This window comes from Lycium barbarum, chromosome 2, assembly GCF_019175385.1.
Source record: "Lycium barbarum isolate Lr01 chromosome 2, ASM1917538v2, whole genome shotgun sequence".
Lineage (NCBI taxonomy): Eukaryota > Viridiplantae > Streptophyta > Magnoliopsida > Solanales > Solanaceae > Lycium > Lycium barbarum.
The window spans coordinates 136,394,262-136,449,224 of record NC_083338.1 but is presented as its reverse complement, the minus strand read 5'-3'; the positions used below and the strand labels follow the sequence as shown (position 1 = coordinate 136,449,224).

The 54,963-nt window shown below is 36.1% G+C and overlaps 5 protein-coding genes across 11 annotated transcripts; 1 reads left to right on the top strand and 4 right to left on the bottom strand.

The window, feature by feature from the left end:
• Positions 1–3,813: 3,813 nt before the first annotated feature.
• LOC132627473 (large ribosomal subunit protein eL30-like) lies at positions 3,814–5,663 on the bottom strand. Its single transcript, XM_060342836.1, has 4 exons — positions 5,471–5,663; positions 5,283–5,384; positions 4,186–4,254; positions 3,814–4,080 (listed from the first exon to the last, which is right to left on the bottom strand). The coding sequence occupies exons 1-4, from the start codon at positions 5,598–5,600 to the stop codon at positions 4,040–4,042; spliced, it is 342 nt and encodes a 113-aa protein (XP_060198819.1). The 5' UTR covers positions 5,601–5,663; the 3' UTR covers positions 3,814–4,039.
• A 933-nt stretch (positions 5,664–6,596) lies between these two features.
• Positions 6,597–13,921, bottom strand: LOC132627471 (uncharacterized). 3 transcript variants are annotated; one of them, XM_060342834.1, is made up of 7 exons: positions 13,842–13,921; positions 13,474–13,550; positions 8,905–10,314; positions 8,517–8,810; positions 7,724–7,915; positions 7,480–7,631; positions 6,597–7,400 (listed from the first exon to the last, which is right to left on the bottom strand). In XM_060342834.1, the coding sequence occupies exons 3-7, from the start codon at positions 10,277–10,279 to the stop codon at positions 6,942–6,944; spliced, it is 2,472 nt and encodes an 823-aa protein (XP_060198817.1). In that variant the 5' UTR covers positions 10,280–10,314; positions 13,474–13,550; positions 13,842–13,921; the 3' UTR covers positions 6,597–6,941. The 3 variants fall into 3 exon arrangements, with proteins under 3 accessions (XP_060198817.1, XP_060198818.1, XP_060198816.1); XM_060342835.1 differs by lacking the exon at positions 13,842–13,921 and adding an exon at positions 11,066–11,230 and having other exon boundaries at positions 13,474–13,805; XM_060342833.1 differs by lacking the exon at positions 13,842–13,921 and having other exon boundaries at positions 13,474–13,805.
• Positions 13,922–16,359: 2,438 nt separating this feature from the next.
• Positions 16,360–25,015, bottom strand: LOC132627470 (uncharacterized). Of its 4 annotated transcripts, XM_060342832.1 has the most exons (7): positions 24,858–25,015; positions 20,210–20,424; positions 19,208–20,110; positions 18,810–19,112; positions 17,858–18,049; positions 17,586–17,737; positions 16,360–17,195 (listed from the first exon to the last, which is right to left on the bottom strand). In XM_060342832.1, exons 2-7 carry the CDS (start codon positions 20,400–20,402, stop codon positions 16,698–16,700), a joined length of 2,241 nt encoding a protein of 746 aa, XP_060198815.1. In that variant the 5' UTR covers positions 20,403–20,424; positions 24,858–25,015; the 3' UTR covers positions 16,360–16,697. The 4 variants fall into 4 exon arrangements, with proteins under 4 accessions (XP_060198815.1, XP_060198812.1, XP_060198813.1 ...); XM_060342829.1 differs by having other exon boundaries at positions 19,208–20,424; XM_060342830.1 differs by having other exon boundaries at positions 19,208–20,414.
• An 8,263-nt stretch (positions 25,016–33,278) lies between these two features.
• LOC132622673 (probable WRKY transcription factor 27) lies at positions 33,279–35,086 on the bottom strand. The gene is made up of 3 exons (XM_060337327.1): positions 34,328–35,086; positions 34,140–34,253; positions 33,279–34,020 (listed from the first exon to the last, which is right to left on the bottom strand). Exons 1-3 carry the CDS (start codon positions 34,789–34,791, stop codon positions 33,564–33,566), a joined length of 1,035 nt encoding a protein of 344 aa, XP_060193310.1. The 5' UTR covers positions 34,792–35,086; the 3' UTR covers positions 33,279–33,563.
• A 5,896-nt stretch (positions 35,087–40,982) lies between these two features.
• Positions 40,983–52,029, top strand: LOC132627469 (aspartic proteinase-like protein 1). Of its 2 annotated transcripts, none has more exons than XM_060342827.1 (10): positions 40,983–41,384; positions 43,702–43,840; positions 44,848–45,089; positions 45,411–45,638; positions 45,738–45,876; positions 46,016–46,080; positions 46,159–46,258; positions 50,779–50,839; positions 50,939–51,010; positions 51,680–52,029. In XM_060342827.1, exons 1-10 carry the CDS (start codon positions 41,092–41,094, stop codon positions 51,916–51,918), a joined length of 1,578 nt encoding a protein of 525 aa, XP_060198810.1. In that variant the 5' UTR covers positions 40,983–41,091; the 3' UTR covers positions 51,919–52,029. The 2 variants fall into 2 exon arrangements, with proteins under 2 accessions (XP_060198810.1, XP_060198811.1); XM_060342828.1 differs by having other exon boundaries at positions 41,245–41,384; positions 44,814–45,089.
• Positions 52,030–54,963: the final 2,934 nt, after the last annotated feature.

The window sequence follows — 54,963 nt, the reverse complement described above, 5'->3', positions numbered from 1 at the left end:
ATCCTAACACACATTTCAGCTGATCAACTCGACAGCTTTTCTTTTCCTTTTTTTTTGGTTTCTTCAGGAACGTTCTTTACACTAAATTAATCATAAGCAAATAATCATTAGGGGCTAATTGCTTTTTAAAAGAGTATTAGTTCCATGATTTGATAGAGTGATGTTTGATGAAAGCCAATAGACGAGTTACGCGAACAACACATTCACACGATTAATTATTAACTAAGAAAAGCTTATACAATCAATCCGTTTTATAACAGTTCGCTTGTTTGATTTTCCTTTTATTGTTGTAGCAAAATAATGTTATAGAAAACATATAATATAACATAACATGAAAAATTGGTTCCAAAGAAAATTTGGCCGTAATAATGAAATGTTGTTATAAAGAAGGGTGGTTATAGCTAGAGAGGTCTGACTGTCAAGAGGGTAGCTAGCATGTTCATTACGGGTTCAAATGGAACATATAACTTTAGTTTATTCAAATCTTGTACTCCTCTTTATTTTGAAAATTCATTCAATATGTATATATTATTAATTTAAAATTCAATAACTGTAAAAAATCAGAATTCAAACCTATAAACTTTAAATTCTAACGTTGGCACGGTTGACTGTATTACTCCAATTCTAGATGAGGTAATATCTTGGAAAAGTTTTCTGGTCATACTCTTGAACGGATTATCTGGCACTAAACTTGGAAAAGAGAATTATCTAATCTAATTTATTTTATTTTATTTTTTGAATCGTAGCAAATTTGTACTAATAATTTGACAAAAGTGCAAATTCCAAGCCCGTCGAAATCTATGACGAGATCCCAACGTCATCAACAAAGATCATCTCCAAGAGAAGCCAAATAAAGCTCTCAGGGGTCATTTGGTAGGTAGTCAAAATTATTTCGGGATTATAATCCCGGAATTAATTTATCTTATCTATTAGGATTATTTTATACCATCTAAAAGATGGTATAAAAGAATCCCAGTATAAGTGGGATAAGAAGGGATATCCCATCTCTTGAGATGTGATGCATTTTATACCTTATTTGATACAAGATATAAATTTATCCCAGGATAAATTTATATCTTCTACCAAACATGGTACAAAAAATTAGCGCTGGGATATCCCAGCTTATATCATGCACCAAACGACCCCTAATATTATTCTTAATTCTAATCCCAACACATTTCAGCTGAACTCCAGAACATTCTTTTCTTTTTTTTTGGGGGGGGGGGGGGGGTCTCTTAAGAAAGGCTTTTTATAACTAAATTAATCATAAGCAAACAATCATTAGGGGCTCAATAAAGAAAAAATATTAATTCCATGAGCTGCTGGAGTGATATTTTAACAAAAGTACAAATTACATAAGGTGATGATAGCTAATTGATTAATAGACGAGTTACGTAAACAACAAATTCACGGGAGTAATTAAGAAAAGCTGTAATATTACTCCAATTCTGGGGGAGGTAATATTTATCTTTCGAAAGTTGTCTAATCAGAGGCTTGAACTGATTGTCTGGCACTAAACTTTGGAAGAAATTCAATCATGGACACAGTACTATTGACCTTTCTCTTCTTCTTTTTCTTTTATCTTTTTTAAAATAAATTCTAATAGCGCCCTTAATCTTTTGGTGTTGGCATATAACTGGAGTACTCACTTCAACATTTGCATAAAAAATAATACTCCAATGAGCAATATTTTTTCTGGTCGTTCCAGAATATTCAGATACTTAGAATCATTTTCATATTAACTATAGTTTATGTAGTCTTTTACTATTGACATTTTTGTTATAAATTAATACTATAGTTTATGTAGTCTTTTACTATTGAATAACTAAGTCACAATCAAACTTTTGAGACTAATGAAACAATAGAAAGAAAAAAAAAATATTGAGTAAAATGGGATTGAAAGAAAGGGTATACAAGAAAGCTAAAGGAAATAATAAGGTATGGAATTCCAAATCTTGTAAGATTGTCTTGAATAAGAATTAGAGATAAGGATCAAAAACACAGCCCAACTATCATTTTTTTTTTTAGTTTCATACCTAAACTATCAGAAGGTTGAGAAAACTATCTAAACTGTCACTATTTAGTTTGCAAAACACACCTGAACTAAATGTATGAACTCACTCTCCAAAAGGCAAGTGAAGCTGAAATTTTCTCAAAAAAATTGTCCACATGGCATAAATAATGCTATGGTGACACCTCATGGAAATTAAAAAATAATATTTTTTTATTAAAAAAATAACTGCATTATTTCTTTTTAAAAAATCAACACTTTTGTTAAAAAATAAAATCTGGATTTAAAAAAAATGAAAAAATTATAATTTTGTAAAAAAATGTCAAAAAGTTTAGAAAATCAGAAAAAAAAAATGATTTAGAAAATGGAAAAGTTGATATATAAAAAAAATGTGAAAACTAAATAATTTTTTTTCTTATTTTTTTTAAATAACTTTTCCATTTTTTAAACTTTTTTTTATTTTCTATAATTTTTGATATTTTTTTACAAAAATTATTATTTTTCAGTTCGTTTTTTAAAACAAATAGTTTTTTTTTAAATTTCCATATAGGTGCCATTGTGACATTATTTATCCACATGGACAACGCTTGGCAACATTTTTATATAAAATGGAGAATGTAGATCACATGTCATTCAAGAATATTTTGAAGTGTGTTTTGCAAGCTAGATAGTGATAGTTTAGGTACTCAACCTTCGGATAGTGTAGATATGAAACTAAAAAAAAAAGTGATAGTTGGGGTGTGTTTTTTACTCTTATCTCTAAGAATTACTTAAAGGGAATGTCATACATTCACTCTTCTTTGCAAGCAAGGATAATTTCTCCTTCGCATGCATCATATCTTAAATTTCTTTTTGGAACTTTTAGATAAACCCTTTATTTCATTTTGCTTGTTCTATAAGAGAAATGACGGATGTATTATTTTCCAAATCCAGAAAAAATATAGAAAGCTAAGCTATTGCTAGTTCTTTAGTCCCACCATCCACCCCCACCCCTTCTTCCTACTTCCAGAAAGCCCAGCGATAATATGTGGCCCATCCTGCCTGCCTAAGTGTTGAACTTCTGAAATTGCACACTACACTTGGATTGGGCTAAAGTAAGTCCCACTTAAATTCAACACTGGGCTTCCCTTGGGTTGTTTGTTTGTTCTCCCTAACCCCACACATAAACATATTATACATTTGAACCAAGTTTTATCGACTTGAATACTACCAACCGATGATACTACTCGATGCAGGAATAGCACAGCAGATGTTTTCAAGATCTCTGCTGCTAGACGTATTGCACCCCTGAAAAGGTCCGGGGGCTACGGTCATGAAATATTTTGAGGACCCTAAAATGCTTTAAGTCAAAAGATTTTGAAGGTTTCGACCATGGACAAAGATGTTAGTACCTCTTGGTTCTACGTATGGTTGGCTTGGAATTGGAATCTTTCACTCAATCCAATTTTTCTACAGGGGAAGAGTTCACAGAAACTATATTGATATATAATGGCTGACTGACAATTTTCGTTTTCATATGTTTGTTATAAGGCGAAGGAGAAGATAAAGAACGATGACCCCAGCAATCAGCGATGGACATGAATGGCACATTCCAAAAAGCACAAAAGAGATGATCATCGTACTAACAGAAACAAGTGAAATATGGCATGTAAACAGATATAATTTGCAGAAACTAGTGACAGTTTCACGATTAAACAAAAAGCTAGACAGACAGATATATGAACACAAGCATGAAATAAGTTGGTCTAGATGTAGTTAACAAGAAGAAAACCTAGTGGGACTCATTCAGAAATGCAAAATAGTAAAGGGAAATTGATCTATGAATAAATCATAATGTACTTGGCCTCAAAACTTCTGGAGAAATGATAAACCAACAAAACTAGATAATACCAAAATCCTCCATGATCTTGGTATAACTCCGAAATACAAGAATAAAAAGATAGTACAGATTCTCTCAACATAAGTAAAATTGATTGGCGCAGCCCGGGTAAAATAGTTTCTAGAGGATTACTACTAGATCACCAACTCTTAGTGATCTCCAGGCAGAGACTTGATAATGTCTGAATCACCTGAAACATCGTCATTTCCACAAGTCAGTCAAACTGAATGCTTCCATTTACTACTCACAATAAGATTTTACAGAAATGCAATGAATAATCTCAAATATACTTTACCTGGGTCAATGATGCTGAGGCATGACACACGGTGAAACTTCCCACATGCTGTTCCAAGATCAACATTGTCTAAACAGGGCAAAAGAACACATATATATGTTATGAAAAATACTTGTTTTAGTCGAAGAACAAAGTCATAGAAGGTTCCTCCAAAAATTTCTAACAGAGCAAAATAGGAGCTTCAATATACTGACAGAGTAATATCTTCGCACATCCATCCAAAAGAAGGGGATAAAAAAAAATACAGCAATGGGACTTAGCATCAGACAAACAGCCATAAATTAAGGAAATGACACTGAAATTCAATACATCCTCAAATACTTGTTTTAGTCGAAGAACGAAGTCATAGAAGGTTCGTCCAAAAATTTCTAACAGACCAAAATAGAAGCTTCAATATACTGACAGTTATATCTTCGCACATCCATCCAAAAGAAGGGGAAAAAAATACAGCAATGGGACTTAGCATCAGGCAAACAGCCATAAATTAAGGAAATGACACTGAAATGCAATAGGGGGGTACAGCAATGGGACTCAGCATCAGGCAAACAGCCATAAATTAAGGAAATGACACTGAAATGCAATACATCCTCAAACAAAAATATGTTGGGAATGACTTTTAGTCTAATTACTCGTATTATGTTTAATAATTAACAAACTACTGACTAATAAAGTCCAGAACCCCTAGCCCACCAACATTACGTTGCAGATAAATTAACAAGCATAACAAAGTAACTTCTTCTTTTTTAAGAGGTGGAGTATTATTACCTAAGTTTCATTTTGGCAAAATAAAATACAAGGACAGGCAACCCTTTCTATTTCAATTGAAAGAATAATTTGAATGAAAAGCCTATAGTCTTGAAAATGTCACAAAGAGATGAAATACATAATTTTAAACAAGATCCCCTACACAATCAGAGGGCTAAGCACCTCCACTTGACCACTATGTTGGACATAAACCAATGAGTAGATGGGATTAAGTCTAGTACCCCCATTTAAACATATTAACGAATTTATAAGATATCAAGTAGAAACACAAAAAGGGATACATTTGAATAGTAAGCATGTACAAAATGAATGCTAAAAAGAAAGCAACATACTGCCATTGAAATGGTGAACACCAACTTTAGCAAGCATAGCATAGTACTCAATCTCAGATTTCCTCAAAGGTGGGCAGTTGTTTGATATCAATATCAACTTCCCTGCAAATCCCCCATCCTACTTTATTAGACCCAAATAAAAAAAAAAAAAGTAGCATTAATAGAGAAAGAAGTAAGCAGCAAGGTACCTTTGGAGGTCCTGAGAGTCTTGAGAACAGTCTTGTAACCAAGAGTGTATTTGCCACTCTTCATTACAAGTGCCAACCTGTTGTTGATGCTCTCATGGGTCTTCTTTGATTTCTTCCCAACACTAGCCATTCTTTGTTGATCTCTCTCAAACTAAGGGGAACAAGGGAAGGAGGAGGTATACCTTTCTTACTAGTTATAAGAGATTAGGGTTTTTCCTATGCGCCGCTTTTTGTCTTTCTTTGTCTGGTCACGTGTATAGCACGTGATCTCTGAGGATCCTGAAAACGTTCAAGTAGAACAAAGATTACTTACGCCTTATTTGTTTTTATTATTATTAAAATTAAAATGTTCTCAATATTAAGATCTAATGTATGGAGTATTAAATAATTCGGATGATTTATTTTTTCAATATCAGAACAAATAAAATTTAATTTTAGTTAAGAATTACTACTAATAAATATAAAATGTTAACTAATCTAATATTATATCAATGAAATATTTTTTAAAAAAAAAAATTATATGGTGGCGGTGGTGGAAATGGCTAATGGTAGTGGTTGAGAGTGACAGTTGAAATGGATAAGTAGTGGTGGCTAATGGTGGTGTCGTAAGGGAGATGGCTGATAATGATAATTGGTGATATATAGTGGTGGTTGACGATGGTCATTATCGGTAGTAATTGATAGTTCTTGTGATAATGATGGTTGTGGTGATGATTGTATGTAAATGGTGGCTAGTAGTGGTTACAACTGATTGTGGTGACTGGTGGAGATGAATTGATGATGGTCTTGACTAAAGATGTGATAATTGTAAGTGACGAGATAATTGTAAGTAATGACCATGTTTAGTGATGAAAAAGTTTGATCATGTCTTACACATACCTATGCAAGTTAATTACATAAATGAACCAAACTATTGATGAGGGACATAAATGAGTCATTTCCGATAATTCGATAGCATATTTGAGCATTTTCCCTTTTTTTTTTATGAGGCCTGAAAACAAGAAGAAACTTGTAATCCATGATCAATGTGTTATCTTCCTTGACTTAAAATTTTAATCTCAAGTAAAAAACAAACAGGTTGTAAATGACATTTACAGCTTGGGCACATTGATATCACTACATAATAGATCTCATAACAACTCGGATCATTAATATTTAAATAGTTCTCCAGGAATCTGGATAAAGAAGGAAGTCAAGACTCACGCAGATTCGTCATAATCAGCACATTTAGAAGTTTCGTCAACCCAAAGGAAAATACAGTTGAGACTTGCACCTTGCAGCAACCAAAGCTGCAAGCACTAACAAACCGAAAAAAGAAAAGAAAGGAAGGTCCCAATGAGCCTCAAGAAACATGCTACTCGCCTACAAATTAGACTGCAACTTCTTTAGGCGGGTAAACTTGCAGTTTTCAGCATTACACTAAAATACCACTCTACAATCCATCTAACATGCCCTTTATTCACTTCAATCTCTAGTGCTTAGCATTTCCCCTAATGGCAAGCTTTTTAGCAACTTCTTCATCTGTCAATGGTAAATAATAGATACGGGGAGTGGCTTTGGTCTTTCTGAAGAGGTCATCCAAAGTTACAATAGGGGGATCATTTTTATCAGCAACAGGTGAAGGCAGCATCTCTTTTGTTGGAGGAGCACTAGGAGGAGCAGGTGCTGGCTGGCGTGCGAGTGGATGTTCTGACTCAGCTTGCTGTTTGCGACCCTGCTGCTGGGCAGGTGGTGTTTGAACAGAAGATGAAGCTGGAGGCACAGCAGGACTGGCATTTTTCGGTGGAAAAGCAGGTTCGCGACCCTCTACCTTGGTTTGCACCTGTTGGGGATCAACAAAATCTGCAACCAGGAGACGACCTCCATTTGGTGGCCATTGGAGATTGTAAACAGCGTTTCGGGTCTCTATGGCTTCTTCTACCGAAGAATACTGTAAAGAGAATATTCATCAATTTAGTACCCTGAGCCGCTACGGAAAGGAAAAAGCCGGGGGGGGGGGGAGGTTCTACCGTGACATAGCAGTGGGTCTTTATCTGGTCCATCCAGAAACTGCAGACTTCACCTGTTCTTCCAAGGAGCTCTTGCACAGCTTTCAATGTAAAAGGCCGCAAGAAGTTCTCAATTTTGAGAGAATTAGTGGCTGTTTCGGAAGACTTTGGTACTGGAATATTAACAGAACATTAGAACCAATTATTCTTGTGCCACTACTCTTGCATCTGAAACTCATGCATTACCAAGAAAACAAGTACTCACCAATCCGCTCCTTAGGTGCATCCCCACCAACTGTAGAGTTAGTCCGGCCAAGGATGGGTTTGACAGGGGTGGTCTGAACAACATTCTTTGATAAAGCAACACTTGAATTTTGTGGTTCAGCAGTCTTCAAACTCTCAGTGTTCCATCTACGCTGCCTTTTAGCAGGCTCTTTACTCCCACCTCCTGCTTCATCTACAAAGAATCCACAAGAAGTCAAAAATCTTATGAAACCAAAATATAGAACAAGAAAATAATAGATCATATTCTTGTTCATTCCCATTTTCACTAAACTTGTCCAAAGTTAATGTAATACAGAGAGCTTCATATCCCACGTTGCAAGAAGAATCCAATATCTGCCATTGGTGTTAGAGATTTCATTATACAAACGCACGCTCTAGAAGCACAACTTTAGCTACATCCCAGTTGTGCGCTTTAACTTTTAACAATTGCAAATTAGGCATTTGTGTGGCCATATCCTAGTAAAATATGTCGCCGAATCAAAGGTAAGAATGTTCACAACTAAAAACAAACTGATACACATACTTACAATCTGGACTTTACCATCTAAAAATTCACAAAAGTTTCTCATGAAATCAATTAAGAAAATACATAAGCAACGAACGGCAAACTCTTGATCTTTTTTTATTGATAAGCAAGCAACAAATCCTAATAATAAGATTGTAACAGTAAAAAGAAAAAGTAATCAACAAAGATGTGCTTGGGATAAAATAGAGAATTTATCGGCCAAAAAGGAGGAAGGAAAGAGAGATAATTAAAGAAAAGACATGAGTACCTTGAAACTTCCTCTTCTCTGACAAATCAGGAGACTTATCTTTAGTTTCTTGAGACTCAACCTTCTCAGAAGGAATGTCTAGCTGCATTGCATCAGAAGAACCACTCAGTCGAACTTTGGGATCTTCTGTCATTACCGTAATAGGCTCTTCTGTCTTATCATTCTCCTTAGAAATATGATCAAAATCCACATGCTTTGTCTCTAGTACATCCTCCTCCATGGAATCATCAGACTGATCCAAGTTTATCTTTTCCATATTCTCACCATCCCCTAGATCGTTTATCTTGCTAAAATCTGCAAGCACAGACACAACACACTGAAAATCTGGAAAAACCGGTCTTACGAAAGAAGAGAACAGTCATTTTTAGAGAAGGAAGTGTTTCCTTACCTTTTCTATCATCACCGGAAGCAGTAAGACCATGTTTATCTTCAGCAGATCCCTCAATGTTCTTAGGTGACAAACTAGGCTCAACAACATCACCTAAAGTTCTAGCATTGTCAAACTGTATATCGGTTTGCTCACTATTATTCGAAGTCTTACTCTCCAAACCATGCTCTACCTTGGCAACGTCAACAGAAACCTGATCTGCATTGTCATTTTTCATGCTAAATTTCACATCTGAAGATTCGTCATCATCAGTTTCTCCAACAAGACCCTGCATCTCATGTGGCATCTGATCATCCAATGGATGAGAGCTGCCAACATCTGATAGGTCTTTGCTGGATGACTGCAGCTCCATCTCTTGCCTAACAACTTCAGTTTCTAATTTGACATTATCAGCATTCAAATTATCATTTAAATCTTTATTTTCATTAATGGGCAAAGTATCAGTAGAAAATGAGTCAGATTTTACTTGAGACCCTAAATTAGGGTTCACCTCATATACCTGAGTGGCTGGATTTGACATATCTGGCTCAGCATCCATGCCTGAGGGTTTCAGACCCTCATTATCTAACTTAATGCTGGATGTTACTGGGGTTACCTCCACATCATTTTCTTGTCTCCTAAGGTTGTCCTCAAGCACTCCCTCAGAAGATGAAATTTTCATATCCTCAGCGTCCTGTCCAGTGCAACTGCCTGGAATAGAAACATCCTGAACTCCAGATACCCCATCAACAACATAATTATCCTGAGAAGAATCAATAACCTTGTGTTCCTTATCAGGTTTGTCTTCAATAAATTGATCAGTAGACGCAATCTTATTTATAACACTAGTGCTATGGACAGGTGCCTCTGAATGTCTTGATTCTCCAGCAGCAGCATCAGTACCTCCAGTTGCAACCTCATCCAACACTTTGTTCTGCTCTATTTCAACAAGACAATTCTTGGTGCTGGCCCTAGTATCATCACCATCAATATCATTAACTTCATCTTGGTGATGCTTCTGAACATTATCAACCAATTTAGCAGGGCTACTATTTGGTTGAGTGTCTTCAAGACCACAGGCAGAATCAGTAATATGATCAGAACCCTTAGTAACTTCACTTTGGGGGTGATCCAGAACCTCATCGACCAATTTAACAGGATCAGGCTCTGGTTCAGTATCTTCAAGACCATTTGCAGGATCGATGTCACGATCATCATCCTTACTCTCTTCAACCTCAGCAGCTTCCATTTCTTTGCACATATCTTCATTTAATCGCCTAACCAGATCATCCTTCAACCCTTTTGTTGTTAAGTTCCTCCTCTTAAGCTCTTCCCTTAATTCTGCTACTTTCCATTTATTAATTGGACGATTATCAAGCACAGGGTAATCCGACATCTTAGCCACCAAGTGAAAAATTCACTTTGACAAACCTGAAAATTGCATAGATATATAAAACCTGAAAAAGAGCCTGAACGGAGCTCAACATACAGAAAAGACAAAATACTTGCATCCAGATCTTTTCCTCTCTTTTTTTCCTTTAGCAAAGATGAGTAGAGTCTCACGGTCTCACCTTTATCGAAATTTGAACTATACAAGACAGGTTTCAAATACATACATACTTGTAGTGGAAGACTTTCTTTGTTGTGTTTTCTCTTTTCTTTTCTTTCTTTCTTTTTTTTTTTTTTTTTTTGAAAATCAAAATGTAATACATATTGCACACCAAGCCGGTGTTAAAATTATTTGATAGGTGTTTGGACATTACTTGGTTAAAGTTGAAAAAGAGTATTTGATGTTGAAGTTGGAAAAAGAGTATTTGGAAGTTAAAAGTTGTATTTGAATATGAATTTCTCCTGGAATACAGGATAGAAATGAAAGATTGGTGAGTAAAAGCGCCATTATTTAACTTGAAATAATACTCTTCAACAAGTTTTTCAATATCTAACCAAGATGTCAAATACTGATGGCCAAAAGAAACCTAATATAGTATTTGCAAATAGTATTAAATGGCCAAAACATAGTTCACGAAATAAGGTATATACTCTTGGTAATCCAAAAATACATATGCAACACTAAGAATCTTCTTATTGCTAACATCTTGTCAATAATTAGAAACAATCTTAAATTCAGCTAATTCCCCCAGTATCCAAAAGACAACCTGTTACTCAATGGTTATTTCCTCACCTTGCTGGTCTTCTGTACCATCCAGCTATGTAATTGCTTCAGGCGCTAGCACTGCCCCTGTTCTAGATAACACCTAAATGACGGCAAAACGCAAATACCACAGCCCATAGCTGTAAGACAACTCTATAATGCAACAGAAAATGGTTCCGATCTTCATCATACTTTCTGCACATGAACACCACCTCATCATTATCATCTCCTTCTCTCAAATTTTCAAATGTATGAGTTGCTTCACATGCTATATACGAAGTGAAAATGCAACTTTCTTTGGCGTCTTTGCATTCTCTTTCCTACTAACACCTCTTCAATTACATAGACTGTGAAATACGTAGGCTGCTAAAGAGCACAACTACCTTCACTCTCAACATGTCCCCTAGATAGACCAAGTCCAAGTCCACAAATCGACCAGATACTGTAAGTATTTACATGCATCACAAATGAAGAGAGTTTCCAGCCAATCTAACTACCCTAGAACAACTTTGTTTCTCCTTAAAGGCTTAAACCATGTACCTCATTCTAAAAGACCACCGGTCTATTGGTGAAATTGCATCGGCAGCCAAAAGATGCAAAGTTTTAGCTATTTAGCAATTCCCTAAAAGATTTTCCAGTCATAATTTTCTGTTACCCTCCTCTTACAGTTCTTCTAAGGATTTCTATCCCTCCCAAATATCAATCACAGCTTATCAAGAACACATCTATTCATAAAGGATTGTCAGTGAAATACTCTTTTCCTGTTAGTCAGTCTATGGATTTCTCTACTCTTTCGTATATGTCTCAATCTCTTAAGAGCCCTTCATAGAGTTTACACTTGATAATCATAATGGCTGCTACAATACACTTAAAAACGATACTGGTGTACTCTTTCGTACATGTCTCCATCCTTAAGAGTTCTTGTTCAATCACAATTTATAATTATCAGCTAGAAATTAGCCTTAGGGCACGTTAAGACATAAAAGATTTTGCTTTTTTCAACTTTTCTTATAGAACTGTTTGGTTACACATTGTAGTCAATTTCTCACTCCAACTTGAAGTTGCTGGCTCTAACCACTTTTCAAGTAAAAAATAATATTTCCCACACAAAACTTCAACATTTGTTCAAATGACATGCATATCCAAACAATATTTCGTTTTCCAAATGCCCTTTCTCAACTTAACTTCAACTATTACCAAATTAATGTCCACATGCCTACAAAATCATCAAACTCATAACACCATCTCAGGCAGATTTGAAACCCGCAATAAATAAAACAACCTTCACATATCTGGTCCTGACTCCTCTGTATAGTCAAAATTTCATGTCAGACATCGTTGGCCATATCTAAACTACGTCTTCCTAATACTTTGACACCTTATTTTTAAACACCCAGATGGTGATCCCCTATCAACCACGTAAAGGCAGAGCCAAAATTTAAATTTTATGGGTTCTAATTTTAGAATAGTGATATCACATACTAGTAACTGGGTTCTGAATTTCATTTTGTACGTATTAAGTAAATTTTTTCATACAAATACAAGCTTTGAACTAAGGCTACTGGGTCCGGCTCAACCCATATGTCGGCTTCTAGCTCCGCCCTCACAACCACGACCTACATCCTCAGATTTATCTTTCCATTCTTACACAAAATAAGGACCACCCCATGTCATGAGATTTAAACTTGACATGCATAGATAATACCAATGTACTTCCAAATAAGTTTTTTTATAACAGCAAAAGACTCCTATCAAACATTGAAGCTAATGCATGCCCGAACCTCGCAAAAAATATAGAAGCTACTAAATTTTTGCCTTTTGTGATATGTTCTTTTTTTTTTTCCTTTTTATCATTTGCTATAGTCTCTTATTTGTTGTATGTGGTTTTATGCTAGTCATCAGCAAGTTTCAATATTATATTCTGCTGCGATCCTCATATTGAAACATCAATACAAGCTCTTCTCATGCAGAGTGTGAAGTGTTATTTCACACCTACATGGATAGTAACCTAATATTTTGGACTAAGAAGAAAGAAGAAGCAATATAAGGTTTAATCAGTCAACTAGCATTGGTACTTACTCAACAAATGCACTCAAGAAATGGAAATCCAACACAAAACGTAACCGTCTTGCGAAAACGACTACCTAGTGGAACTTAAATCAATTAAAAAAAAACTAAAAAAGAAATAACAAAACAAAGATATTGTCTTACTAGTGCTATGAACAAAAGAAACCATAATGCCAAGCACAAGTCCACCATTAGGTCGGCAGATCTCAGTTTTCCAAACAAAAAATTGCAAAAAAAACAGTAGCTTTAACTTTAAAACTCAAATATATTAACCCCCCATGTCTTTCTTGCTTCCTGTTTTAGCCCAATTGCAAAACTTTACACTAAAAATTGAAAATCAAATTCAAATAATGAATGAAATGGGTACTTACCAGTGCAAATAGGGCAGTAAAGACGGTAACTTTTCGACCAATAAGATGGTGTAAACCCTAATTCCAAAATAGAAACCCTAATCTCAAAGCAAAAAAACACACACAATTGTTAGAACATAAACAAATTAGATATATATATCGTAAACAAGAATAAAGTAACCCCAAAATAATAATGATCTGTGAATAATATATGCGAATACACGTAATTTATGTAAAAATAAAACAAAACATTTTCTTTTTTTTTTTGGAAGAGATAACGGTTTTGTAAAATGCAAGTGGAGAAATTGTAATTATTTTAAGAGGTAAAAGAGAATTTCTAGGGTTTTATTAGGGATATAAAGAGCGAGAAAGTAGATAAGATTGTTAACCTTTCTATTGCTAATGGACGAATCGGGTCTTTCGGGTCCTCATACACACCTCATACTCTCTGAATTTAGGGGAAGTGCATAAATAGCTAATTTTGGCACCATTATTTTAAGTCATAGCCCAAGTTTATACACTCCTTTTTTTCTCAAATTATTTGCTGTAATTACTAAAATTAGTTATCTCAAATTATTTATCATGGTTATTAAAATTAGTTATCTTAAATTATTTATTGTTTTAGAAGTGTTGAGGCACAATTAATTCATTTTTTCCATTTTTCCCTTAGTAAAATTTTGTCATTAATGTAGATGACACATAAATAGAGTAAACATTTAATGAAGAAAGATTATTAGACATAAATAAGGGTAAAGTTGGTCAAATATACCCTTCCTAATTGATATTTTTTAAAGGGGGGTAAAACAGACATAAATAAGGGTAAAGTTGGTCAAATGTACCCTTCCTAATTGATATTTTTTAAAGGGGGCGTAAAACAAAAAATTGACAAATAATTTGAGATGTCGGAGTATATTTTTATAAATTTGGTTATTTTGGAAACCATTTCAGGCATGTGGGACTGAAGTTGCAAGAATTTGCCTATGAATTTTAGCGAAGGTTATAAACCCCTAAAGTTTGGCTTGCCAAGGCCAAACTTCAAAAATATGTGTCTGAATTTTATATATATATATATATATATATGCGCAATCGAGAATAGTTTTTTCTGAATTTTGAACTACCAATCTTCATCTCTAGTAATGTTTCCAAACTTTTCAAACAGAGTTCACAGAACTTAGAGCCCGTTTGGATTGGCTTATAAGTTGCTTATAAGCTGTTTTCAGTTTTTTTGAGTGTTTGACTGGCCAGCTTAAAGCCATTTTGTGTATAAAATAAGCTCAAAAAAAATAATTGGGCTCATTTGACTTGCTTATCTAAAGCAGCTTATAAGCCAAAAAAAATAAGTTAGCGTAATAAGTTAGCCTACCCTAACTTATTATTTTATTTTTTTTGCTTATAAGTTGTTTCCAGCTTATAAGCCATTTTTTTGCGCGGATTGCCCTTCTTTTGGGGTGGTCTTTAAATTTTGCCCATCATATTTGTAATCTTTAAATTATGCCCTTCATATTGCTGGTCTTTAATTTTTGCCCTTCGTGTTGCAACCCTGAGCGTTCACGCAGAAACCATGAAGTTCTAGGTTCGAACCCCCGCTCAAGCATAAATTAAAAAAAAATTGCAAGGCAAGGTTTGGGTCGCGTATATGCCGGACCCGGCATACACTTGTTAAGGAATTATCAAAGTTATACTGGACCCGGCATACTCATGCCTTATGGGCAGACTTGGCATAAGTATGCCGGGTCCGGCATAACTTTGGTAAATCCTTAACAAGTTTATGCCGGGTCCAGCATACTTATAGGCAAACTTTTAGTTAAGCCTTAACTAAAAGTCTTTTCCTAGTTATGTCTTATGGGCAGACTTTTAGTTAAGGCACAACTAATTAAAAGTATGCCCTATAAGGCATAACTAGAAGTATGCCCCATAAGGCGGAACTTTTCCTTAAGGCATAACTAAAAATTTGCGTTATAAGACAAAGTCTATGTCTTAAGGAAAAGTTATGCCTTATGGGGCATAATTTTAGTTATGCCTTAACTAAAAGTCTACCCCATAAAGCATATAGGAAAAGATTTTAGTTAAGGCTTAACTAAAAGTTTTCCCATAAGTATGCCGGACCCGGCATAAACTTGTGAAGGAATTATCAAAGTTATGTCGGACCTGGCATACTTATGCCAAGTCTGCCCATAAGGCATAGTATGCCGGGTCCGGCATAACTTTGGTAATTGCTTCACAAGTTTATGTCGATGGGGGCATAGCGAAATTTAAACTCTGTCTTGCGATTTTTTTAAAAATTTTTGACTGAGTGAGGGTTTGAACCTCAAACCCATGAGTTTTAGTCGAAGAGTAAAATTTAAAGATTTCAAATATGAAGGGTAAAATTTAAAGATCACCCCAAAAAAAGGGCAATTCTGCGAATTGCTCCTTATGAGCTGCTTATTTTAAGCCCATCCAAACAGGCTCTTAAACTCACCTTTCATATTCAAAGTCCAAGATATATTTCTTCAAACTTATAAAAATAGTGATTTTCAATGGTGCATCTGTTTTTTTTTTTCCCCACTTTGCCTTTTTGACATTGAAGATATGATTCGTTTTAGTTTTTTGCTACTTTGACCTCTGATTATTTACTCTCTGGTTCATAAATTTCGAAGGTGCCTTTACTGTTGGGTAAGCTTGTTCGGAAACCAATTTGTTATATCCCAAACTAATTTGAGAAACCAATTTTTTGGAGAACTCATACTTTTTCTGATTTCTTCCCAATAAGTTCGGTACTGAATATTTAGAGGAAATGATTCCAGTAAAATGGATAGTAAATATTCAAATAGACGAGCAGACACTAACTTAAAATTGAGGCTAGTTCTTGGAGTAATATTTCACAGGGGAAAAAGTTTTCTTTAGCTAAAAATTTTGGAAGGCCTGAAAACTCAAAAAGCAACTGGTTTCCATGATCAATGCGTTCTCTTCCTTTTCTTAAAATTTTACAGTCAAGAAGAAAACGAAGAGGTGGTAAATGGCATTTACAGCTTCGCTGAAGACAGAACTCTGCATAATCTGCACATTTTGATGTTTCTTCAACCCAAAGAAAAAATACAGTAGAGACTTCAACCTTGCAGCAACCATTAACAAAACGAAAATAGAAAAGAAAGCAAGGTCTCAGTGAGCCTCAAGACTGCAACTTCTCTGTGAGGGCAAACTAGAAGTTATCAGCATTACATCAAAATACCACTCCATAATCCATCTAACATGCTCGTTTTTCACTAAAAGCTCTCGTGCTTATCATCTCCTCTACTGGCAAGCTTTTTAGCAACTTCCTCATCTGTCAGCGGTAAATAATAGATACGGGGAGCAGCTTTGGTCTTTCTGAAGAGGTCATCCAAAGTAATAACCGGGGGATCATTTTTATCAGCAACAGGTGGAGCTAGCCTCTCTTTTATTGGTGGCGCAGTAGGAGGAGCAGGTGGTGGCTGGCGTGTGAGTGGAGGAGCAGGTGGTGGCTGGCGAGTGAGTGGATGTTCCGACTCAACCTGCTGTTTGCGACCCTGCTGCCAAGGAGGTAGTGCTTGAAGAGAGGATGAAGCTGGAGGCACTGCAGGACTGGGATTTGTCGCTGGAGAAGCAGCCTCCCGTCCATCTATCTTGATTTGCACCTGCTGGGGATCAACAAAATCTGCAACCAGGAGACGACCTCCTTTTGGTGGCCATTGGAGGTTGTAAACAGCATTTCGGGTCTCTATGGCTTCCTCTACCGAAGAATACTGTAAACAGAAAATATTCATCTATTCAGTAACCTGAGCCACCAAGGAAGCAAAGTAAGACACTTTTCTAACAAGTTCAAGAGAGCATTGCCAAGAAGCCAAGGCAAGGCTTGCAAGGCATTGCTATTTGGTTATGAATCTCTGAAAGGCAATGATGCACATTCACATTCTATGACAAATTGATCAGAGGGCCATAGGCCAACTGGCGCAGCATCAAGGTTTCAAATCATGCCCCCACCCCAATGACAACAGTCCCCAACACTGTCCTTTCCTAAGAGTAGCCCAATTAGGCTACTTGCTTCCTTGCAAATATAATTTAAGCTAGAGAAACTCGATGACCATAAGGTCTGAGAGGAGCATGAAATGCAGCAGGAGAGAGCAAGATTGTACCGTGACATAACAATGGGTCTTTATGTGGTCCATCCAGAAACTGCAGACTTCACCAGTTCTGGCAAGGAGCTCTTGCACAGCTTTCAGCGTAAAAGGCCGCAAGAAGTTCTCAATTTTGAGAGAATTAGTGGCTATTTTGGAAGATTTTGGTACTGGAATATCAACAGAACAAAGAAACCAATTATTCTTATGCCGCTATTGTTAAACTCGTGCAATTTACCAAGAAAACAATTGTTAAACTCGTGCAATTTACCAAGAAAACAAATACTCACCAAGGCGCTCCTTGGGTGCATCCTCACCAACTGTAGAGTCAGTCCTGCCAAGGATAGGCTGGACAAGGGTGGTCTGAACCAAGTTCTCTGATAATGCAATACTTGAATTTTGTGGCTCAGCAGTCCTCAAACTGTCAGTCTTCCATCTGCGCTGCCTTTTTGCAGGCTCTTTACTCCCACCTCCTACTTCATCTACAAAGAATCCACCAGAAGTCAAAATCTTATAAAACCAAATTATGAACAAGAAAAGAATAGATCATACTCTTGTTAATTCCATTATCGCTAAAATTATCCAAAGTGAATGTAATGAAGAGGGCTTCATATCCAACATTGCAAGAAGAATCCAATATCTGCTGTTGTTGTTAGAAATTTCACTACAAAACACTCTAATAAGCACAACTTTAGCGGCAAAACCAGTTGTGAGCTTGAACTTTCACAATGGAATCTTGTGCAATTGTGTGGTAATTTATAGATCATAACACCATAATACATGTGGCCTGATCAGAAGATTGAGCATTCATAAGCAAAACAAACTAATAAATAACATACTAACAATAAAGGTTTTTTTTTTTTTTTGAACAGGTAACATATCTATTATCAACAAAGAAAATACACCAAAAGTGTCCTTTCAGCAGTAATTACAAGAAGTAGTTAGAGAAAGCAAAACCTACCACCTAACGATACAGGTTTTAACATCTAAAAGTACACAGAAGTTCTACTATTTAGAGCTTCATCAAATCAATTAAAAGAATATATAAGCAACAAACATATATACGTACATACATATATATATATATATATATATATATATAAGCAACAAATCATAATAATAGAATAGTAATAGTAAAAAGAAAAGGCTATCAATAAACATGTGCAGAACAGGATGGGAAAGAGAGAATTTATTAAGAAAAGGGGAGGGAAAGAGAGAGAATTAAAGATAGGACATGAGTACCTTGAAACTTTCTCTTCTCTGACAAATCAGGAAACCTATCTTTAGTTTCTTGAGGAGACTCAACCTTCTCAGAAGGATTGTCTTGCTGCATTGAACTAGAAGAACCATTTCGTAGAACTTTGGGCTCTTCTGTCATTCCTGTAATAGGCTCTTCAGTCTTATCATTCTCCTTAGAAATATGATCAAAATCCACATGCTTTGTCTCTACTACATCCTCCTCCATGGAATCATCAGCTGAAGATTGATCCAAGTTTATCTTTTCCACATTCTCACCATCCACTACATCAGATATCTTGCTCAAAACTGCATGCACAGACACAACACACATAAGATCTGGAAGAACCAGCCTTAGGAAGGAAGAGAACAGTAATTCACATTGGAAGGGGGTGTTTCCATACCTTTTCCATCATCGCTGGAAGCAACAACACAATGTTTATTTTCAGCAGATGCCTCAAGTTTCTTGGGTGACAAACTAGACTCTACAACATCACCTAAAGTTCTAGCTTTTTCAAACTGTACATCTTTTTGCTCACTATTACTTGAAGTGTTACTTTCCACACCATGCTCTAGCTTGGTAACAGCAACAGAAACCTGATCTGCATTGGAATTTTTCATGCTAAATTTCACCTCTGAAGATTTCTCATTGTTAGTTTCTCCAACAAGACCCAGCATCTCATGTGGCATCTGATCATCCAATGGATGAACGCTACCAACACCTGACAGGTCTTTGCTGGATGACTGCAGCTCCATCTCTTGCCTAAAAACTTCAGTTACTAATTTAACACTATCAGCATTCAAATTATCATTTAAATCTTTATTTTCATTAATGGGCAATGTATCAGTAGAAAATGAGTCAGATTTTACTTGAGACCCTAAATCAGGGTTGACCTCATATACCTGAGTGTCTGGATTGGACATATCAGACTCAGCATTCATGCCTGAGAGTTTCAGACCCTCATTCTCCAACTTAATGCTATTATTTTCCAAGGCTTCCTTGGATGTTAGTGGGGTTCCCTCCACATCATTTTCTTGTCTCCTAAGGTTGTCCTCAAGCACTCCCTCAGAAGACGAAATTTTCATATCCTCAGCGTCCTGTCCAGTGCTATTTCCCTGAATAGCAACATCCCTAACTCCAGATACCTCATCAACAACATCATTATTCTGAGAAGAATCAATAACCTCGTGTTTCTTATCAATTTTGTCTTCAACAAATTGATCAGTAGACGCAATCTCATTTATAACACTAGTGCTACCAATAGAAGCCTCTGAATGTTTTCTTCCTCCAGAAGCATCATCAGTACCTACAGTTGCAACATCAACCAAGACTTTGTCACGTATAAAACCCCCAGGAACTTGACGTTCGGACATCCTCAGACAATCATCAATAAATTCAACAATACCAGGGTCTGGTTCCCATTTAACAGGTTCAGCAGGTTCAAGACCATTTTCTTTGTGGATAGCGTCATTTAATCGCCTAACAAGATCATCCTTCAAACCTTTTGTCATTAAGTTCCTCCTCTTAAGCTCTTCCCTTAATTCTGGTACCTTCCATTTATTAATGGGAAGATTACCAAGCACAGGGTAATCCGACATCTTAGCCACCAACTGAAAACCACTTTAGCAAACCTGAAAGTCAGATAGATATATAGAAACCAGAAAAGAAAAAGAAAATCTGAATGGAGCTCAAAATCTAGAAAAGACAAAATACTTCTATGCAGATCTTTTGCTCTTTTTTTTTTTATCTTTAGCAAAGATGAATACAGTTCTCGCCTCTATCGATTTAAACCACACATGACAGGTCCCAAATTAATGCATATTTCTAATGGACAAGACTTTCTTAATGGTGTGTTCTTTTTGAATAAAAATATATTCATATATTGCACACCAAGCCATTGTTAAAACTATTTAATAGGTGTTTGGACAATATCTGGTTGAAATAGAAAAGAGCACCAGATGTTGAAATTCGAAAAGAGTATTTGAAAGTTGAAGTTACGTTTGGACATGAATTTCATTTGGAATAAAAATTAAATAGTTAGTGGAAGACATTATTTCACTTGAAAAAACTCTTCAACAAGTTTTTCAATATTTTACCAAGATTTCAAATACCAACGGGCCAACCCATTATTTGTAAATACTGATCTTCAGTAATTGCAAAGAAAGAAATACTACATATGGCCAAAAGTGACCTAATAGAATATAGTTCACTGCCCCCGTGCCCCACAACATTCAACTATGTTGTCCTGCCAACTCTTAATAGAAAAAAGTGTACTCTCTTTAACCCAAAAGTACAATCTTAAACTTATCTCGTTCCCTGGTATTTAAAAAAGGCAATCCAGTTACTCAATGCTTACTTCCTCACCCTGCCGATCTTCTGTATTTTCCAGCTCTGTAATTGCTTATGGCCCTAGCTCTGCCCCTATTCTAGTTAACGCAAAATGCTAGAGACCATAGCTGTAAGGCAACTCTAAATGCAACAGAGTATGGTTCCGATCTTTCTCGTACTCCTTGTACATGAACAACACCTCATTATTCTCCTTCTCTCAAATTTTCAAACGTAAGAGTCAGTTCAGATGCTATTTATAAAGTGAAAATGCAACTTCTCTTTTTTTTTCTTGATAAGGTAAATAATTTTATTGACAATTTGGGGGAAACCCCATATACAAGCCATACACCAAAAGAAGAGAACCTACATCAAAATATGGTTCTCAACAAAAGAGATCCAATCCTCTATTGCAATGCAACTTCTCTTGACGTCTTTGTGTTCTCTTCAATTACATAGCTCCAAAATATTTAACAGCTAAACAGCACAACTATCTTCATCTCAACATGTCCTCTAGATTGGCCAAGTCAAAGTCCACATCAACAAATCCATGAATGCTGGAAAATTCTCCGTAGATCACAAATGAAGAGGGATTCCAACATAACTACTCTAGATCCCATTTTCCACCTTAAATCATGCACCTCACTATTGGTAAAAATGCATTGCGCAGACAATAGAGAAAAAGCTTTGGCGATTGGCAAACTCACTAAAAGATTTTACAGTTGTAATTTTCTGTCCCCTACTCATACCAGCTCTTCTATAGATTATTATCCCTCCCAAATATCAACCACAGCTTATCAAGAATCTATCTATCACAAAGGATTGTCCAGGAGATACTCTTTTCCTATTCATCAGTCCCACAGTCCACAAAATTGTGCTATGCATTTCTCCCTATCATGCACTCCCTCTTCCACAATGGAAGCCACAACAAATTTTAGATCAATGCTGGTGTACTCTTTAAAATATGTCTCAATCCGTTAAGAGTTCTTGTCGTAGAGTTTACATTGGATAAGCACAATGGCTGCTACAATACATTTAAGAACAACGCTGAATCGCTGATGTACTCTTTCTTACATGTCTTAATCCCTTAAGAGTTCGTTTCTTAAACTTCACATTTGATAACCTCATATGCAATTAGCCAAACTAGCTCAAATCTCAAGGGCGATAGACCTATATCAACCTTACAAAAATGTTTGATTCTTGACCAATTTTATAACCTCAAACACTTTTTAAGTAATGTGAACACACAAGCATGCAAACACAATACAGATGACTGTTGACAAACCCATAAGCCAGTTGGAGATTATTCAATTCAATCACTATATATGTACCATAATTCACATTTTAGAATTATCAGTTAGAAATCAGCCTAAATCAACAAATTCTTAGCACCATCTTTCAGGCAGATTGAAAAACTGCTATAAATACAACAACTTTCAGAGATCTGGTTTTGACTCCTCTGTGTAGCCAAAATTTCATGTCGGACAATGTTGACCATATCTATTCCCTGTCTTCCTAATACTTCTACGCCCTATATTTAACCAGTCAGATGGTGATCCCCAATCATCCACTGCTTAGATTCACATTTGTCTTTCCATTTTAACACAAAAAGAGGACCATCACCTTGTGTGATGACATCTAAACTTGACATGCATAGACAATACCAATATGCTTGCAAAGAAGTTATTTTTCGATAAGGGCAAAAGACACCTAGCAGAAATTGAACCTAATGTATGTGAACCGAACATCACCAAAAAAAAATAGAAGCTACTCCCTCCATTCCACTTTGTTTTGCACATTTACTATTTGGACTTTGGAGAGCCAAAGAGGTTCTTCTTTGACCACATTTTTCTTAAATATTTTGAATTATTAAGCATGTTGACTTATAAACTTTTTATGTAGTAATTTCCATATACGGTGGTAGAGGAAGATAAAGAGGGTGCTTTGTTATGGACAGAGAGCAATGATATCAAATACTCTGTTAAAAGTGGATATAACCTGCTGCAGGAACGTTCTGATCATTTTGAAACAAATTGGCCATGGAGAATGCTATGGAAAACAAGAGCACCGGTCAAAGTAGCTTGCTTTGGCTGGGTTGCTATTAGAAATGCATGTTTGACTCAAGATAATTTGCAAAGAAGAGGATACAATTTAAGCAACAGGTGTTATTTATGTGAAGTGGAGCGGGAATCAGTCAATCATCTCTTTATCCATTGTAAAGTTGCTAAACAGTGCTGGGAACTTATATTGAGCATGTGTTGCGTAGCTTGGGTAATGCCTTCAGATGTTAGAAGTCTATTGGAGAGCTGGCAAGGGCAGAAAGCAACAAAGAGCCAGAAGCAACTTTGGAGGACCATTCCGTTGTGTATTTTCTGGACTATTTGGAGAGAAAGGAACAGTGCTTGCTTTGAGAATAAAAAAAATCATATTTCTAGAATTAAGAACCTCTGTTTTCTCAATCTGTTCGTATGGTGTAAGAAGAATACTTTAGAGAACATGGATCAGTATATGGACTTTTTGGATTCTCTTGGAAACTTGTAATCTGTTACTCTCGTAGGGTCTGGTTGTTTCTGATGTAATTTGATGTACCTTCTTGGTACCTTTCTTTTAATAATACTTTTACCTTATCAAAAAAAAAAAAAAAAACCTTTATTTCCAAAAACTGGAGGAGTGTATGTCCAAATTCATACTGAAGATTAGGCACTTTGACCCTTGTACTCTAACCATGCCAAACAAAATGGAATGGAGGGAGTAGTAAGGTTTTGCCTTATGTGACATGTTATTTGCTTATTTTTCTTTTTATTATTTTCTATTATGCATTACTTTTTCATGCGGTTTTATGTTAGGATCCCAGACCCCACCTGGTGGGATTATACTGGGTATGTTGTGTTGTTGCTATTCTTTGGTTCTATGGTAGGGTGTGTCCGGTATGATTTTCCAATTTTCTCATGTTCGGTTGATCAAAATTTTTGGAAAACAAGTTCCTTAAAAATGAAAAAAATTACTTCCCTAATGGAAGTAGGGAAAACAAGTCCTACGAGTGGCATTCCACATTGATTGTCTAGCCCCTATCTTCGAACTCACCTCATCTTCACCCCCTCTCCCACCACTCGCACCCCCACCCCCACTTCCATACCACCCACTCCCCACCACTCATAGTATTTTTCTAAATTATATACAAATGCTTTTAGGATGATACTTCTCGCTTACATACCAAACACAAAAAAATAAGTAACAAACCCACTTATTTCCTGGAAAACATTTTCCTTCGTACCGAACACAAAAAAATAAGTAATAAACCCACTTATTTTCCAGGAAAACATTTTCCTTCGTACCGAACAAAAATAAGTAGAATTTTCCCGCGAACACACCCTTAATCATCCGGCATTTTCCAAGATTATCTAGATGTTTCTACCTTTATAGTTCTATTTACAAGCTCTTTCCCCACAGAGTGCGCATATTTATCAATCTACAATGCTTTCTTGCAAATATAAGACAAAAGAAAAAGCATTATAATGTTTAATCAGTCAATTAACATTAATGTTTACTGAACAAATGCACTCAAGAAATGAAAACCAACATAATCAATTAGAAAATACAGCTAAAAAATTAATAATAATAATTTACTACTAGTACTTATGAACAAGAAAATCCATTAAAAAAAATGCCAAGGAAACAGTAGCTTTAAATTTTTCTTGTAACAAAATCAAATAATAAGGGATACTTACCAGTGCAAATTAATGGGAGAAGATGTTTAAAACCCTAATTCCGGTAATAGAAGAGTTTAATTTTTTTTATTTTTTCAGTGGAAAATAAAGAAGGGTGTGATTAGGGTTTTTTCATTCACGTGAAGCAAAAGCAAATGAAAGAAATGACAGTTCATCCCTTTTTACATGAGGAGCTCAAATAGCTACAAGACAAAAAGTATTAACAAATTCTGGCAATTTGACACTGGACTAAAGTGATACAAATTAAAAATTATACTGGACAAAAGTGTAACTAAATAAACTTGAACTTAAAAACTATATGGGGCAAATAAGATACTTGACCAAACTTGTATCCAGAAAATTCACAATATAATATAGTAAGTACTAATTGAAAATTTTGGTGAAACTAATTGCATAAAATTAATGAATTTGAAATCTAAAGCTAGTTTAATGAAAAATATTCTGGTCATGTGATACAAATTTTATAGCCTGAAACGTAACTATGAATAGCAAACTGTCAATTTCATAAACTTTAGTTATTTTACGAGATTTAGGGGTCATTTGCACGATTGTCCTTCAAAGGCACTGGTCTTTAATTTTTGTCCCTCAAATTGTTAGTCTTTAATTTTTGTCAAGCGTCTAATATGCTGAGGTTCTGGGTTCGAATCTCGGCTAAGTCAAAAAAAAAAAATCGCAAGGCATATTTTTGTGGCAAAATTAGGCCTATTCGGGCAAAATTATGTCTATTGAGACAGAGGTTTGCCTTAAGGCAAAATATTCGGACAAAGTTAGGCCTATTCAGGCAGAGGTTTATCTTACCTCTACCCGAATAGGCCTAATTTTGCTACAAACCTCTGTCTTGCGAATTTTTCTTTTAATATTTGACTGAGGGAGGGTTTGAACCCGAAATTCATGAATTTTTAGGCGAAGGCCAAAAATTAGAGATTTCAAATTTGAGGGCCAAAAATTAAAGCCTTGTGCCTTTGGTGTTTCAATTTGTCATGCATGTCAAATTCCCATTTATACTTTATGTAATGTAATTGAAATATGACAACTTACACAAATGACTATACTTTGAGGGTTTTTAAAGGCATAGCTACACTTTTGCTAATTACATTTCGTAGCTACAGGATAGTGTGTTCAAAATTCGGTTGTATTCCAAATCGACTGTATTTCGATGTATTCAATTCAGATGTATTCAATTCGGTTGTATTCATTCGTAACGGCTTTTACACTGTATTCAACTTATTACATTTAAATTTGGTTGTATTCAAACAGCATAAATGCAAAAAAAATAAAAAAAAAAATATATATATATATATATATACAGGAATATTCAGTTGTATTCAAAATTGATTGTATTCATTTGTATACAAAATAAATCTTCTTCAAAATACAAGCAAAAAATACATAAAGAAACACTCTATTTTACACTAAAAAATAATGAATACACTGAAATACACTCAAATCTGAGATACAAGAAAAAAAGGTACACTCAGATTTGAGATACAAGAAATAAAATACACTCAAGTTTGAAATACAAGAAATAAAATACACTCAGATTTAAAATACACCGCCGGAGATTTTTCCATTGCCGGCGCCGTCGTCTGGTAAGGATCCAATCAGAAACCATTTCTTTCTATGTATTCTATCAGAAACCATTTCTTTTTATGTATTCTAACACAAAAATAAATACAATTTCAAGCAACAACAATGATAAATACTCAAATCTGAGAACAGAAAAGGATAAAAAATATCCTTAAACTATTAAAAATTGTGCAAATATACCCTCCGTTAAATTTTGGGGTCAAAAATACCCTTACCGTCGATTAAATGGACCACGTATATCCCTCTCCGTTAACACACTTCCAACTCATATAAAAACCTTTTAAAAATTATTATTTTTGCTCACATGGAGTTTCCAACTCTAACGTCTTATCATCATTAACAAATTAAAGGTCATATAGCCTATGCACCAGACCACACTGTACTTAGCTACACACATCATATTCATTTCTTCAACATAGTCATCGTTTGCCAGCACCAGCTTCATCAATCCAAAAAATAAAAAGTCCATCTCAATCGTTCCACCACCACAAAATAGCCAAAAAAGTTTCACTCTAAATCCTTCCACCACCAAACCCAGATCTCCCTCAATGATAGACTAGCTCGATTTCCTCTTCAACCATAAAAGCATAAAAAGTTTTCACAGTGTTTATTGTAAAGCCCCAAAAAGGTCGAGCAAAATTCACCAGATTGTTACAAAGATTGCAGAATTTTTTTTTTTTTTTTTAAATAATCACAAGTTTAGAATTAGATTGCACAAAGAAAATAGAAGTATTTTTTTTGTGTGTGAGAACGAGGAAGAGAGGTGAAGCAACATTCGAATCATATACTCGAGGATGAATCTTGTTCATCATCTTGTGTATTTGTTCCAGTTTAAGTTGGGTTTTTTTTCTTTATCTGGCAGGTGCTTGTAGTTGGCGGCGCAACAATAGGAGATAGAATCCCCTTTATTTTTTTCTGGCGAGAAAATTGTTGGGTTTCCTGGTGAGTGAAGGTAGAGGAACACGAACGGAAGAAGAATTAAAAGAATTTGAGGAAATGGTGGAGAGCGTATATTATATTACTTGAGAATAGTCATTGCGTTAATCTGATGAAACTAAACTAATTAATTTGTGTGAGGTAATATCAGTAGATTATGAAGCCGGGTTGTGGAAGATTTGAACAATGTGTTGAATTGAGTTTGGTTTCTTGATGAATTTTGTGCAAGTACCTTAATAATGAGGAGGAGGAGGATGATAAATGAAATCTAATCCCAAAAAGGTGAAAAAATGGAAAGAAACAGGGATGACGAAGACACGTTGGTGGAGATCAACTAATGTTGAAAATAATAATTTTAAAAGGTTTTTATATGAGTTGGAAGTCCGTTAACGGGAAGGGGTATAAGTGGTCCATTTAATTAACGGTAAGGGTATTTTTTACTCCAAAATCTAACGGAGGGTATATTTGATCCATTTTCAATAGCTTAGGGGTATTTTTGACCCTTTTCCGATTTGAGAAATACGCTCGAGATCCGGCAAAGGCGCCGTTGTCCGGTAAGGATCCATTTCTCTCCACTGCCATCAACGGCGAAGTCTGCCGCCGACAATTCCATTCTTCTACCTTTAGTGACAGCAATTACGGCTGCTCTGCCTATTTCCGTTGCTGCTCCATTTATGATTACCTTCACGTTGTTTTGAGATGATGAGCAGCAAATAAATGGCTCTGTGTTTATCACTTTTTTATAATTAATAAATTAATAAAGTATGTGGATTGAAATTGGCAGCTCAAGGCCGCCATGGATGTTTTTAATGACGGAGAATTGAAAGGTGATGGTGGTATTGGTGTTGCTACGTCGTTGATAGAGATGGAGAGAAAAAGCATAGTATTGTTTTTGATTGAATTGGAACAGTTAGAATGAAAATGAAGACGGTGAAGGAGGAACAATTGTAAATACACTCAGATTTGATGCGAATAGTAATTAGCTATTCAAAATATTAGTTACTATGTATTGTAATTATTTTAAATCATAGCTACTAATGATAAATACTTAGTAAATATTAATTACACCATGTAAGAATCCATTGAAATAAGGGTCTGTTTGGAAAGCCACCAAGATAATTGGAATTGGGTGTAATTACATGGTTTGACCTGTTTGTTTGACCAGGTAATTACACAGTTAGGTGGGAATTTGGTGTAATTGAGAGAGTGTAATTACACTCTCCAATTCTCAAGGGGGGCCTGAGAATTTGGTGTAATTACACCCTGTAATTACGGGGTTGCCTTTTAGTTTGTTTCTTTTTAATTTTATTTTAATTTCTTTTCTTTTTTAATTTAATTTTTATTTCTATCATTTAATATATTTTTTATTTTATTTTAATTTATTTTATTTTCTAATTTATTTTTATTTCTATTATTTAATTTCTTTTTTATTTTTATTTTTATTTTTACTTTTTAATTATTTTTATTTTTTAAAATATATTTTTCTTTTTATAGTATTTATATTTCATTTCCTTTCTTCTCATTCTCAACTTTTACTTCTTGTGGTTCCATGTAATTGCTCGTATTTTTTTAGTTTTTTTCTTTTATTCATTTAGCAACCGTGTTAATATTCTACTTTTTGAGACTACATCTCTTAATATTAGAAAGAATGAGTCATTAACAAACTTGACATATAATGATCGACGTTATTAAAATAGAATTTCGTCGTGATTGAGGTTATAAACTTATATTTTCCCTTTCTTTGAATTATAGGAGTATTTACTTATGTAACGTTGGAGTTTGACATAAGAGTATTATGTTAATTTTTCTTTCTTTTGCATATTGAATTTAGGTTATATTTTCGATTTTAAAAATATTTGCTTTAGTACTATTGACTTGTTATTTCACATTGCATGCTGTTTATTTTTCACTTACAGTTGATAGAATTATTGTCAAACATTTGAATAATGCTATGGCATTATATTTATAAAAAAAAAAAATTGTCGAACATCCAATCCCGTGATGTTCTCACAAAAAAGGTATGCTTTTAAGTTTTATAATCAATTAAAATATTTATTAATTTGAAATTATATATCAATTATTTTTTTCAATATTAGTTACAAATATATGATTATTAATTAACATATTTTCAAGAAACAATGTATTATTAAATAACTAATTTAATATCATTTATATATGCACATATTTTTTAAATATTAATTTTAATTTTTTTATAATTAAATTTATTTTTAAATTAAACTAACTGTGTAATTACACAAGTGCAACAAAACAACACGCTTGTAATTACACTGTAATTATATTATGATAAACAAACAGGTCGTTGTAATTACAATACTGTGTAATTAATAGGTTGTGTAATTACTAGGGTAGTAATTACACCAACTCCAATTACTAGGTGGCTTTCCAAACAGACCCTAAGGGAAAACTACATGACATAACTAATACTATCACATATTTATATTTAGTAGCTATAGTTTAAATTAATTATATCCCATAGCTAATTATAATATGTTAAATACAACTTTATAGCTACATATATATACAAAGTAGAATACCCCATATCACATTATTCACTTCCAAACTAACCTTCTCATCTCTCTTTCTCCCCTCTCCCCCGCCCCTCTCCCCACTGCTCCGGCGAGGAGCTTCCGGGGCCGTCTTCTCCGGCGAGGAAAGGCAATTTTCAATTTTCAACCTTCTCATCTAGTTGGCGTCCCTTCTTCTCATAAATCTTCTCATAACTGAATTGATGCCATCTCCAACTCGCTATTTTGACTTTAAAAATACCATTGATCCAAGAGCAAAATTTGTTGTTGTTGACGGCGAACTGGCTGGCGGTGACTTTTGTCGGTTAGATCCGGTTAGATCTTGGCCGGATCTGACTGGATCTACTCAGTTCTGGTCAGACTTTGCTTTGCCGGAATTTGACCGCGGTGACTTTTTCGGTGCCGGATCTGACTGGATCTACTCAGTTCTGGTCAGACTTTGCTTTGCCGGAATTTGACCGCGGTGACTTTTCCGATGCCGGATCTGACTGGATCTACTCAGTTCTGGTCAGACTTTGCTTTGCCGGAATTTGACCGCGGTGACTTTTCCGGTGCCGGATCTGGAAAATCATGTTTCCTTTTTAGTGTATTCATTAATTTTTTTAGCATACAATTCAGTGTATTCATTAATTTTTTGGCATACAATTCAGTGTTTTCTGTATTTTATTTTCTTGTATTGTGTTTTTGAGTGTATTCGTTAATTTTATTTCTTGTATACAAATGAATACATTGATTTTTGAAGTGTATACAAATGAATAGAGTGAATTTTATTTCTTTGTATTCAATTTTTTGTGTGTATTCGTTAACTATTTTAGTGCAAAATTATGTGTTTTGTATACAACCGATTAAATATAATAAAGTGAACACATTGTAAAAGTAACTATAATGAATACAGCTGATTTGAATACATTTAAATTGAATACAAAATTCAGCAAATTTTAATGACTGTATTCATGAATACAGTGACGCGAATACAATAAGTAACAAGTGCTGAGTTTTGCTATATATTTGTTACGTCATGTAAATAGGTAAAATGTAGCTAACATGCATAAATAAGGCCTTCCAAGTTAGTCATTTATGAATTTTCCCCTTGAAATAAAGCTTAGAAAATAAGGCCAACTTCTATGGTTTTCCAAAGATGTTCTTAAGTAAGTTTTGGCTATAAAATTTGGCAAACTTATGCCGGAAAATTTAGTTCCGACAGAAATTATGTTAGACAAGATAAAGTTTCTATAAACTTATGTCTTATGAAATTAGGTCATAGGTAATGATAGCCCGCATTTTATTTTTTTTGGCATGGATATTTTCGGCCACTTTTTTGTTACTTAAACTTAAAGTAGGGGTGGGCACGGTACGATATATACCGAAATCGAAATTTTTGATACCGCGGTTTCGGTATTATGGTATTTGGTATGCATTTATGAAAAGTTTGGTATTTGATACGGTATTCGATACTGATAAAGAAAATACCGAAGTATTCCATATAGTTACATACCGAATACCATACCGAAGTATACTAATACTAACAAATATATTATTAGTATTAGTACAAACTAATTGTTTAGACGTTGGAATTGCCTGTTGTTTATTTTAAATATTTTCACGTGTAAGATGTTAGTATGATATAATTGATTAAAATGTCCTTTTTGTGTACCGAAGTATATATATCTTGGTTGAAATGCCCTTTTTGTGTAACTGATTAACGAAGGCCATCGCTTGTACTTTCTTTTAAATATTTTTACACGTGTAAGGTGTTAGTATAATATAATTGAGACGTTTTTTGAATAGCCGAAGACTTATTTCTTTATTATATGTATATATGTAAGTCGTAGTCGAACAAACTATGGTTACTGAATTACCGTACCGTAAAATATCGAAACCGAACTTAAAAATACCGAACCATACCGAATTAATTTAGTATGGTAATGATATAGCATTTTTAAATACCAAAAAAACCGAAATTACCTAACCGAAGTTTCAAATACCGTACCATGCCCACCCCTAACTTAAAATACCGAGGGCAAAAAATAAAGACCAACTATTTGAGGGGCAAACATTAAAGACCGCCCTAAGATAGGAGCATTCGTGCAAATGACCCGTAGGAATTTAAACAATTTTATCATTATTTATACTATTAATATTTCAATTTGTTTTTAAGGGACACCATGCCTATGCATTTATCACTTAAATTATAATCTTACGGTTAATTTTTCTCTCATGGCTACTACTGCTCGATTAAACTTTTTACACTTTTGCAACTATTAACTATATGAAAAAGGGTGTGCATATATTTTGTATGGAAAGTGTAAAAAGAATCCGTTTAATTTCTATATATTGATTTATACAAAATTATCTTTGCAGATTTTTATTATAGAAGTTTTTGTAATAGTAAAGTCAAGGGTCGATCGAAGACAGTCTCTCTACCCCTTAAACGTAGGGGTAAGGTCTATGTACGTCACCCTCCCCAGACATCACTTGTGAGATCACACTGGGTTTTTTGTTGTATTACGTAAGACATATTGCGGGTTCATGTTCAATAATATATAATCTAATCAATTATGAATATCTAACTAAAGGAGAGTGTAGTCACTCTCTTTGCCGCATCAATGTCTAGATCAAATAGCGAAATTCGGGGGAGTAATTAAGACAAGTACCGATAATTTAGGAGGGGTCTGAATAAAACATTAAGTTTAGGAGATCATTAGGTACTCTGCCAACTATAAAAGTCATGTCCTTTGGCCAAAGACGAAATGAGTAAAAAAAAAAAAACTATAGTAGAGATATTTATAGACAATTAATGATATAAAAAGAATCATATCATCAGTATAGTTTAACAGATTATAACAAATTGGTTATTCTATATTTAGAATTAATGCTAAGGCACAAGAACATACAATTGGGTAAGTGTGAAAATTATTTCGACACCGTTAATGCATGTACAAAGGATGAAAACGCTTTATTTACTCTAATTTAAAATATTTGTTTAGTTGAGAGTAGTATATATAATAATATTTTTGTGCAAATGTAATTAAGAAAGCTCCTGATGTCAAATCACATTGGTACCAAAGGCGTTATAATGTTCAAAACGAAAAAGGCAAAATTATACAGTTCTTAAGAAAACAAAGAAAGAGAGGATTTGTCTGCACTCAGTGTATGCATCGAATTATTTAACTCATGACATATGTCTCTTACGTAAACTTCTCACTTATCGTAATTACGGAGAATTATGTATTCAGTATTCTACCTTAATGTATCACTAATCACGACGATCATTTAGGACTAATATAATTTGATGCATTGAGTATGGATATTTTTTCGTTTAAAAAGATAACTATCAGAAGAAAATTGGACAATAACTTACAGCTGAAACCAAATCGCTAGATTTTTTCATTGGAGAGCAACAAAATAACGGAACTGAAAATGATCCATATCTAGCTAGCTAACAAGAGATGCACCATTTTCTATGTTATACATGATTAAACTGATGCAAACTACAAAATTAGAATTCCTACAAGCACGAAAGCTAAAATAGAAACAACACTAGAAAGACAAAAGTTGATAGATAGATAGAGAGTTGGTGGAGAAGGAAAAAATATATATGCATATGCTCATTTCCCTCTCTGTCTCTTTCATCCCATTATGTGGAGCTATCAAATTTGTTGCAAGTAATTCTGTTCAGTACTTCAAAGCTCTTTAAAATATCTTCATTCCAGAATTTGTTAGGAATCAAAACAACTTCCTCCTCTTCGTCACTTTTTTTCTCCGCCGTCATCATTTCGTTTTTGTTCGTGCATGCGTTCTCGATTTCTAGCATAGGTGTCTTTGAGCTTATTGGAGAATCACTTGAATGTTGTTGAGAGAAATTGGACGAGGATGAATTAAACTTCAATGCTTTGGGCACAATATTTATGCCTTTTGGAAGCTTTGATTTGGTATCGTGGGTGGAGCGCCCAGAGAGACAACTACCTTTAGTGGGAGGAGGATGATTGTGTTCACCAGAATACACGACGACGAAAAGATTTTCAGCCTCTGCGCTTTTCTCTATGTGTTTCTTTGCTCTGCAACCTTTTGAGGTGCTACACCTATAGTAGTTCCTATCGTGTCACACACCGAATAAGCATCACAATTATTTTTTAGGTCACGAAAATTGAAAAACTAAATGAAACTTTCTATGGCATGAAAAAGTATGATGGAACTGCTTAAGAGAACAAACCTCGGGAATGAAGATGTTTTGATGGGCTTTTGACCGTACTTACGCCATGCCCATGTATCATCCAAGAGTTCTTCTTGCCTCAATTCATAGATAATCTCTATCGCCTGATTTTTCCTGATTTTAAATCACAAGTACTAAAATCAAAACTCTAGACACACTCACATAAAATGAAACGGAATGAGCACTACCTTTTACGAGTCTTGACCAATGGAGTTCTGAGCATGGTGGAAGTAGGAAAGACTTTGACCGACTTTACGAGTTGTTGCTGCGGAATGAACAATTCATGTGGTGCTGCTGCTAGCATAGGCGCTAGAGCTGGTGGTGGTTGAGGAGGAAGAATTATTTGCTGGTCCATGATTTTAACTTCATCAGCAATTATAGTAACGGGGGTTTTGGAGTTATTGATCGAAGAAGATTGATCATCTAGTTTTTGCTGTTGAGCAACTAGAAATTCTCTAGAAAAAAAATCGGTTGAGCCTATGAAAGGTATGTCGACATGTTCATCATCTAAAAGACTCTCAAGAAATTCCCAATCAACACCATTTTCAAAAATCAGAGACTCTAAGCCTAAACTAGAATCTACAACGTTGTTAGGTGTATTGATGTTGCAGCTTCTTACAACCGCTCCTAGATCCCAATCATTATCACCCATTTCAGCTCTATATAATATTATATCTAGTAAGCTACAGAAAAAATGGGGGCACAGGGTTAAAACCTTAGGAAATTCAAACACATGTTTTACAAAATGCTAATTATGTGTTGTAAGAGAGGGGAGTGGGTGGAAAAGGGGGCCTAAATACTAAACAAGTCGCAGACTTTGGAGGACATTAACATATAAAAATGGAGAATGAATATTGATGTGAAAATGGGTTTGAGAGGGTAGGAAATTAGGTACCTCGTAAGGGACGAAGAAAACTGAACAAGATTTGCTTATTATAGGAGAACTCAGAGGGGGTACTCAACCACCCCCCTCCCCCACGTCCACATTCAAGTAGCATTTAATGCCCATCAAATGTGTTTTTCCTCTTGTAGTGTGAAGTGTATTGACGTCTACTGGAGAAGATAAACAAAACACTCAAATAGTGCAATAGAGGTCCCTAAAAATTTGCAATTTCAATATTTTCTTGATGTCCTCTAACTTTGCAAGATTGTCAATAGTGGCACTAATAGTTACAATCAACAAATTTTTTGTGGTAGATATGTTGGGCGCACCATGACTATAACACATAAGAAGATGTCACAAATGAAGTAGCAGAATATGCCACAACTGCTTCAGAGTTTTAGATGTTGTAATGTTTGAAAAAGGGAAACAATTTTTTTGTGGAAATACATAAGGGAAACAATATATATATATATATATATATATATATATATATATATATATATATATATATATATATATGAAATGCGACCCATCTAGTGAGTAAGTTTTAGAAGAACTGAACTCGAGGTAAATAACCTAAGCGACAAAACCTCCCTAATTACAAGGTCCTCCTCATTAGAAAATATATTGGGCACTGCCGAACATTTTGATACTTTGAAAAAATAAAGGTAAATTATGAACTTGTAAATTGTATGTGTGTTAAAAGAATGAGATTGTAGTAAATCTTGTCTAATTGTTACGTCATTAAAATTAAATATATAGATATAACTGAATTGATTTGGATCATCGGAACTTAAATGATTTTTACTCAATGCCCACATATATTTTATATTGACCTAGTTACCCCCTGAACTTGAAATTTTGATAGCTCGATCCTCCTGGATGCTGGTTTGGCAAAGAGTGTAAATACACTTCTTTTACCAAATAAAAAGAAAATTTAGCTAAAGTAATGAACTTAAAACGGTGTGATTTCTAAAGAAAGAAAAAAATTATGTATTTTTTCTTTTCATGTAATGACTATTTATTTTAATTGTGTACCTATTTTTTTCAGGTCAAATTTGTAAAATACTTGGTTGGAATTACATTATTTTTAGCCAAAATTCTGGAGTTTCAGCTACATATATTTTTTTTAAAAAAATTATTCTACAGATGCGATAATTAATTATTTAATTATGTATTTGTTCTTTCTTGCCAAATGTGTAACAATAACTTGATTATAATGCCATTATTTTTAGCCAAATAAAAAAGTTGTAGCCAATAATAACATTGATGTAAGTTTTTTTAATACATATGTGGCTTGAAAAAAATGGTCGAAATATATAATTAGTGGATGTTAAAAGGTAAAAAATATATATTTTATTCCATAAATTCACGTGCACAAGAAAATCCGCGTTGCAGCGTGTAAGTCACACTTTCATGGATTGACGTTGTCTTTGAGGATAGAATATAGTGAAATATCTTGTTCATAAGAGTAGCCCAATTTAAAATCCCAATATGCACTGAACAAAAATAATCAAGTTCAGGAATCCAATCTATCCTACCTTGTGGACATAAGATCCAATCAACTATAGGGATAATGTGCGAAAGAATTAGAGAAGTAACAACTAGTAAAGGCCTTGCGAACTCGTCACAACTCACAAGCCTTTCGCGATCGTCGCATGCTGTTTTTTTTTTTTTTTTTTTTTAAAAACTACCTAATGCAATTTCTTTAAAAGAAGAAAAAGTAATTAATATGCAAAAGAAACGGTTGTCACGAGATAAACACAACATAAACACAAGAAGGAACATGCACGCAATCTCAAGTATAACGACTGCTTGAGAAATAATTTAGATTGACATGTCTTAATTATTTATAACTAATGTAGGAAGAGTAATTAGAAGAACGTTAATAAATTGTTTGGCACACATACTAGATACACATAAATTATAATATAGAGATTGTTTGAACACCTTAACAGAACAATTATTTATTTTTTAATTTTAACCATCCATCTCTGCATAAGTGGATGGGCTCCAATAAATCAGAAGAATATTAGAGGAAAGGGGAGATCAAGATCTCCTGGACCTACTAGGCTTCATTAGTACAAGATTGTATGATTTCAATTCAACTCCCAAAAAATATATATGCATAAGGGTTATAAACCTCCCATGTTAAGTATGTACATATCCAGAAACATTAAAAGCAAAAACTCTATTCAAGTTCCTACCAATTGAGAATGTATTTATGGTATTCTTTATTTTAATTGAGAGGTACTTCATCCTAACCAAAATAAGCTCACCTTTAGGTCCTTTAGGGAGCTGCAGAGGATTATCAAACTAAGAGATGCTTATGTTTTGTGTAGCATGATTCGCCAAAAATTTCTATTTCGTACCTGACTACTATTAATTTTTTATAAAGAATATTAAAAAATTAGTCTAAGTCTATGTTTTTTGTTGGTTAAATGCTTAAATTTCATTCAACCAAAAGTGCTAACCGGGCACATCGACCAGCTCTATTTTTACTCGGAGCTGGCTCTCAAGTTTCCCTTTTATTACATTCATCTACAATAAGTAAATGCTAGACAATTCAGTCACCTAGAACAACTAGAACTAAAACTATATTGGATAAACATTAAGTTGTTGTAGATGACTCTTCCACTTGGCATGTCTTTGTCCCTCAACGTGCAATTGAATGATAATGTCTCGGATCCTTTTGTTGCTTCTAGTGACCTTATTTTTTAATCTTCTGTCGTTTCTTTCGGCCCAAATCTGATACACTACTGCAGCAAAACAAAACACCAGTATATAAGCTCTTTGTCTGTTGCTGCTCATCCTTTGATTCAGCTAAAGAACCTATTGATTCCAGTCATCAATTTGCCTTGTAAAGCCTAGCTATTTCACAAGAGACGACCACATATGAGCAGAGTAAGAACAAGTAAAGAATAAGTGATCAAAAATCTCCTCATCGGGTATTAAAAAGTACGCAATCTGTTTGCACCTATATACCCTATTTCTTGACTCTATCAACAGTAGATAGCCTCCTATGCAATGCTGTCCCATAAAGTGTTGTCTTGGAATAAGACCTTTAGTTGTTTACCCCGAAATTGGGAAACCAATTGAATTTGTACGCGGGTATAGGATATGTGTTTGGATCTTGATGTGTATTTGATAGCGAAAAATAAGCGTGTGAGTATTTGGTAATAAAACGGCTAGTAACGGTGATTTGCTTAATTTGCTACGGACATGAACGTTTAGAAGCCATGTCGAATACTTAATGGAAGAAACACAACGTAAATGGAAACAAACGGCCTTGGCCGGATCAGATATTAAGAGAGAGATTGCATATATATTTTTCTATTGCAAGTGTTCTTGGAAAATAAAGAAGCCAACCCTTACAAAGGAAGGGGATATGCCCTATTTATAGTGTGACTTCCATGGGTTTCATCCAATATGAATTAATAAAATAATAATAATAAGGTTAGCTCTGCACGGATTCGGTGGGATTAGACTGACGCCGCCGTCTGACACACGCATGGTGGGTAGTTGACCATGACAAGACGCTACTGGCACGTGGCTCGCGTGTAACGGCCGCACGGACCAACGGCTACTCGGACCAACAGCCGTACGGACCAACGGCTATACGGACCAACAGCCGTACGGACCAACGGCTTTACGGACCAACGGCCACGAATGCTCGGGTCACCGGGCTTGGTCGTTCCAATGACGAAGAAGGCAGATCAGTCGGTCCCCTCGCTCCACCAGTTTGCCTCGCATCCGGTTTTTATCGTATACATTAGTAAGTACTAGTTTGCTCCAAGCAGCTTTTGGATATTGAGGCATCATGGAGACATAACCCTTCTTAATATTGAATCCTCCTGAATCTGTCAAGGAATGCAAAGTATCTTGAAGAGTGGTATTCCCAAGTAACCAGCTTCTTGCATCAAAAATCTTTTTGAGTATCTAACAAGCTTGCTTTGGGGTGTAGAAAGTATGAGCCCATATCACCCAAAGCTTATCTTTCTTATGTTCTATAGCCCATAGTAGCTTACATAATGCTGCTCTATTCCATGTAAAGAGGTCAAACACATTCAATCCACCTGCAGTTTTAAGTTCACAATTAGAGCCCGTTTGGATTGGCTTATAAGTTGTTGTTGTTTTTATTTTTTTTGAGTGTTTGACTAGTCAGCTTATAAGTCATATTGTGCTTAAAATAAGCCCAAAAAAATATAAGCTGTTTTCAGCTTATACGCTGCTTTTTTAAGCTAAGCCAAACGAGCCCTTAGCCTCCCATGCTACTAGAGCCTTCCTAGAACAATTATTACTATCAGTTTAAGGCTTCATTTGTTTGCACCTATTAGAGGTCTGAATCTGAATGGTTCAGACCTTAAGCCATTAAGTGCATTTGTTCGCATTAAGATCTAAGCACTTATTGGATCTGAATAGGTCTTAATCATTAAGATCTTGAACCAAGTCTTAATATCATTAAGAGGTATTTTTGTATGGAAACCCCAACCCTCCACCTCAACCCCACCCCCACCCCCACACACTCTCCAACCCCACCTCACTACCCACCCACCCTCCACTCCTCACCACTAACCCCAATCCTATCCCACACCACCCACCACCAACCCTTACGCCACACCACTCACCCCCACTTCCCACCACCAACCCCACCCCCTACTCCCCACCAACCCAACCATCAACCCCTACCCCACACCACCACCCACCTCCACTCCCCACTTTCCACCACCAACCCCACCCCCACTCCCCACCAACCCCACCATCAACCCTTACCCCACACCACCCACCCCCACTAAACCCACCATCAACCCCTACCCCACACCACCCACCCCCACTCCCCACTAAACCCACCATCAACCCCTACCCCACACCACCCACCCCCACTCCCCATTAACCTCCCACTTCCCCCCACTAACCCCAACCCCAACCCCACTCCCCACTAACCCCACCACCACTCCCCACTAAACCCACCATTAACCCCTACCCCACACCACCCACCCCCACTCCCCATTAACCTCCCACTTCCCACCACTAACCCCAACCCCACTAACCCCACCACCACTCCCCATCAACCCTACCCCAGCTATCTCCCATCCCTCGCCCCAACTACCCACTCACACCTCCACCCTTACTCACCACCCACCACGACTACAAAACATCTCCACCATTACTAGTGAACATAAATGTTTCATTTTTTTTATCAAAGAATATTTTTTTATTAAATTTGTATTTATTTTCTACTATTTAGTTACTTTTTAATTTGCATTGTATATTTATTATGTTTAGATAAATACATTATGCACATTCAGATATTGAAAAATAAATAGTCTTAATCATTGAGTGTTCAGACCTAGAAACAACATCTTAATGATTCAGATGTGCATTCAGATTCAGACGTCTTAATCTTAATGAAAACAAATGAGACCTAAATCTATTTGATTGCTACGCAAATCAATTGTACAGTTTCAGAACTAAATAATTAATGAAAAAGTGTATTAAAAAGAACCACAACAAAAAGCTTTTTAAACTCACAATCAACATTAAACAGCGATAATAACACTCAATAAACAGATCATAATCCAATAATATTAAGTGAGTTAAAGAGTTTGAACTACTACCTCTAAATACCGTATTGCCAACAAGTGTAGTGAAATAAATAAGATACTTTTGTAACCAGTTTCAAAAAAAGAAAAGACATAATTACATTTTTAATTAGAGGTTTGTATTCTAATTTAGGAATAAAAAAAAGTCGGAATAGTGAGTTTCCATATTAAGGGCGGTGCTTGTCTTTTACTTTTGTATTTTTCACCAAAAAGACGTGCTTTTTTTTTTTTTTTTTTTTTTTAAAAAGAAACAAACGAAAGAGTGGTAGTTGTCAGTAAAGAAAAGAAAAGAAGAAGAAAAAAGTAAAATCTAGAATGGCGATAATGACATTTGTCGTCAATAAACAGTGAACACACTCCCCCAGTTGTTACTACTCTCACCAAAAACACTCCCAGTTTTAAAAAAACAAAACAAAAACAAAAAAAGGCCTCGGATTCTCTATCTCTAGGGTTTTGCTTTGCTTCAATGTCGATTGTAGTTGTACTGACGGCGGCGGCGTTGCTGCTGTTGCTCTCCGTTAATGTCGCCGTTTGCAACACGTTCTCGTCGAGGTTAATTCACGGGTTCTCAGACGAAGCGGTGTCGTTTTTGGCATCTAAAGGGAAGACGAGCAGGGTGACGTGGCCGAAACGCGAGAGTGTGGAACACGCGAGGTTGTTACTTAGCAATGATTTGAAGCGACAGAGATTGAAGAAACAGTTTTTGTTGTTTCCTTCTCAAGGAAGTCAAACTCATTTCTATGGAAATGACTTGAGTTGGTTAGTATTTCACTACTCACTCAATAATGTCTATATATGTTTCCCAAAAGTATTAATACTATCTGTTTTACAAGATTTGTTAATAATTCAAGCTTAAAATTAGCAATACTGTAATCAATTTTGACTTTTTTTTTTCCCCCATATTTCCTGTTGCATCTCTGGAGTCACTTATTTATGTGTGGTGATATACATAATTCAAGTTCAGCTGAAAAGGCACAAGAAAATTAAGTATGCTGTAAGTTTGCCTCGATGTAATGGATTTGTTTTTTTCCGGTAGAAAACCTATCTTGAGTTGGTTAGTATTACTGAAAATATATATATATATTTTGGAAAGTATTTCTGTTTAATACTATCAGTTTATGAGATTTGTTAAAAAATGAAGATTAAAATGTGCAATACTGTTACCAATTTTGATTTTTTTTTCCCTATTTCCTGTTGCATCAACGAAGTCAAATTCTTTTTGCTTATGATATTCAAGTTTAGTTAAAAAAGCACAAGATAATTAACTAGTCATTTGGTCATAGATTCCAAATATTTTTCACTTTATTTGGAATTTATGGAGTTGTGTTAGGTTACACTTTTTGTAAAGAATGTTTGGAATAATGTTCATGCTTGAATGTACGTAAGTACAATTTCAAAAGTGAAAAGTGAGTTTGAAGTTATAAGTTGTTTTTTCCAAATTTGCGATACAACTTCAAGCTGGATTTGGAATTTTCATGGCCAAACACTGATTTTTAAATAAAGTGAATAATTATTCCGAAAAAGGTGAATAATTTTTATGGCCAAACGGTTCCTAAGTAGTTGTAAGTTTGTCTCAATATTATGGATTTCCATTTTGTTTTTCCGCTAGAAAACTAACTTCTAGATCCCTGTATATCTGGTTAAACATAATGACGGGGAATGTAAGAAAGTTTAACTTTTGAATCAAAATCTTAAATGCCGTGTTGCTGTACCTAGTGTCTTTTTATAGTATAAAATACTGTTTAAACAAAAATTTAGGTCATGTAACCCGAATTGTTAACTCCTCCTTATGTATCGCAAACTTTAATTGGGCTGTTTACTTTTTAGCTAGTTAAGTTGGTGATTTTTTACTCTTAATTTGTGAAGAGTGTAAACTGTAAAGGGCTGATTAATTTCTGTTTAGCTTTTTGTTTTAACTTATGTGAGCTACTATAATAGTCTCAAGGAGACATTTTAAGGCTCAAGAGTTCATATCTTGAACACAGTGCACGATTTTGGATCAAAGTAACGTCATAGCTGCTGTCCTTCAGTGCGGCCTTGGCTACTCCCTCTTAAATGTGTGAAAGAAATGAGCTACTAAAATCATGGAAATTTTGTCTAACTGAGCAATTAGTTTACATCCTTTTGGAAGTTAAAATCTTGTTGTTGTTGCCTTCTTGAATGAATACTCTTTTTCCATAGCCCATGGTTGGAATATTGACATGATACAAGTTGGTCACATGTTTCTTCTCCAAGCCTTGTTCATTTTCTTCATAAGTGTCAAGCGTCATAGTTATCCGACCTTAGAAATCTTAAAGAGATTAAATCTTGTTTTGAAGGGCAGAGAAATCATATCTCTAGAATTAAGCATAAGTGTATTCACAACTTATATTACTGGTGTAAGCGTAGTTCTCGGGTGAATGTGCATCAGTTTTTGGATTTTCTAGATTTGTTAGGAGGGATGTAAGTCTTGTTTTCTGTTCCGGGGTGTTTTCTATAACGTTCTGTACTATCTTGGTACCTTATTAATAAACTTTTACCTTATCAAAATAAAGAAAAATCTTAAAGAGATCCTTTCCCCTTTTATTTTTTCAGTTGGCTCTTCTTTCAAGAAATTTAACAAAAAACTCGAGACCATTATATGCTGGGAACAAGAAAAAGATATGTTGAAAAATAAGAATGAGATTGCTAAGCTCTTAATAACATTTTAAGTGAACACGGTGATTCCACTTTCCTCGACATGTCACCTTTTCAAACATGTGCCTAGATTCCTGTGATGTATGGTGATTATGTTTCCTTGTCGGAGAGGTGGAAGTATTGAGGATTTTATCACGGCTTGCTTTGAGAAGGAGGGATTTCGCTAGAGATGGTATGTTTGTGCACGAGGAAGGTTTTTTTCTTTCGCCTTCCATTGCTTGACTAGGTTCGCTTTGCAAGGAGGGAAGCTCAACCAAAAATCCAAAACCCTTGACAATTCAAACAGTGAAAATATTGTATATTGCATGACATATTTTCCGATATCTTACCAAGCAAAAATATTATAAAATTTATTGAAATCTAATTAACTCTCTTGATTGTTTTGGATTACTATATTCAGGCTTCATTATGCGTGGATTGACATAGGGACACCAAATACATCTTTTCTTGTCGCATTGGATGCTGGAAGCGATCTGCTCTGGGTCCCTTGTAATTGTGTACAATGCGCTCCATTGTCTTCAAGCTACTACTCAATGTTGGTAGGTCACCCATGCTAAATTTTGCATTTGACTGTTTATTCTTACTGGTAATATTTGACCTTACTTTTATTCCAAAACATGAGCTGTGATTTTTGAAACTACTATCTACTCAATTCCACGGGCGATGTCATCTTCACCTGTGGTGGGACCACTAAAGTACTATAACGTCCTTAATTAATTTGATGTAGTTACTCTATAGGAAGATATATAAACATATAACCGTCTTGCAACATCATTAGGTGCTCGCCAATTTTTCTGTCCAAGTTAAAACTACTCATGCACTTGATGCTTTGTGCAACCTCAAAGTCCAAGATTCTGCGGTCTCAAGCTCTTCAAGTTGCTGCTATGCCCTGATATATTATCTTGGAACCTCATCATTTTCTTTCTGAAAGAATTTGATTTTGTTTTAAAGATACACCAACTAATAAAAGGTTTATTAGTTTTAAATTTTGTTGTATTTCACAGCCTCTATTGTTCTGTTGTAAACTTTTTTTCCGTTCAAGTAAAACATTTTAACTTTAAGATATGGAGGATCCAAGGGGTGGAAATTTAGTTGTATTACTTCACAATCTTATACTGATTAAGGCATGTACTTTTTGGCTGGTTCATCTCTTGCTGAACAAGTAGGAGTGTCACTTTTTACTTTTCATGTGTATTTTTTGAAACTCAATCTGCGGATTGCACTAACACATTCTGTTGAAGTAGCATATGCATTTTTTGATTACCATTTGTTATACTTAACTTTTTTGGGTGAATGGTTCAAAGTTGAAGTCGCGGGGCTTCTCTCATTTTCTTATTTATGACATGAGGATGTTGTCTTCTATCATATATCCTTATGAATTTGTCTTGATTTCATTGCTGCAGTTGAGGTAATCTATGTCTTATACTCTTATCAGTGCAACATTTAGAAGTGACAGCGTATCTCATCTTGGGAACAGTTTTAGCAGTTAATTCTCCAATGATTGATTGGCAGGTGCTCCCTTGAATTTGGGGCATCTATTATGCAGGATAAAGATCTGAATGAGTATAGCCCAGCACGATCAAGCACCAGCAAGCATCTTTCTTGCAGCCATGAATTGTGTCAACTGGGTCCTAACTGCCAGAATCCAAAGGAACGATGCCCTTACACTGTTAACTACTATTCTGAAAATACATCAAGCTCGGGTTTTCTGTTTGAGGACCAACTGCATTTGACTTCAGTTGGTGGACATGAACATCAAGGTTCTGTGCGAGCTTCTATTGTTGTAGGGTATGCTTATTTATTTTTTATTTTTCCAGTTCTAATTCTTGTGAGTAGGACCATCGTAACAGATTTGTGAGAAAAGAAGACTTAAAAGACCTACTTTATGAGTTCCCTTATGAGCGAGTTTGTAGGTGCCTTAGCCAAGTGTAGCAAGGGCTTCCCCAAAGAGAAGATTTGGCGGTTGAACCTTGAAACCTTCTATGGCTGTCTCATTGGGGACTTTATTTTTGGCTATATGATTAGTGTCCTAGCTAGTAGTTGCTAAGTTACAGTATTTGCCAGTTGGTTGATGAATGTGGTTTTCATTTATCTATTAACTAATTGCAGCTGTGGTAGCAAACAAAGTGGCAGTTATTTGAATGGAGCTGCTCCAGATGGGGTGATGGGTTTAGGGCCTGGAGAAATTTCTGTTCCAAGTTTGTTGGCGAAGTCTGGATTTGTTCCACGTTCATTCTCTTTGTGTTTTGGAAAGAACAATTCTGGCACAATTTTCTTTGGTGATCAAGGGCCTGAGAGTCAAAGACAAAGTTCATTTGTATCTTTAAATGGGAAGTAGTATGTATCTCCTCTATGCGTTTGTTCTATTTTTAGCTTGATCGCCAAACAATTTCTTTTGCACATTTATCTTATGTTGCTACTGGTAATTTGTACCAGCAATACCTATGTTGTTGAAGTTCAACGTTATTGTGTTGGGGGTAGCTGTCCAAAGCAAAGTGGATTTCAAGCCTTAGTTGATAGTGGGTCTTCCTTCACTTATCTCCCTTCTAAAATCTTTACAGAAGTAGTAACTGAGGTACAAGTATCATTTTTCTCTTGCCCTCGCTATTCCCTGTTTCCTCTCTTGGTTTCACAAGTTACTTTTCTGCTTAGTTTTAGAATGTAGATTCAGTTTTTTGTTGTACCTGAGTTATTTCCCCTTTATTGTCTTCTAGTTTGAAGAACAAATAAATGCTACAAGGTTAGCGACAGAAGATTTTCCTTACTGCTATAAGGCTAGGTAAAGTCTGCTTTCATGAAGATGCTGGTTTGGGTTTATCTACTTGTAGATTATTGTCCATATGCTCTTTTTATGCAGTTCACGAGGTTTACCAAACATTCCTACCATGAAACTTGTGTTAGCTGCTAACCAGAGCTTTGTAATTCAGAACCCCATGTTTACCATCTCCAATGGTCAGGTCAGCATCTGAATCTCTTTGCTTTGCGATCGGCCTGCAAATTAATATTTTCTTTTTGTGGTGTGGAGGAATTTACTTGAATGAGCTGCTATCATGTGATGCTTATGCATGCAAACTCTGAGTTTGTACGAGGAAGAAGTTAGTGCATCCAAAAGGCAGAAACTGAATTAGGTCTTGATCTGGATTTACCAGAATTTTGTCACGGAATTAATACTATCATAATGGATCTGTCGATAAGTACTTCCTGTTTTCCATTTTGTGGTTGGTGGCTGACTGGCTCAGGTTGACTTTAGAGCTTTTATTAGTTATCAAATATCATTACAACAACAACAACATACCCAGTTGAATCCCACAATGTGGGGTCTGGAGAGGGTAAAGTGTACGCTGACCTTACCCCCACCTTGAAAGGTAGGGAGGCTGTTTCCAAAAGACCCTCGGCTCAAAAGAAAACAAGGAAAATAAGGGAAAAGAGTCAGATACGGACAAGCAAATCAAAACCATGTGAAAATGAGAAATAGCAAGAGCAACGAAGTCATGATAAAACAACAAAGATAGACAAGACCAACACATAGAAGCAGGATAAAAATACTCCTAATAGGAGAAAGGAAACCTCGCGGCCCCCCACTAGCCCTCTACCCTGATACTCGACCTCCAACCCCTCCTATCACCGGTCATGTCCTCGGTAAGCTGGAGTAACGCCATGTCCTGCCGAATCACCTCTCCCCAGGCCTTCTTTGGCCTACCCCTCCCTCTCTTCAGGCCGACCACTGCCATCCTCTCACACCTCCTCATTGGCGCATCATCGCATCTCCGCTGTACATGGCCGAACCACCTCAACCTCCCTTCCTGCATCTTATCCACCATAGGGGCCACACCCACCTTATCCTGAATCACTTCATTCCGAATCCTATCTCTCCTGGTATGCCCGCACATCCATCTCAGCATCCGTATCTCAGCCACCTTCATCTTCTGGACATGCGCTTTCTTAACTGGCTAGCATTCCGTCCCATACAGCATAACCGGTCTAACCACCGCTTTGTAGAACTTTCCCTTTAGAATAGGCGGCACCTTCTTATCGCACAACACCCCCGATGCGAGCTTCCATTTCATCCATCCCGCTCCAATATGATGTGTGACATCGTCGTCAATCTCGCCAGTCCCTTGGATGATCGACCCCAGGTGCTTGAAACTCTCTTTCTTCGGGATGACCTGAGTATCCAGCTGCACGTCCTCCGTCCTCTTCTCGACTCCCATCACTGAACTTGCACTCTAAGTACTCTGCCTTAGTCCTGCTCAACTTGAAACCCTTCGACTCCAGAGTCTGTCGCCAAACCTCCAGTCTCGCATTAACACCGCTCCGCGACACGTCAATAAGCACAATGTCATCTGCAAACAACATGTACCACGGTACCTCTCTTTGAATGTGGCTTGTCAGAGCGTCCATTGCCACAACAAACAGAAATGGGCTAAGTGCGGACCCCTGGTGTAGGCCCGTCGTGACTGGAAAGTGTTCCGAGTCACCTCCAACCGTCCTCACCTGGGTCTTAGCTCCATCATACATGTCCTTAATCACTCTAATGTATGCTAGAGGAACACCTCTAGTTTCCAGACATCTCCACAGCACTACTCTTGGGATTCTGTCGTAAGCCTTCTCAAGGTCGACAAACACCATGTGCAAGTCAGTCTTCTTATCCCGATACTGCTCCACCAACCTCCTCACAAGGTGAATGGCTTCTGTAGTCGAACGCCCCGACATGAATCCGAACTGGTTCTCCGAAATAGAAACTAACTTCCTCATCCTCGCTTCCACCACTCTCTCCCAAACTTTCATCGTATGGCTCAACAACTTGATACCCCTATTGTTGTTGCAGTTCTGAATATCCCCCTTGTTTTTATACAACGGGATCATGGTGCTCCATCTCCACTCTTCAGGCATCTTCGCCGTCCTAAAAATAACATTCAACAACCGCGTAAGCCACTCCAAGCCTCCCCTACCCGCATTTTTCCAAAATTCTATCGGTATTTCATCTGGCCCGGTTGCCTTCCCCCTGCTCATCTTCCGCATAACCCACTCGACCTCTTCAACCTTGACCCGCCTGCAGTATCCAAAATCGCGGCGGCTCTCGGAGAGCTCCAATTCGCCTAAAACGATGTTCCGGTCCCACTCTTCGTTCAGGAGTTTATGAAAGTAGGACTACCATCTTCGTCTAATAAGGGCATCCTCCACCAAAACTTCCCCTCCCTCGTCTTTGATACACTTCACTTGATCCAGGTCCCGAGTCTTCCTCTCCCTCACTCTGGCTAGCCTGTACAACTTCCTGTCCCCGCCTTTTCCCTCCAAATCTTCATACAAGCGTCCAAAAGCTGCCGTCTTAGCCGCTAACTTCGCCTCCTTCCTCGCCTTTTTATACAACTCCCTGTTAGTCCTCTTCTCTTTCTCGTTTGTGCTCTCTACTAGCTTTAGATACGCTGCTTTCTTAGCTTCCACTTTACCTTGTACCTCTCTGTTCCACCACCAGTCCCTTTTGTGTCTGCCTGAGTAACCCTTTGAGACCCCTAGCACCTCTCTTGCCGCTTCCCTGATATTAGCAGCCGTCGTAGTCCACATACTACTCGCATCCCCGCTACTCCTCCAGGCTCCCAACGCCCTCAACCGCTCCCCCAGCTCCTGGGCATTGTCCTTGTTCAAAGCGTCCCACCTAATCTTTGGCTGACCCGATACAACGCTCTTTCTCCTCTTCCTTTTTATCTCCAGGTCTATAACCAAGAGCCTATGTTGGGTCGTGAGGTTCTCGCTCGGGATAACCTTGCAGTCCGTGCATAAACGTCTATCGCACTTACGGGAGAGTAGGTAATCAATTTGTGTCTTGGCCCTCGTACTCCGAAAGGTGACCAAGTGCTCTTCCCTCTTCTGGAAACTAGATTTCGCTATCACCAAATCGAAAGCTCTCGCGAAATCCAACAGCGCCGTACCTCCCTCATTCCTATCCCCAAACCCGAAGCCTCCATGCACATCATCGTATCCCCTAGCCGACGTCCCGATGTGGCCATTGAAATCACTACCAAGAAAAAGCTTCTCTGAGTGCGGAAAACCCCGCACAATCTCGTCCAAATCCTCCCAGAATCGCCTTTTGATCTCCTTATCCTGGCCTGCCTGCGGTGCGTAAGCACTAACCACATTTAAAGTATGCCCTCCAACTACTATCTTAATAGTCATCAACCAATCACTCACCCTCCTGACCCCTACCACCAGATCACGGAGCTCTCTGTCAACCAGAATGCCAACTCCGTTCTTGCCCTTCGGGCCTCCTAAGAACCACAACTTAAACCCATCTACATCCTGAGCATTCCTGAGTTATCAAATATCATTGTTACTATTAATTTAGCATTTGAAGGGGAGCTTTGGCGTAACTGGTAAAGTTGCTGCCATGTGACCAAGAGGTCACGGGTTCGAGCCGTGGAAAATAGCCTCTTGCAGAAATGCAGGTTAAGGCTGCGTACAATAGACCCTTGTCGTTCGGCTCTTCCCCGGATCCCGCGCATTGCGGGAGCTTAGTGCACCGGGCGGCCCTTTTTTTCACTATTAATTTAGCATTTGAAATTTCTATGAAATCTACGCACTTGTGAAATTGAGTCCAGCTCTTCACCAAGTAACTTTTGGTAGAGATGCTTGAAGTATATAACTTAAGGAGAATCCAAAGATTTGCTATGAGTGATGGTGAACAGACAGGAAATGGGGCTAATAGGTGGCATGACACCCCAAAGTTAAAGAAAATTTCTGCTAGTACTTATGAATTTTTTTTAATAGCGTAAAGTGATACCAGCTCTATAAAATTTTGTATGTGGGCTCCTGTGATATCTTTCCTATAGAACTTCAATCCTTCCAAAATTTCTTCTGTGCCCATCCTAGCTTGTTAGTGCTCATCATCTTTCCTTATCAAAATTAGTTCTCTAAGATTTCTATTAGTTTTGTCAACAATAAGAAAGATTTCTGTTAGTTTTGTCATAGTGGCAACTGGCTACGAGGTTGGTTTGGTTATGTAAGTAGGTCCCATTCACTAGTTATTACAGTTGTAGCATGTTCTTTTGCAAACTTCTTGAGCAAAATGCTCTCTATGTGCAAAGATGAAATGATGGCTAAATGTTCCTGTAGTTGGATCCATGCTGGTTTTAGTTTTACTGCTTGTGAAGATACATGTTACCCTGCTGCCTTTGCATCTTACAACAACAACAATAACAACATACCCAGTGTAGTCCCACTTCTAGGGAGGGTAGGATGTACGCGTACCTTACCCCTTGAACAAGAAGAAGAAGAACATACCCATTACCCAGTGCATCTTGAACAAGAAAATTTCATTTCCTTTATGATTAAGCAAGTATGATTTCTCTTTATAAAAAAGAAAGTATGATTTCTCCGTAGGTTTTCCAGTGTATGATTGCAAGTTCATTGTGCCCTCTCTCATGGACTTTGTTCTGCAGTCTTGATACTGATGGGTTCTTACAGAAGGTATTTTGTGCAGGGAGATAACTATTATTGTGTAGGTATCTTACCTATTGAAGGAATGATTGGTATTATTGGACGTAAGTTGATTATATTATTTTAAACTCATTTAAGGTGCACATACATGCATGTCGACAGTCGCATGATCCACGCAATTAAACTTGAGTTGTGCTATGCAGAAAATCTTATGGAGGGATATCGAATGGTGTTTGATTGGGAAAACATGAAGTTGGGTTGGTCTCGCTCCAAGTGTAAGCTCATGTGCATATTTTGTTTAAATCAAACTAATTTTGGTTTCTTATTGCTGGATTAAAAGAGAAAGATGAAAGATGAGTTTGTGATATATGGGAAGTAATTGGATTTGATAGGTATTTCCTTGATGTTCCTGTTTAGATTTTAAATTGAAACACGTGGGTTGGTCCTCATGTTGGTTATTGTTACATTGGTTCTTTGAGCAAATTCATGCAGACAACACCTTTGATCATTTTGACTTGTATCTGTAGGGCTAATCTTAGTAAACCTTATTTTGTGAAGTTTGGCAAATATGACTGTTTCACTAAATCTGTCCCTTCAATTTCCTTGTCTATTGAGTTATAATTGGCGTAATTAACCACGATAATTATGAAAATAACACTCCTAGTAAACTAGTAGTAATTAGCATAATAAATGGTCTGGGATGTTTTTCCTACAAGAGTCTTGAAAGCATGGAGAATTTTAATAATCATGCAGGAACTCAATTGAAGTATGTTCTTCTGGGGTTAGATTTGTCTGTAACATTTCACATGCTTGGCCGGTAGACGTGTAGAATTCTGTGGCATTATCATCTAATTTGATATTAAACAATATGGGTTTCTCTTCCCCGTGCCCCCTCTTCTGAATGTGCGCGCTTTAATTCACGAAACCATCTTTTGCATCTGCAGGTCAAGACATAGGCGGGAGTGCAAAGGTACCACCAACACCACCTCCGAGTGGTTTGACAACAAATCCGTTGCCAACAACTGAGCAACAAAGAAGCCCGGGTGGACATGCAGTTGCACCTGCCATTGCCGGTAAAGCTACCCCTAAACCATCTGCAGCATCACTCCATGCAGTTTCATGGCATTGTGCTATGAGTTCTCTTCTACTTTCATTGGTTGTATGGTTGCCTTATAAGATATAACATTTGTAATTATGTACTTTTATGTAAATTCTCAGTGCTTCAATCAGATCCTTTTCTCAAAAATCGTGTATTCTAGTCAATTAATTTCATTGGTTTTGCTTCTTTTTCATATCTATAACTCTTTCTATGTCATTTTGGTATCATTTATTTGTTGGGATTCAATGTGATGATTGAGGCGTGATACTTGGGCAGGATAATGTTTGTATGGAACATAAAGTTGTGATTTGACTGGCAATAATTCACGAGCCAAGATCTTTTATAGACGTAATCAAAGTTAGGATTAAACTATCATTCAGGAATACATATCATACACAAGTTATGCGAGGTGATCACTGAGATCAATGATTGGGGTGGTTCCGAATCGGTTGAGCTGAAATATGGTGTGAAATGTTGCATATACAGAATTTTGGACCTTACACTTGTCAAGTTATGCGCTGCATCTTTCTGCCACCAGAGGACAAAGGCTACTCAAAGCCTAGTCATTGTACAAAAACATAAGACAAAACTGATACCTAGATTATTTTCTGCTACACTTTTAGAGAAAACTACTGTCTTGTTGATCGTGCTTACTATTAGTTTGTCGGGCTTGGGCAGTTGTTTTGATCTGCTTGATATTTGGTCTAATTATCGACGGATGAAACATGGCCAGCAGCCGTTCTGATCTGCTTGATATTTGGTCTAAATATTGACAGCAGATGAAACATGGCCAATGAGGATTCGTATAGCCTGACTCTAACTTGCGACTCTAACTTGTTTGAGATTGAAGCATATTTGTTATTTTGTAATTGACTATGGAAGAAGCTGATTGATGATTGCACTCTTAACTGCTTCTTATGGTTAATTGCGAAATCGAGGACCTTTAGTTTTTATGTTGAATTTTGTGAAGTAGATATCTTGCTAAGTTTGAGCTTATTTTATAGTAGTCAAACTGAAAATGGAGATGGAAGAAAGTGATATAGTGTGTTTACTTTTTTCAGTATAATCTGACATAGCAAGGGAGCTCATATAACCAGCTTCAAATATCTTGTATTATGGATGTTTTTGGTTTCCTTTTTTTCCCCTTTCTCCATTGTGACTGCGTTTGTGTAGAAGTGTATTCTCTGTACGACTCGGAGAAGCCCAAAATAGTGTATCTAGAAAGACTTTATTCATTGTTTTGCCTTTTGGAGTCTTTGAGAAATTTAAGTTTGTATGTAGAATAAAGTGTGGCTCAATCAGTCCATTTTCTGCTCTTAGAGAATCGTCAGGATAAGTTGGGACAATGATGAACACTGCATGTGGATGCTTTAATGTCCAAGTGTAATGATTCTGGGCTTGTTGGGGTAGGACCGTAGAAGTTGCGGAGCATTTTTTTGCGCGGGTTGGCCTTCTTTTGGGTGGTCTTTAATTTTTGTCTCAAATTGGTGTTCTTTAATTTTTAATCTTCGCTTAATATTTTGAGATTCTGCGTTTGAATCCCAACTCAGTAATAAAAAGAAGGAATTTTGTAAAGTAAATGTTTGGATTCACAAGACAGAATTTTGCCTGTTTTGAAGGCAAAATTTTACCTTACTTCTGCCTGCAGACCTAACTTTGGCCCGAATAAGCCTAAATTTGCTACAAAACTGTCTTGTGATTTTTTTTTGTTTTTGATTGAGCCGAAGTTCGAACCCCAAACCTCATGGTATTAGGCCAACGACAAAAATTAAAGACCATCAATTTGAGAGACAAAATTAAAGACCACCCCAAAATAAGGACATTCCTGAGAATTGCCCGTTGTGGAGTGGGCAAGGAGTAAGCGTGAGTTTCGGCCTTTGAATAGTTTGAAAGAGAAGAATAAATGACCTTTGATAGCAAATTAGAAGTTTGATCTTTGAGTAGTACATGGTGGGGTAGAAATTTACTCCAAATTGATACTTAGTGGAGTTAAGATTATTAGGCTAGGCTACATTTCTAATCCCCTTCACAAAAATTGGCTAGTCTTGTCACTATACATGTTTGCAACGCATTTCACAATGTAATGGGTGTATCAGCTCAGGAGGAGCCAAATACCGTTTGCCGAATATAGTAATGCTTTGTATTTGTCTTAAGAAATCCATGAATACAGTAACTTTGGTTCATGTTTTGTATTTGTCTTAAGAAATTCATGAATATAGTAACTTTGGTTCATGTTTTGTATTTGTCTTAAGAAATCCATTTAATATGTGTAAATTATTAATGAGCTCTTACAATTAGTTATCATTATGAGTAATTGAACTCGGTTTGATATTTTTTTTTTGGTATATCCGGAAAATATAATTAAGGGTTTGGATTCTCCTGCGTAAATAAGAAAATTAAATTTTGTATATTGAAAATGGGTTAGTTCTTTTACACCATTCCCTTAAGTTACTTGCAATGACGATGGGTATTTATTTATATAAAACAAGCATAATTTGGTAACCTGAAAATAGAGTAAATAATATGCTAGATTATATCGATAATGTAATTTTTTGAGAAAAAGATCAAAATAATCCTTTATCTTTGGCTTTAGACTCATAGTCAACCGCCTTGGAATTTGGATGACACTACGGTGCCGTCAGATGCGGATTCAGAATTTAAACTTTATGGTTTCAACTTTAAGATTCTTAGAGTAAACTCATCGTATTTTAAAAATTATAAATTCGTGTCTACTATTTATTATAGTTACAATAATTTTTTACACAAAATTTATATTCTGGGTCGAAAGTTAAGTTCAATGAAACCCTCACTTATCATGCTAGATCCGTCACTGGCATAATGACAAATGAGCAATTTAGTAATCAATAACTTAACTTTAGAAAATGCCATTATTAATGATATTGGGACGTAGCCTTTAGTAGGTGTCATCTCACCTGGGTCCCCCTTTTCAACGCTACGAAAATGGCTTCAGGATAAAGTCGTGGAATGTGGCATTGATTGCCTTAACATTTAAATTTATATAATTTTTGTCCTATTTCAGAGACGTCGTAAAAAAATCTGATATTATTTCGCAAATAACAATATTCTATGCTATGGTGATTAGTGATAACTATCAAATAACATTTATAG

Coding starts and splice junctions, on each gene's coding strand:
- LOC132627473 (XM_060342836.1), bottom strand. CDS start 5,600: ATGGCTAGTGTTGGGAAGAAATCAAAGAAGACCCATGAGAGCATCAAC. Junction 5,385..5,470: donor GACTCTCAGGACCTCCAAAG/GTACCTTGCTGC, acceptor GGGGATTTGCAG/GGAAGTTGATATTGATATCA. Junction 4,255..5,282: donor TGTTCACCATTTCAATGGCA/GTATGTTGCTTT, acceptor TGCCCTGTTTAG/ACAATGTTGATCTTGGAACA.
- LOC132627471 (XM_060342834.1), bottom strand. CDS start 10,279: ATGTCGGATTACCCTGTGCTTGATAATCGTCCAATTAATAAATGGAAA. Junction 7,916..8,516: donor AGAGAAGAGGAAGTTTCAAG/GTACTCATGTCT, acceptor GATTCTTTGTAG/ATGAAGCAGGAGGTGGGAGT. Junction 7,632..7,723: donor TGCACCTAAGGAGCGGATTG/GTGAGTACTTGT, acceptor TTAATATTCCAG/TACCAAAGTCTTCCGAAACA.
- LOC132627470 (XM_060342829.1), bottom strand. CDS start 20,402: ATGTCGGATTACCCTGTGCTTGGTAATCTTCCCATTAATAAATGGAAG. Junction 18,050..18,809: donor AGAGAAGAGAAAGTTTCAAG/GTACTCATGTCC, acceptor GATTCTTTGTAG/ATGAAGTAGGAGGTGGGAGT. Junction 17,738..17,857: donor TGCACCCAAGGAGCGCCTTG/GTGAGTATTTGT, acceptor TTGATATTCCAG/TACCAAAATCTTCCAAAATA.
- LOC132622673 (XM_060337327.1), bottom strand. CDS start 34,791: ATGGGTGATAATGATTGGGATCTAGGAGCGGTTGTAAGAAGCTGCAAC. Junction 34,254..34,327: donor TTGGTCAAGACTCGTAAAAG/GTAGTGCTCATT, acceptor ATTTAAAATCAG/GAAAAATCAGGCGATAGAGA. Junction 34,021..34,139: donor AAAACATCTTCATTCCCGAG/GTTTGTTCTCTT, acceptor GTGACACGATAG/GAACTACTATAGGTGTAGCA.
- LOC132627469 (XM_060342827.1), top strand. CDS start 41,092: ATGTCGATTGTAGTTGTACTGACGGCGGCGGCGTTGCTGCTGTTGCTC. Junction 43,841..44,847: donor CAAGCTACTACTCAATGTTG/GTAGGTCACCCA, acceptor TCTATTATGCAG/GATAAAGATCTGAATGAGTA. Junction 51,011..51,679: donor GGGTTGGTCTCGCTCCAAGT/GTAAGCTCATGT, acceptor TTGCATCTGCAG/GTCAAGACATAGGCGGGAGT.